General features: G+C 37.3%; 1 protein-coding gene across 2 annotated transcripts; it reads right to left on the bottom strand.

Moving 5' to 3' along the window:
- Positions 1–31,682: 31,682 nt before the first annotated feature.
- Positions 31,683–70,648, bottom strand: ITPRID2 (ITPR interacting domain containing 2; the record flags this gene model as incomplete). Of its 2 annotated transcripts, XM_079710548.1 has the most annotated exons (18): positions 32,698–32,833; positions 33,429–33,546; positions 42,489–42,950; positions 43,637–43,702; positions 44,765–44,915; positions 45,219–45,346; positions 45,425–45,502; positions 47,912–49,120; positions 50,482–50,570; positions 54,202–54,274; positions 60,157–60,857; positions 61,741–61,949; positions 63,196–63,294; positions 63,380–63,419; positions 66,095–66,151; positions 66,991–67,040; positions 70,004–70,049; positions 70,408–70,648. In XM_079710548.1, 17 exons carry the CDS (start codon positions 70,616–70,618, stop codon positions 33,442–33,444), a joined length of 3,774 nt encoding a protein of 1,257 aa, XP_079566674.1. In that variant the 3' UTR covers positions 32,698–32,833; positions 33,429–33,441. The 2 variants fall into 2 exon arrangements, with proteins under 2 accessions (XP_079566673.1, XP_079566674.1); XM_079710547.1 differs by lacking the exon at positions 33,429–33,546 and having other exon boundaries at positions 31,683–32,833; positions 70,408–70,618.
- Between the last annotated feature and the right edge of the window lie 1,441 nt (positions 70,649–72,089).

Raw genomic sequence — 72,089 nt, 5'->3', positions numbered from 1 at the left:
GTCTTCGCTTATTGGCCTAAGGTGAAAATAAAGTATCTTTCTATGTCTGTGAGGATGGAGAAGAGAATACAAAGCTCACACAAAGAAATCTCTCTACTCTGCAAACTTTTCATCCTTATACCAGCTGTGGTACCTGATCAAGCTGGCAGAACCATCTTGTTATCCCTTAGCATTATGCATAGCACTTCACTTCAGTATCTGGATCATTGGGTGGGGTGGGGGTGGAATTATTCTTTGGAATCTATTATATTAGTCTTTGGGCTCCATTTAACAACCTGTTCCACAGAGAATGGGCTTAAGGAGTAACTGAACCATGAATGTGAAAGTCCTCAAGAACCAAGGAGGCTTTTCTTTGTCTTTCCCTCTTTAGAGTCAAACAACTACCTTAACTCTGCTTCTCCCTGCTCATAATCTATTTCATTCTCCTTTCTCGGCCCAAACTCTCTTTCTTGGTTTCTCTATGTACATACAAAAAACAGCTACCCCACAGCTTCCAATGTTATATGTTTGCTCCCACAGACCACAGAGACTAACTAGTTTGAATCTCATTTCAAAATTCCTAAAGAAAAAAAGACAATTGGCCTGGTCTAGACCAAATGTCTATCCCTACTCCAATGACCTTTGTTCAACAAGCAGGCTATCAGAGCCTGTCCCTGAGGGCAAGGAAATTCTCAAAGAAAGGAGGTAATAGGCTAGGTAGATGCTCCCCAGTAGTGTGAGAAATACATATATTGCTGCCACAAGGCCTGGCATAAGTAAATACTTAGCATGTTTTCCTGCCCTTTCAAGACATTTATTCTCTTCTGAGGAGTTAGAACAGACATTGTGGTTAGCTCTCCAAATTACACTCCCTTTCCTTAGTCACTGCTCCAGTTTTCATTCAGATATCTTCACCTCCCCTGGGCATCTCAGACTAGCCATGGAGCAAGTGGCTGAAGCCCAGCTAATTAGCCTAATCCCCCTCCTTGGTCACAGTTATTTGTTCCAGGATGACTGATCTCAGGCTGAGGAGATCAGAGGAGAGGTTTTCTGGTGGTTTCTGTAGAAAAAGTGTCCTCTCTCTTCTGAGAGCACTCTTGTAAACGATCCCCTCATCTTCCCTAGATGTGCATGGAGAAGCACATTGCCATGGGAGTTGACACAACCGTCTTGTGACCACAAAGTAGAACCAGGCTTAAGAAAAAGCTGAACCTGCAAGAGACAGGAGATAAAAGGAAACTGAATCCTTGAAGAAACGATTGAGCAGCTGATCAAACCAACCCTGAAGCCAATTTATATGTCAGTTTCCAGTTATGTGAGCCGATGAATCCTCTCCATCATTTTAACCAACTTGTTAAAGACCTAATTTGCATGCTCATCCAAAATTCTAACATATCAGGACAAACAGTAAGTGTATTTGCAAAAGAGTCTGTTGTTCCCTGAGGGGAAGTTGTACACGGACTCTAGAAGAAAAGGAATCAAGAATTAAATCTCGGGCTTCCCTGGTGGTGCAGTGGTTGAGAGTCCACCTGCCGATGCAGGGGACGTGGGTTCGTGCCCCGGTCCGGGAAGATCCCACATGCCACGGAGCGGCTGGGCCCGTGAGCCATGGCTGCTGGGCCTGCGCGTCCAGAGCCTGTGCTCCACAACGGGAAAGGCCACAGCAGTGAAAGGCCCGCATACCAAAAAAAAAAAAAAAAAAAAAGAATTAAATCTCTCCTCAAAGAAGAGGATAAAAGCAATCTTAGAATCTCTCAGGGAAATAGTGGATATATAAAAAAAAACTCAGGGAAAGGAGTAGGAAGATGCTTGAATTGAATTGTAGGAAACTGGCTAATCTTGTAGTAAAAGGTGATATTTCCAGGTGACCCAATGGAATGTCATATGGATTGTCCCGAAACTGCTCATGGAAGATATTGTTCTAATTCTCTCAAGAAATTGAAGAGGATATCAAGAAGCATATAACATCTGGCGCTACAAATAGGACCTGAGAAAACTATAAAGGCTACTCTACCTAGACACCACATAAAATAATAATACTGTTGAGGGGAATAGACTTTCTACCACCATTAGTAGACTCACCTAGAGGAGCCCCTGCACACCAGGACCCCAGGCAGCAATCCTGAGACCAGTGTGGAGGCCAAGCACGTACTGCCCATAAGAACTCCATACCAGAGACTCTGCCAAGAAGAAAAATATTTTGTAATCTAAGGTCTAGCAGTATCAATGGGCTAGAGAGAGAGAGGAGAAGGAGCTTAGAACAGAATACTACTTTTTAAAAAAAAACTATTGTTTGATGTTACCTAGTTCTTCTCTATTATTTTTTATGCATGGTTAGAAAATCTTGTATTATATTTATGTAGTGAAATAATATTTTGAAATACATTACTATAGTTTTCAGCACTTCCTTGTATTTTTTTTTTTTAAATCTTACCCCTATTCAACAAGAGCTTTCATTACCTCTGGGACGGTTAAGATTATATAATTAAAAAAGAAAAAGGGTCAGTAGTCAGAGTTTGGCTTTTGGCTTCCAAAATTATGTTCCTAAAATCAATTTCAGTAAAGACAGTTTTGAATTTAGTTTTCAGTTTCAAGAGCCAGCAAGAGATTGAGATAGAGAAGGTTTTTGTCTTTGTTTCTGTTTTTAATTTCATAATCTCTCCTTTAAATGTCAAGAAAAAGCCTAGAAAGCTGAGAAAACTATTTTTACTAAAAACCTTTAAATATGAAGGATACAGGAGATGATGGGAGGGCAGTTTTCAAGTCTAAAGAAAGGAAACAGAAGTAACAAAACTTTCCTTAGGTGTGGTATCTTAGACTGCTTGGGTTGCTATAACAAAATACCACAGACCGGGTGGCTGAACAACAGAAATTTATTTCTCATATTTCTGAGTTGGGAAGTCCAAGTTCAAGGTGCCCGCTAATTGAGTTCTTGGTGAGGCTCTTCCTCCTGGCTTGCAGGTGGTTGCCTTCTCTTTGTGTCCTCATGTGGCAGAGAGAACAAGGATATGGGTGTCTCCTTATAAATATGCTAATTTTATCAGATCAGGGCTCCACTCTTATGTTACTTACTTTTTTCCCCTGGGTTTTCTTTTTTTTTTTGAAGTATAGTTGATTTAGAATATCTATCATGTTAGTTTCAGGTGTACAGAATAGTGATTCAGTAATATATATTCCTTTTCAGATTCTTTTCCCTTATTATAAAATATTGTGTACAGTTCCCAGTGCTCTACAGTAGGTCCTTGTTGGTTATCTATTTTCTATGTAGTACTGTGTATATGTTAATCCCAACCTCCTAATATATCTCTCCCTGACCCCCCTTTCTCCTTTGGTAACCATGAGTTTGTTTTCTATGTCTGTGAGTCTCTTTCTGTTTTGTAAATAAGTTCATTTGTATCATTTTTTTAGATTCCACATATAAGTGATATCATATGATATTTGTCTTTGTCTTACTTTACTTAATATGATCATCTCTAGGTCTACTCATGTTGCTGCAAATGACATTATTTCATTCTTTTTTATGGCTAATATTCATTTTGTGTGTGTGTATGCCACATCTTCTTTATCCATTCCTCTGTTGGACATTTATGTTGCTTCCATGTCTTGGCTGTTGTAAATAGTGCTGCAGTGAACACTGGGGTGCATGTATCTTTTTTTTTTTTTTTTTTTTTTTTTTTTTTGCGGTAGGTGGGCCTCTCACTGTTGTGGCCTCTCCCCCTGCGGAGCACAGGCTCCGGAGCACAGGCTCAGTGGCCATGGCTCACGGGCCCAGCCGCTCCGCGGCATGTGGGATCTTCCCAGACCGGGGCACGAACCCGTGTCCCCTGCATCGGCAGGCGGACTCCCAACCACTGCGCCACCAGGGAAGCCCGCATGTATCTTTTTGAGTTAAGGTTTCCTCCAGATATATGCCCCAAAGTGGGCTTGTAGGGTCATACGGTAACTCTGTTTTTAGTTTTTTAGGGAACCTCCATACTGTTTTCCATAGTGGTTTTACCAATTTACATTCTCACCAGTGGTGTAGGAGGGTTTCTTTTTCTCCATACCCTCTGCAGCATTTACTATTTGTAGACTTTTTGATGATGGCCATTCTGACAGGTGTGAGGTGATAACTCATTGTGGTTTTGATTTGCATTTCTCTAATAATTAGCAATATTAAGCACATTTTCATGTGCCTGTTGCCCATCTGTATGTCTTCTTTGGAGAAGTGTCTGTTTAGATCTTCTGCCCATTTTTTTTATTGGGTTGTTTGTTTTATTTGATATTGAGCTGTATGAGCTATTTCTTTATTTTGGAGATTAATCCCTGTCAGTTGCATCATTTGCAAATATTTTCTCCCATTCTGAGGATTGTCTTTTCGTCTTCTTTATGGATTCCTTTGTTGTACAAAAGAATTTCAGTTTAATTAGGTCCCATTTGTTTACTTTTGTTCTTATTTTCATTACTCTAGGAGACAGATCTAAAAACATATTGCTGTGATTTATGTCAAAGAGTGTCCTGCCTATGTTTTCCTCTAGGAGTTTTATAGTATCTGGTTCTATAGTATCACTTAGCTCTTTATCCATCTTTATTTTTGTGCGTGGTGTTAGAGAATGTTCTAATTTCATTCTTTTACATGTAGCTGTCCGTGGTGTATGATCCTTTTAATATACTGTTGGATTCAGTTTGCTAGTATTTTGTTTAGGATTTTTGCATTTATGTTCATTGGTGATATTGGCGTGTAATTTTCTTTTTTTGTGGTATCTTTGTCTGGTCTTGGTATCAGGGTGATTGTGGCCTTGTAGAATGAGTTCGGAAGTGTTCCTCTGCAACTTTTGGTAATAGTTTCAGAAGGATAGGCGTTAACTAGTCTCTAAATGTTTAATATAATTCACCTGTGAAGCCATATGGTCCTGGACTTTTGCTTGTTGGGAGTTTTTAAATCACCGATTGAATTTCCGTACTTGTAATTGGTTAGTTACCTTCTTATTCCAAACACAGCTGCCCTGGGGGATAGGGCTTCAGCAACGAATTTGGGGGTACATAATTCAGTCCAAAGCATGTAGAGGGGATCCTAAAGGTAGTAGAGCAAGTAAGTGAATCATAGATGAGTTTCCAAACAGGGCCCTGCCCTGCCTCTTCCCCCTGTGGAGAGAAGGTGGGTTGGACAATAAACTAGATGGCAGAAAACTCTCAAATAGCTCAGTGCTATGGGCAGAAAGGAACTTTCACTTGTTTGGGGCCTGAAATTCTAAATGGAGGCAGCCTCTAAGAGTGTTCCATGCCAAACTGGCATGGGTGCCATAAAGTGGAAAGCAATAGGGCATATTCAGACCAAGAAGACCTATGATAGCACCTTGTGTGCAGCCCCTTCTCCATCTGCAGAAATTTCCACATGCTCAATTTGGAGTTGCCGCAGCCCTTAGCAGTGGGCTGTAAGGAGGAGTCCGCTAAGCCAGACATTGAATGGGAATCCCAGAAAAATCTCATCGGATCTGAAATACTAGCAAGAGCAGAGGTGGGCTCTAGTCAACTCTGGGAAGTTGGTCTACTTTCTCCAGACTTAGTGGCTGCTATACCATTTGGTGTCATTCTACTATTCCAATATACCATGGTAAGAAAACACAAAATTTTTGTTGGCATAGTATTTTTATTCTGGAATATTTTTAAACTGATGCATCCTTCTATGAGAGCACAACTGCTTGTGGAACTTACCTTCCTACTGCAAACAACTAGAAAACTGGACAAAATAGATGAAACAGCTGTTTTTATACATTAAATAACTACTCTCTGAGAGAAGGAAACTAAACAAGATGAGCCCTGTGTTTGTCCCAGCAATTTCTGGACTTCAGCACAGGGGGGGCAAACCCAAACAGACCCTAGCAGTTGCAAAGAGTTGAGAAGACAGAGCTGATGAGGGAGGCTGAGGCAACTAGAATTTGCAAGGAAGATTACCAGAGAGGAGGGAGCTGTGCAGAGAATGAGCTCTAGAAGTCTGCATAGAGGTTTTTGGTGGTCTTTGGTCCCTGGTGGGTAAAGGGAAATTCAACATGGCCAGACAAATAATAGCTGCTGAGAGAAGATAGTTACTAGGGAGCTGTAAATTGAACTATCCGCAGAACTCATGTGAACCTGGGAATCATTTGAGTTAACATCAGTCAGAGTGGAGAAATCTTGAATACACTTGTCATTTCATTAGAGAAACCAGAAGGTTCAGGGTGAGCTGTGGGATTAAGGGCTACTATAGACCCATATGAAAAACTGAAAGACAAGCCTTGAAAGGATCAAGCTGATCTGCAAGTAGCTTACCTGCCAAAGCAATATCCAAAACTTTTTAAAGGCAGACCACAAAATCCAGCACTAAATGACACAAAATCACAATGTCCAGCATATAATTAAAAAATTACTGGTCATGTGAAGAAGCAAGGAAATAGGCCTCATAACCAAGAGATAAATCAGTTAATAGAAACAGTCCGCCAAATGACAAACATGGAATTAACAAACAGGCACTTTAAAACAGCTATTATAAATATGTTAAAAGATTCTAAGAAAAACAGAAACACAATGAGGAGAGAAATGGAAGATATAAAAAGAGCCAAATAAAATTTCTATAGCTAAAAAATAATATTGGAATTGAAAATTTCATTGAATGATAATAACAGCATATTAAATACTAAAGAAGAAAATCCATAAACCTGAAGACATAGAAATACTCACAAGCCTCTTAGAGAGCCTCATCCACCAGAGGGCAGACAGCAGAAGCAAGAAGAACTACAATCCTGCAGCCTGTGGAACAAAATCCACATTCACAGAAAGATAGACAAGATGAAAAGTCAGAGGGCTATGTACCAGATGAAGGAACAACATAAAACCCCAGAAAAACAACTAAATGAAGTGGAGAGATAGGCAACCTTCCAGAAAAAGAATTCAGAATAATGATAGCGAAGATGATCCAGGACCTCGGAAAAAGAATGGAGGCAAAGATCGAGAAGATGCAAGAAACATTTAAACAAAGACCTAGAAGAATTAAAGAACAAACAGACAGAGATGAACAATACAGTAATTGAAATGAAAACTACACTAGAAGGAATCAATAACAGAATAACCGAGGCAGAAGAATGGATAAGTGACCTGGAAGACAGAATGGTGGAATTCACTGCTGTGGAACAGAATAAAGAAAAAAGAATGAAAAGAAATGAAGACAGCCTAAGAGACCTCTGGGACAACATTAAGTGCAACAACATTCACATTATAGGGGTACCAGAAGAAGAGAGAGAGAAAGGACCAGAGAAAATATTTGAAGAGATGAGAGTCGAAAACTTCCCTAACATGGGAAAGGAAATAGCCACCCAAGTCCAGGAAGCGCAGAGAGTCCCATACAGGATAAACCCAAGGAGAAACACGCCAAGACACATAGTAATAAAATTGGCAAAAATTAAAGACAAAAATTATTGAAAGCAGCAAGGGAAAAACAACAAATAACATACAAGGGAACTCCCATAAGGTTAACAGCTGATTTCTCAGAAGAAACTCTACAAGCCAAAAGGGTGTGGCATGATATACTTAAAGTGATGAAAGGGACGAACCAACAACCAAGATTACTCTACCCAGCAAGGATCTCATTCAGATTCGATGGAGAAATCAAAAGTTTTACAGACAAGCAAAAGCTAAGAGAATTCAGCACCACCAAACCAGCTCTACAACAAATGCTAAAGGAACTTCTCTAAGTGGGAAACACAAGAGAAGAAAAGGACCTACAAAAACAAACCCAAAACAATTTAGAAAATGGTCATAGGAACATACATATCGAAAATTACCTTAAACGTGGATGGATTAAATGCTCCAAACACAGGCTCGCTGAATGGATACAAAAAAAAGACCCACCTATATGTTGTCTACAAGAGACCCACTTCAGACCTAGGGACACATACAGACTGAAAGTGAAGGGATGGAAAAAGATATCCCATGCAAATGGAAATCAAAAGAAAGCTGGAGTAGCAAATACTCATATCAGATAAAATAGGCTTTAAAGAATGTTACAGGGCTTCCCTGGTGGTGCAGTGGTTGAGAGTCCGCCTGCCGATGCAGGGGATGCGGGTTTATTCCCCGGTCCAGGAGGATCCCACATACCGCAGAGTGGCTGGGCCCGTGAACCATGGCCGCTGGGCCTGTGCATCCGGAGGCTGTGCTCTGCAACGGGAGAGGCCACAGCAGTGAGAGGCCAGCGTCCCAAAAAAAAAAAAAAAAAAAAAAAAGAATGTTACAAGAGACAAGGAAGGACACTACATAACTATCAAGGGATCAATCCAAGAAGAAGATACAACAATTATAAATATATATGCACCCAACCTAGGAGCACCGCAATACATAAGGCAACTGCTAACAGCTATAAAAGAGGAAATCGAGAGTAACGCAATAATAGTGGGATACTTTAACACCTCACACCAATGGACAGATCATCCAAAATGAACATATGTAAGAAAACAGAAGCTTTAAATGACACAGGAGACCAGATAGATTTAAGTGTTATTTATAGGACATTCCATCCAAAAATAGCCAATTACACTTTCCTCTCACGTGCACACGGAATATTCTTCAGGTCTGCACCATACCCATATCTCCAGCACGTTTTTAAATCAATTTTTTAATTGAAGTATAGTTGAGTTACAATGTTGTGTTGATCACAGCTGTACAGCAAAGTGATTCAGTTGTGTATATATATATATATATATATATATATATATATATATATATATGTATATTCTTTTTTTATATTCTTTTCCGTTAGGGTTTATCATAGGATATTGAATATATTTCTCTGTGCTATACAGTAGGACCTTGTTGTTTATCTGTTCTATATATAATAGCTTACATCTGCTAACCCCAGCCTCCCATTCCATCCCTCCCTCAACCCTTGGCAACCACCAGTCTGTTCTCTATGTCTGTGATTCTGTCTCTGTTTCATAGATAGGTTTATTTGTGTCATATTTTAGATTCCACATATAAGTGATATCATGTGGTATTTGTCTTTCTCTTTCTGACTTAGGATGATAATCTCTAGTTGCATCCATGTTGCTGCAAACGGCATTATTTCATTCTTTTTATGGCTGAGTAGTATTACAATGTATAGATGCACCATATCTTCTTTATCCATTCATCTGTCCATGTCAGTGGACATTTAGGTTGCTTCCATGTCTTGGCTATGGTGAATAGTGCTGCTATGAACATGGGGGTACATGTATCTTTTTGAATTATAGTTTTGTCTGGATATATGCCCAGAAGTGGGATTGCTGGATCATATGGTAATTCTAGTTTTAGTTTTCTGAGGAACCTCCATACTGTGTTCCTTAGTGACTGTACCAATTTACATTCCCACCAACGGTCTAGGAGGGTTCCCTCTTCTCCACACCCTCTCCAGCATTTGTCATTTGTAGACTTTTTAATGATGGCCATTCTGACTGGTGTGAGGTGGTACCTGATTGTAATTTTGATTTGCATTTCTATAATAATTAGCACTGTTGAGCATCTTTTCGTGTACCTGTCGGCCATCTATATGTCTTATTTGGAGAAATGTCTATTTAGGTCTTCTGCCCATTTTTCGATTAGGTTGTTTGTTTTTTTGTATTGAGTTATATGAGCTGTTTTTATATTTTGAAAATTAATCCCTTGTCAGTCTCATCAATTGCAAATATTTTCTCCCATTCTATAGCTTGTCTTTTCATTTTATTTATGGTTTTCTTTGCTCTGCAAAAGCTTGTAAGTTTGATTGTTTTTATTTCTGTTGCTTTGGGAGACTGACCTAAGAAAACATTGGTATAATTTATGTAAGAGAATGTTTGCCTATGATCTCTTCTAGGAGTTTTATGATGTCATGTCTTATGTTTAAGTCTTTAACCCATTTTGAGTTTATTTTTATGTACAGTGAGAGGGTGTGTTATAACTTCATTGACTTATATGTAGCTGTCCAATTTTCCCAACACCACTTGCTGAAGAGACCGTCTTTTTCCCATTGTATATCCTTGCCTCCTTTGTCGAAGGTTAATTGACCGTAGGTGTGTGGGTTTATTTCTGGGCTCTCTGTTCTTTCCATTGATCCATATCTGTTTTTGTGCCAGTATCATGCTGATGTGATTACTGTGGCTTTGTAGAATTGTCTGGAGTCTGAGAGGGTTATGCCTCTTGCTTTGTTCTTTTTCCTCACGATTGCTTTGGCAGTTCTGGGTCTTTTATGGTTCCATATGAATTTTAGGATTATTTGTTCTACTTCTGTGAAAAATGTCATGGGTTATTTGATAGGGATCACATTAAATCTGTAGATCAGCACATTTTAAAATTAGCTTTATTATCCCTCTGGTTCCCTTAAATAATTAACTAAATTAATCTTTGACACTTGCTGATTTTATATTTGTCAGAGCTGTGTTTTTAATTTTTTTTTTGAAAATTTTGTTTTGATGAGCATCAGATGCAAATGGTGAACAAGCTCAGTTTTAAAGTAAAAATCTACATTTCTGTACATTTAATTCACAATGAATGAATTAAAAACTCACCTCAGTTGTATCATAGGATTAGTCAACCTGCATGGGAATTTCTGTTTTCCAGAGATCAGCCTTTTCCCACACTATTCCTTAGGCTAATCTCCCAAGAATATCTAAGCACTAGGCACAATCTTACTAGCTGACACTCAAGATAAGTACACAGATCTTTTATGTGTGTCACTAATGTTCATTTTAGGAAAACAGATGGACATGAAAAATAAAAAAAAAACATTGGGAAAACTACAAATTTAAGACCCTCCAAATTCTTTTAGTCATCATCCTTTGCAGAGTCCTTAATTTCCTTTTGACCCAGTGATAGGAAGTTCTATCAGATTGTTTACATTTACATGAACTTTGAAGTTCACAGAGGTTGTCCCTCCTCTTCCTGAAAATAATCCTAAAGAAAGGGTATGTGGTCTTTGTTCTACAGAAGTCCTTCTTCTTAGCCCATGTTCTATATATGTCATCAGAGTTGAACTGTGGGTGCCTGGTCTGCACCATACCCATACCTCCAGGTATCCTGCCATGGAAAGGTTGTAGTTGCTGTCTTGTGGTGGTGGTGGGTTTGCTCACAAAACAGTCCAAAGATGAGGGCCAAAGTGGAGCCCTCTCAAGGTTGGGGTCCAGGAGAGCAGCTGCTTCTTTTTTAGTGTTGGATAATCAGCCCTGCATCCCAATCCTGAAACAAGGGATTATAAATCTTGACTAGTATCTTCTAATTGCAATGAGAAGAGTACTAAGGAAATAAGCATAAATTAATATAAAAAACTATCCTGCCAGAGCAAATTAGGCATAAAGACCTGACAGACATTGACTCCGTTAAACTATACAAAACTAGACCAATCAAATGATAAACAACTAAAAAGTGAGATTCTACCATCACTCAACATTGTCTTCAGTTAATGACTTGATTAAATTGGTGTGTTTCTTTCTAAGTAAATGACTTTGAATCCAGAACAAGTGACTAGTTGTTCAAACAGTAGAAAACCATTTGTATAGAACTTGCCAAGAAATGCTAACTCATTAGGCCAAATTCCATGTATGTCTCTTTGAAGCTTGGGAAACGCGAACAAGGGAAGCTGCTTCACATTTTTAGCTTTCCATAAACAAGGATGACAGAGAAAAGGATGAGCTGCTGATGTTTTTCCATTTCATCCTGTGAACATTTCATTCTGGAAATTATCACCAGGGCTAAGGTCTTCATGCTCACCATAACTGGATTGTTTTACAAGGAATGCATCTCAGCTGGTACTTACTTAGTTACTGTTGACACTGCCAGTACATGCTGCTCAGGGAGAGGCATACTTCACACAGGGTCTGAGACAATCCCAAATATGTACTTGCTGTAACACTGACTTCCAGTCCCCAAATGCCTAATGCAAAGGGAAGTATTTTACATATACCTAACTTCAGTTCACCCCCTTAAACCTAACATAATTGAATGAATAAAAGGAAACACATGGAATAATCCTCTGTTGCTTTTCAAACAGGATCCTGCCAATATTTAATGTTTCTACTGACAATATTTTGGTGTGATATTTGCTTCCTACTTTTTTTTTCCATAATCCATGAACTGTTCTTAATAGAGACAGTTAAGAATGTAATCTCCTTGCTCTGAGATTTATAGCTAAAGATATTTAAGTAATTTTTCAATCACAACAAATCTAGTAAGACAAATATCATCTCCATGATCATCAAGAAAAGTATTGTAGTAAACAAAAGATATAACCTTGTCCTGATCTTTGACAAAGACTGCATATATCTGCCCTAAAATATTAGTGTAGTTCTGGCCAATAGACTTTAAGAAAGAGCAAATCCATAAAATGGACAAAAGGAGATCATAAACTATTGAAGGAAAGTAGATGGTGGGTAGTGGGTGGGAGGAGACTACATTTTGAGAGAAAAAAAAAAACTCTAGTGTTTCTCAATCTGAAAGTCAGTGTGATAGTTTATTTGAAGCCTCTAAAACTTACTAAATTAATAGATTGAGGACAACATCTTGTTTTTAAAATTCCAGTAATACTAGAAATAAGAAAATGCCCTTCAAAAACAGAAACCTGAAAATTTAAGACACGTGAAGTAAAATACATCACCCAAGCAAGGCAAATAATTTGATCTAGCACAAATGTAGTGTGAATTGAAAAGGCCTGCCTCTAAAAATCTGGGGATCCAGGGTTCTCTTCATTTTATATTATATCTCCTGCTTTCAGTCTCAACAGATATAATTTGTTAAAAATTCTTGTGGGTTTCTTGTGTATCAATTGATAACCAACTCCATTAAACAAAAGCCAAATCCACAAAACTCTTGAAGACAAACACTTGTATAGTTGGGATTCTTTTGAGACTGCTGTGGGAGAATTCTTTTAAGAATCTTAGGGCTTCCCTGGTGGTTCAGTGGTTAAGAATCCACCTGCCGATGCAGGGGACACGGGTTCAAGCCCTAGTCTAGGAAGATCCCACATGCCGTGGAGCAGCTAAGCCCGTGCACCACAACTACTGAAGCCTGCGTGCCTAGAGCCCACGAGCCACAACTACTGAAGCCTGCATGCCTAGAGCCCGTGCTCTGCAACAAGAGAAGCCACCGCAATGAGAAGCCCGTGCACTGCAACGAAGAGTAGCCCCTGCTCGCCGCAACTAGAGAAAGCCCGCGCGCAGCAATGAAGACCCAACACAGCCAAAAATAAATAAAATTAATTAATTAAAAAAAAAAAGAATCTTAGAAGTCCTATCATTTAACTGAAATGATGTGGCCAGGTAGGTATTAAGATTCCTAAAGGACCTTTCCTCTCTTGAAATGTTTTATGAACAACTGTCTTAAATCCTTCTGAGGTATTAACAAAGATCTTACAGACTCATCTTGGATTTGATCTTTTCCAGAGCCATTTTTTAGAATTTAGTAATTGTTTTACAGAATGTGGGTATGAAAAATGGTTTTATATCAAACACAGCAAGTTTGAGCTTTTTTATATTTAGTGGTCTATTCTTTAGCTCGTTTCTCTCTCCTCACATTTCATCTTAGACAATGAGAAAAAAAATCAGGTGGCATTTTGAATATTATTCCTAGAAATCTCCTTAGCTAGATCATTGAGTTTATTAGGTACATTTTCTCCTTGCCACATTATTCTAGATGACTATGTTGGCAAGCTCTCTGCCGTCACCTAACAAAGGGTCCTTTTCTTCCAGCTTCCAATAATATTTTCCTCTCTTTTTTTAAGGCTTTGCTGACAGCTTCCTCAAGGCCTTGTAGGTCTTCCACAACCCCTCTACTTAAGACCCCTTTGGTTTCACTAACAGTCTCCTCAGTACCATTCCAACTTCTCCCCACAGTCCAGTTCCACAGCCAATGCCACATGTAGTAGATTTCATTATGACAACATCCCTTTTTTAGGTACCAAAATTAGTAGTAGTTACCTATTGATATACAAGCTATCCCCCAAACTTAGTGGCGTAAAGCAACAACAATCATCTGTTTTGTTCATAAATCTGCAATTTGGGCAGGATTTAGCAGGGACAACTTGTCTCAGCTCTACATGGCATCATCTGGGGTGACTTTCCTGGCAACTAGAGAATCCACATTCATGACAACTCATTCACATATTTGGCAATTCGGTGCTATCCATTGGCTGGGAATTCAGCCAAAGCCAAAAGCCAGAACCTTCTGTTTTTCTCCACATAGACCTCTTCTTCCAAGGTGTTTTGGCCTTCCTTACAGAATGGTGGCTGGATTCCAAAACCAAGCATCCCAAAAGAACCAGAATGACATGCATAACATTTTTATGTTCTAGCCTTAAAAGTAGCGATCATCATTTCTACTAGACTCTATTGTTTGAAGCAGTCATAAAATTTCAACCAATTGCAAGGGGAAAGGATATAGACTACAGCTCTTGATGGGGAAGTGGCAAGGTTTTAGAAGAGTATGTGGGTGGGACAGGAGATATTGCTGGACCCATCTTTAGAAAATATAATCTACCTTAAGTTAAAAAAATTTGCATAAAAAATTAATATTTGGGGGGCATATTTCTTATCACTGATGCCAAAACTATGAAGAAGAATTAAACACTTTATAATATAGCTCTTGTTCCTTTGCAAGTAAATAAAATCTGTCTAGATGGATTATAGATCTAACCCAGTTTAGGAATCTTTTTATGCCCATCTAAAATGGACATATCCTCATAAAATATAACTATCCTAAAAATCAAGTAATACTGCATGTTTCAATCAAAATAACTTATTGTTTTTTAGTAACAAGGAAAAAATGGTCTATATTTACAAGCCAGTTAAGTTCCATTTAACAAGTATATTTTGAACATTAGATGCCAAGCACTGTGCTAGGTATACTATGGTAAATAAGATATGTTCCTCTCTTTGTGTAGTTTGAAAGGCATACACTAGTTAATTATACCATAGTAAGATAAATGTAAAAATATTAAAGGTATGTACTATATCCACATGAAAATTAATGAAGTTGGACCTCTACATCACATTATATATAAAAATTAAAACTCAAGATCCATAAAGATCTAAATGTAAGAGCTTAAACTATAAAACTCTTGGAAGACAACATAAGAGTAAATCTTCATGACCTCGGGTTAGACAATGGTTTCTTGGATATGACACCAAAAACACAAGCAATGAAAGAAAAAATAGATTGATTGGACTTCATTCAAATTAAAAACTTTTATGCTTCAAGGACACCATCAAGAAAGTGAAAAGACAGCACACATAATAGGAGGAAAGGTTTTCAAATCATACGTATGATAAGGGACTCATATCTAGAATAAAGGAGAAATAACTCGATATTTTTAACTGGTAAAAAGATCCAAATAGACATTTCTCCAAAGAAGATATGCAAATGGCTAATAAGCACATGAAAAGAGATTCAATATCATTCAGGGAAATGTCCATCAAAACCACAATGAGATATGACCACTCACCCATTAGGAGGCTAGAATTAAAAAAAACAACAGACAGTTTTGTCAAGGATGTGGAGAAATTGTAACCCTCATACACTGCTCGTAGAAATGTAAAATGGTTCACAAGGTAACTCTATTCAACCTTTGATAACTCTGTCTAACCAGCCACTATGGAAAATAGCCTGGCAGTTCTTCAAAAGGTTAAACATAAAATCCACTTCTAGATATCTATCCAAAAGAAATAAAAATATATGTCCGTACAAAAACTTGCACATGAAAGTTCTTAACAGCATTATTAATAATAGACAAAAAGTGAAAACAGTCCAGGTGTCCATCAAATAATGATGGATAAACAAAATGTGGTATATCCATACAATGGAATATTATTCAACAATAAAAAGAAATGATGGGGCTTCCCTGGTGGCATTGTGGTTGAGAATCTGCCTGCCAATGCAGGGGATACAGGTTTGAGACCTGGTCTGGGAAGATCCCACATGCCGTGGAGCAACTGGGCCCGTGAGCCACAACTACTGACCCTGCGCGTCTGGAGCCTGTGCTCTGCAACAAGAGAGGCCACGACAGTGAGAGGCCCGCGCACTGCGATGAAGAGTGGCCCCCGCTCGCCGCAACTAGAGAAAGCCCTTGCACAGAAATGAAGACCCAACACAGCCAAAAAAAAAAAAAAAAAAGATGATGAATTGATACATGATACACATGGATGAACTTTGAAAACATTACACTAAATGAAAGAAGCCAGTCACACAAGTTTACATATTGTATTATTCTGTTTATCTGAAATGTCCAGAATAGGCAAATCTATAGAGACAGAAAGTAGATTAGTAGTTGTAGAGGATGGGAGTGGGTTGGGAAGAAATGGAGAGTGACTGCTAAGTGGTACTGGATATTTTGGGAGGTAATGAAAATGTTCTAAAGTTAGTTGTGGTGATGATTGCACAACTCTGTGAATCTACTAAAAACCATGGAATTGTACACATTAAATAGGTAAACTGTATGGTATGTGAATTATATTTTAATAAAGCTGATACACACACGCATAAAAGTATGTACTATGTAAAGTGGAGTCAAAGGCAAAGTAGTGATCTCAACTTGGTGGATCCCAGAGGGCTTGTTGGAGGAAGATATGCTTAAAGTGGGTGGCACTGGAGAAAAAGAAAAGGACTTCCAAGCAGAGAGAATGGAACATGCAAATACAGGGAAGGATGGAGCAGCATGGTTGAGTGTAGCTGAAGCATGGCGGCATGCTGAGGGCTTTCAAGGAATGAGGCTTGGAGATGTAAAAAGGGATGCATTTGGACTTTAACTCCAAAACAATGAAGAGTCATTGGAAGGCTTTGAGCAAATGGCCAAAGGCAATGGGATCGTATTTGCATTCAGAGTAATAACTCAAACAATATGGAGGAATATGGACTGTAGATGAATTACTATAAGCAGAATGGCCTACGTGGTATATAGTGCCATAACTCAGGCAAGAAGTAAGAGGGTCTGAACTAAGATATTAGCAGCGGAAATGATTAGATATGCAGGAGTTAGACTCTCAGGACTTGTAAAGAAGCAAGGTACCTAGCAAAAAAAACAATATTTGCTAAGCAAAACCAGAACTTGGTGGGGCTTTTACTTGCTATTTCAATGAGGGAAAAATGTAAAAAGTAATCTGAAATGGCTAATGCTTCAAATGACATAATCTTTGCCTGTAATATTCCCTTGAAGGGAAAGAAATGATACATGGAACAGCCTAGAAATGTATTTTTATATGCTTGGAATCTGTAAAGGTGGGCTCAAATATATAAAATTGTTCACACGTGCTCCTCAAGAAGAAGTCAAATATATATTTTAATAACTACATAACTAAACCAGAGGCTTATTTTAGATATTGGGAAGTTCTTTTTAGAGTTATTTTTGCAAATTAGTGTCATCATTAATTAGAAGTCCCATAATGTTTGAGAATAACTGTGAAGTTTTGTACCAGCAACCATAAAAATCGGTGGACCGGGCAGAAGCACCTGCTGATATGGGATGTTTCTCTAGCATTGTGCCAGAGGACTTTGGAGAGGTCTAAATGTTCCTTGTTTGAAGAAGAAACCAGGAAGTTGGCAGTGAACATCACTTCTCAAGAGGGCCTCTTCTTTTTCTCGCCTGTAATGAGATGTCAAGGTCACGAAAGACTGATGTCCACACTTCCTGATTTTCAGTGTCTAAGATATAGAAGTCATGGTTTGGTTAAGTATTACTCCCTTAGCAAACTTCATCACCCAGAGCTGTAAATTCTTCCCTCTAGAGAGAAGATGCTGACTGTTCCATTGTAGTGACTTAAACATTTGTTGTTGAAATTATTTGCAATTTCTACCAGTTGAATATTTATTCAGCTTTAGATTGTATGTCTTTCAGAATTGTATCAGCTTGAAAATCATTTGACAGTTACAAATCAATTAAGTAAACACTCGATATAGTACAGAGTATTTGTACTATATTATTTTCAGTATTTCTATGTTGATAATAAATTGGCTTAATTTGTTAGTTTTTCTCAACTTTTTAAAACCCACACCTCACCAGTTGAGATTTTGAAAGGCTGTGTTTTAAAGGCTTGTATTTCAAAGGAATATTTCTTTAAATATAAAATTATAAAACTGAATAAAAACAACATACCCATGCATATGTGCATAAATACACACACATATGCACACACACACACAAAACATGTATTCTCATAATTGCCTTTGCCCAACTGAGAATCTCTGTGCTTAGAGGATTTTTAAAAGCTCAACTCAGTGGTTCATTAATTCATTTTTTTTAATGAGAAAAAGAAAAGAAACAGGAGGATTATGCTAAGAATGTTGTTGTCAAGCACGTTCTTATAAAAAACAATAAATGGTTGCAAATAGCCAAAACTAAGGATTCCAGTTTTCTGAAACCCCAAAGCCTTTGAATAGATGATACAGAGTAAAGCATCTCATCATTGGCAATTATCCAAATCATTTACTGTGGTGCCAATTAAGTGTATTATAAATAACAGAAAAGATAAACTTCTGACAAATGTACCTAATGTTGAGGTTTTCCTGAATTAAATAAAGCTTAAGCAGGACAAATCACACAATTTTGATTGTGGTTCATTTAACATAAAATTGGGAAAATGTCAACTGTATTTTTACTCATATTTGACTCAGATAATCAATACAGTGTATCATCTTGATATTTAATACAGTGCTGTGTATTTTTGCTTTCTCTTCTACGGTTGTTATTACTACTTCTTGCTAATAGCTAATATTTATTGAGCTCTTATCATATGCTAGACAGTATCCTAAATGTCCTTATGTTATTACACCTTATTAATCTCTCCCAATAAACCAAAGAGGAAGGGGCTATTGTTATTTCCAGGAGATTGAGTAAGAAAGTGGCAGAGCTAAGCCTGGAGCCGAGGTCTATCTGCCTCTAGATGGGGCCTCTTAATGCTTACATTCATCTACTCCCTTCTGTTCTATATATTTTCAACAATATTTTCTTGTAAAAAGAAAAGTGAACATAGATGTTTTTTAGCAAACTCAGTACAGACTCAAACATGTATGCCAGATCACATGAAGAACTGATTTGTTTTACATAACCTGAAGTCTCAAACTCAGTGTTCAGGCTACAATGACATTGAAAGGAACATTTGTTGACGAAATGTTATATTTTAATCCAGTTGTGATATTTAAATCCATAACCAGATATGCTAATACACAGATTTGAAAAAGAAAACAATGTTCTCAGAGCAGAAAAGTGAGGTTCAAGAAATCCCTCGGTGGGACTTCCCTGGTGGTCCAGTGGTAAAGAATCCACCTTACAATGCAGGAGACGCGGGTTCGATCCATGGTTGGGGAACTAAGATCCCACATGCCGTGGGGCAACTAAGCCCGTGTGCCACAACTTCTGAGCTTGCACGCCTCAGCTAGAGCCTGCATGCCACAAACTACAGAGCCCACATGCCCTGGAGCCTGCGCACCACAACTAGAGAGAGAAAACCCACATGCCACAACTAGAGAGAAGCCTGTGCGCTGCAACGAAAGATCCCACGTGGCTCAACGAAGATCCCACATGCTGCAACTAAGACCCAAGGCAGCAATAAATAAATAAATAAATTTTTAAAAAAAGAAAAAAAAGAAATCCCTCGGTGAGGAAGTAATTTCTAGGTCTTGAAGGGCAAGAGGTAAGAAAAGAAAAGAGAGTCACAGGGTGGCTGCTGTGGGACGAACCTCCCTTCTCTTAGTGTTGGCCCTGGAGAAGGAACGATGGTGCTGGATCTAGATTTGTTTCGGGTGGATAAAGGAGGGGACCCAGCCCTCATCCGAGAGTCGCAGGAGAAGCGCTTCAAGGACCCGGGACTGGTAGACCAGCTGGTGAAGGCAGACAGCGAGTGGCGACGATATTGATAGGCAACAATTTGAAGAAACAGTTCGAACTCTGAATAACCTTTATGCCGAAGCAGAGAAGCTCGGGGGCCAGTCCTATCTTGAAGGCTGCCTGGCTTGTCTCACAGCGTACACCATCTTCTTGTGCATGGAAACTCACTACGAGAAGGTTCTGAAGAAAGTCTCCAAATACATTCAAGAGCAGAATGAGAAGATCTATGCTCCCCAAGGCCTCCTCCTGACAGATCCCATCGAGAGAGGACTTCGAGTTATTGGAATTACTATTTATGAAGACAGAGGCATGAGCAGTGGAAGATAAACCGTAGGATTAAAGGCCCACCTCCAGCTGGGACCCTCATCTGTCCACCGGCCGACCGCAGAGTGTCCCCCACCTCCTCTCCAGAGCATCATTCCTTCGTATCTGCTGCCAGAGCCACGGTGCCATTCACTCCAAGGACTGACTTTGTAAAATTCCACACCTGGAGTGACCTCTAGTCGCTCAGCATCCACTTTGTGTCTCCAAATTGTGTAGGACTCTGTAATCTTTTGATTAGTTTTTGAGAAAACGCAATGAAGCATTTCACTTTTTTTATTCAAAGCCATTAATAAAATATGCAGTTGGTCAGCCCAACACAGTTGATTTCTTACCTGCCACCAGTGCCAGTGGTTCTCGTCATTCCTTGGGCCTCAGCAAGTCGTAAACCTAGCCAGTGCTCAGTCTTACTCCCCCAAATTCATAAAACGCTTTTCTCCAGGATTTTGGTGAAGGGTGGGCTGTGTCTGGTTTTGCTAAGGCATCTCCCAGATTTCAGAGAATTACCAGTTTTGCCATGACTCAAAGCTTAAAGATCCAGTTCTGCTGTTCAGTTTCTCAAACTGAAGCTCATTGGAAAAATAATGTATAATGTTACTTGTTCTATTATAGCAATTCCTGATTAAAGCAGTATTTAATGCAATTTCCAGGTTTTTGTTTTTTGGGGTTTTTTTTTTGAGAATTCTGTTATTACTGCATTACCTTGAACATTGGGAAAATGTGGTATGTGTTGCTTGTTCCTTATAAAAATAAGTAAGCACAATAAAGTGGATGCTAAACCATCAAACACAAATGTCCCTGCTGTGTCCCTGAGTGAGCAAGTGTTAATAAATATTTTAATTAATAGTTTTGTTATAAATATAACTTAAGAGAAAAAAATTTGATAGGAATAATACTATATATTGCTAATTTTTAACTATCCCTACTGGCAAACCTTATGATTCCTAGACTTTCCTCATATACAGTATTCAGTGCACAGAAATATTATGATTGGTTCAAGTTCAGTAAGTTAAGTGATTTCCAATGAAAACTCTCAAGTCTGGGTCACTGTTTCTAGTTCTTTTTGGCTGTGTGTTCTTAGCATTGGGACTTCCCCTCCCTTCATCTTTGGGGTTTGAGAGCACTGTATTTGTGAGAAAGTTAGGACATATACTAGGAGAGAATGAAACGGTTAAAAGTTTTACTTTCAGAGATATTGTAGGTGCTAATACTGGATTTAACCTTTCAGATTTAATTTCTTTTATGGGTCTGTTAGTTATTCAGTAAATCCCATAGGCCTATGTAATATTTTAATTGTATGAAACTTGTTACTTTATAGCCTATAATAGTGTGTCTGTCTGCCTTTTAAACCCATTGCAATAACTTTGCTGAAATATTAACACATTAGTAAAACTTTTCTTAAACAAAAAAAAAAAAAAAAAAGAAAAGAAAAGAGCAGAAAGGAAATGCTGAAGTTGAGAACACACTATAAAAGAAATACATATTACTCTACGGTACCTGTGGTTAGGGTTTTTCAGTCATAGAAGTATCTCCTCACCAAACAATTTAAGTTCAGGCTATTACTGATTGCCCCAACTGCCTCCTGTGCTTCCTTTATTCTTGTTATTAATTGGAAAGTATAGAATACTTTGAAGAACTTGGTTTGCTGCCAACTTTGCTATAATTCAGCTAATCCATAAACCAAGACATGTTGTAAATGAACAGTTATCAGTTTCACTGATGGTCCATGTTGAGTTCCAGGTATTACTTATAAAGCCAAGCATTCTGTCACTTGGATTTCTAAAAAATGATAACTTACCTAGAATAGACACAATCCAAAATCTTTGGAAGGTAAGCCTGTTTTTGGGAAACTGTCCCCAAAATCAGGAGTGATAAGTACAGCTGTGTTCTATACTCACATAATTTCTGATCGTGGATGAAGTTTCCTTCACTGCTACTGTGCCTTTTTACAAATAAGTTCTGTCAAATGTGTATCTGGAGTCTAAAGAAGTAGAACATCTCACAAGAGTTGGGCTGTTTCACTCACTTCCCTTTCTGTCATGGGCATTACAGGCAGAATGGACCAAGCAAAGACTCTTCTAGGAAACTAATATCTTCTCTAAAAAATGGTTTAGGATTATACCTGACAGAATTGGTGATGTTATTTGTATTCTGCTTTTGGCTTCTTGTACTGCAGTTGAAAGATAACAACAACAATAATAAATTGTACCAAAATAAAAATTCTCTTTTGTGAATCTTGAGAAACTTGATCCAAATGCCAGCAAAATTAACATTTTAGCCAATAGTAAAATAAGAGCACAAAAAATTAACTTCGTAATTAGTGCTTTGTACTCAACAGTTGTTCATTAGCTGTGTATTAGATGAATCTAATTGTGATGATATTTCAGAGTGAAAAAATAATAAAAATATGAATGCTTAACATTTGTCATTAAAATGATGTCTGTTCCTAAGAGTAAGAGGGAACAAATTTGTACCTACACTGTGCTCCTGCTAAATATTCAGCCACTGTTGATTTGAATTAGTTGATTTGCAGGACGGTGTTTTGGCAGAGAGCAAGAGCGCTTGCCAGCACTGGAGAACAGGGGATGGGAAGGACAGCAAAGTGTTTATCTCAAGTGCTTTTCACCCGTGGCCAAGCCCCAAGGAGATAGTAGTAAAAGCATAAAGGAACAAAGTTGTGTTCACAAGGGGGAGAAGGCTGGATTTTAAGAAGTGCTGCTTTTCTGCCAATTTAGTAAGTGGTAATAACGGCACGAGAAGCTCTCTCTCCACTTCCAAACAGCATGATACCATCACAACTTTGGCCTATTGAGGACCCCAGTGGAAGAGCAGGGAAGCAAGAGAAGAGGAAATCAGCTGGAATTGATTGATAAGGACTATTGTGAAGATATATGAATAACTCTTCAGACTCTCAGTATAAATGAACGAGATTTGGAAGAGGATATGCCTCAGCAGGTGATGGAAAAAAGACTTTTTAAAATGTCTATCACCATTAATGCAATCCTATTTGTCCTCACAGTCTGATGAGGCCCGGGTAAGCACATTACATTTTTTCTTCAAATGCTTATATGAATACGTTTATTTTACCTATCTCAATAGGTTAAAAATGGTATGAATACTTTCTAACCAAACACAGAACATTCACAGCTGAGATTTATCTGATGAGCCTGTGATTCAATCAAGAGCAACCTCTGCCCAGGCACAGGAGTGTGATAGATATTTCAGAATCAACTCATCACATAATACCTACTTTGCAAGACCTCAGGGGTTTTTAACTTTGGGACTGGAAAAATAATAAAAGGAGTTATATGACATATACGAAAATAAAACCATGCATCATCTGTGGATGGGTTTACTAAACATTTTTATTCAAGAACACAACATATTACAATGTGTTCAACACAGGTGTAATTGTTTTAAATCACTAATCCCTTCCCAAAAGCGATGGTAAACTCCTCCGAATACCAATTACTGGAACAGACTCCACACTAGAGCTCATCTCCTCTTTCTGAAGCATCTCCAGAGCTAGTTCTTTCCTTTTTGAGTCTCATTCTGTTTCTTGACTGGTTGACTCTAGAAGGACTCAGACTATCTTTGCATTTTCTCATTGTACAGTCAACACAGTATATAGACTTATTAGCTGCTATCATTAACAGTAAAATAGCTCCTAGCTCATGCTGTGATTGCTGCCACATAAGACTCTCTTGAACATTGTACATTTCTGTGAGTCCTTGGGTGGGTTCCCTCATGGTTTCCTTCCTATGTGCTCTGCTTACATTTGTTCTCAATTTTAAAAAATGTGTTGTATTGAAGTATAGTTGACTTACAATGTTGTGTTAAGTACTTCTGTACAGCAAAGTGATTCAGTTTCATATATATATATTCTTTTCTGTTATGGTTTATCATAGGATATTGAATATACTTCCCTGTGCTATAGAGTAGGACCTTGTTGTTTATCTGTTCTGTATATAAACGCTTACATCTGCTAACCCCAACCTCCCATTCCATCCCTTCCTCAACCCTTGGCAACCACCAGTCTGTTCTCTATGTCTGTGATTCTGTCTCTGTTTCATAGATAGGTTCATTTGTGTCATATTTTAGATTCCACATATAAGTGATATCATGTGGTATTTGTCTTTCTCTTTCTGACTTCACTTAGTATGATAATCTCTAGTTGCATCCATGTTGCTGCAAACGGCATTATTTCATTCTTTTTATGGTTGAGTAGTATTACATTGTATAGATGCACCACATCATCTTTATCCATGCATCTGTCAATGGACATTTAGGTTGTTTCCATGTCTTGGTTATTGTGAATAGTGCTGCTACGAACATAGGGGTGCATGCATCTTTTTGAGTTATAGTTTTGTCTGGATATATGCCCAGAAGTGGGATTGCTGGATCATATCTTAATTCTAGTTTTAGTTTTCTGAGGAACCTCCATACTGTGTTCCTTAGTGGCTGTACAAATTTGCATTCCCATCAACAGTGTAGGAGGGTTCCCTCTTCTCCACACCCTCTCTAGCATTTGTTATTTGTAGATTTTTTTAATGATGGCCATTCTGACTGCTGTGAGGTGGTACCTCATTGTAATTTTGATTTGCATTTCTGTAGTAATTAGCGATGTTGAGCATCTTTTCATGTGCTTACTGGCCATCTGTATGTCTTCTTTGGAGAAATGTCTATTTAGGTCTTCTGCCCATTTTTCTTTTCTTTTTTTTTAAATTTATTTTATTTTTGGCTGCATTGGGTCTTTCTTGCTGCATGCAGGCTTTCTCTAGTTGCAGTGAGCGGGGGCTACTCTTTGTCACGGTGTGCAGGCTTCTCATTGTAGTGGCTTCTCTCGTTGCAGAGCACGGGCTCTAGGTGCGCAGGCTTCAGTAGTTGTGGTGCGCATGCTTAGTTGCTCCGTGGCATGTGGGATCTTCCCAAACCAGGGCTCAAACCCGTGTCCCCTGCATTGGCAGATGGATTCTTAACCACTGTGCTACCAGGGAAGCCCCTGCCCATTTTTCAATTGAATTGTTTATTTTGGGGGGTTGAGTTGTATGAGATGTTTTTATATTTTGGAAATTAAGCCCTTGTCAGTCTCATCATTTGCAAATTTTTTCTCCCATTCTGTAAGTTGTCTTTTTGTTTATGGTTTCCTTGGCTGTACAAAAGCTTTTGATTCGGCCCCATTTGTTTATTTTTGTTTTTATTTCTATTGCTTTGGGAGACTGACATACGAAAACATTTGTGTGATTTATGTCAGAGAATGTTTTGCCTATGATCTCTTCTAGGAGTTTTATGATGTCATGTCTTATATTTAAGTCTTTAAGCCATTTTGAGTTTATTTCTGTGTATGGTACGAGAGTGTTCTAACTTCACTGATTTACATGTGGCTGTCCAACTTTCCCAGCACCACTTGCTGAAGAGACCGTCTTTTTCCCATTGTATATCCTTGCCTCCTTTGTCAAAGGTTAATTGACCGTAGGTGTGTGGGTTTATTTCTGGGCTCTCTGTTCTTTCCATTGATCCATATCTGTTTTTGTGCCAGTATCATGCTGATGTGATTACTGTGGCTTTGTAGAATTGTCTGGAGTCTGAGAGGGTTATGCCTCTTGCTTTGTTCTTTTTCCTCACGATTGCTTTGGCAGTTCTGGGTCTTTTATGGTTCCATATGAATTTTAGGATTATTTGTTCTACTTCTGTGAAAAATGTCATGGGTAATTTGGGATTGCCTGAAATCTGTAGATTGCTTTGGGTAGTATGGCCATTTTAACAACATTAATTCTTCCAATCCAAGAACATGGGATATCTTTTCCATTTCTTTGAATCATCTTCAGTTTCCTTTTTAATATTTTATAGTTCTCAGCATTAAGTCTTTCATCTCCTTGGTCAGGTTTATTCCTAAGTATTTTATATTTTTGGACGCGACTTAAAAAGGGATTATTTTTGTTCATTCCCTTTATGATATTTTGTTGTTAGTGTAAAGAAATGCAACAGAGGGGCTTCCCTGGTGGTGCAGTGGTTGAGAGTCCGCCTGCCAATGCAGGACACATGGGTTCGAGCCCTGGTCTGGGAAGATCCCACATGCCACGGAGCAGCTGGCCCCGTGAGCCACAATTACTGAGCCTGCGCATCTGGAGCCTGTGCTCCGCAACAAGAGAGGCCGCGATAGTGAGAGGCCCGCACACCGCGATGAGGAGTGGCCCCCACTTGCCACAACTACAGAAAGCCCTCGCACAGAAACGAAGACCCAACACAGCCATAAATAAATAAATAAAATTAAAAAAAAAAAGAGCTGGTGACACGTATGTGCGCCGAGACAGCGTGAATTGGGAAAAAAAAAAAAAAAAAAAAACCTCAATAGGTTACCAGAGTAATTCAAGGTAAACTACAAATAAAGGATAATTGAGACAGAACCCAATTTAAAAAAAAAAAAAAAGAAATGCAACAGATTTCTGTATGTTAATCTTGTATCCTGCTACTTTGCTGAATCCAATTATCAGTTCTAGTAGTTTGTGTGTGGAGTCTTTTCTATATAGAGTATCATGTCTTCTGCATATAATGACAATTTTTTTTTTTAAAGAAGATGTTGGGGGTAGGAGTTTATTAATTAATTTATTTTCGCTGTGTTGGGTCTTCGTTCCTGTGCGAGGGCTTTCTCTAGTTGCGGCGAGCGGGGGCCACTCTTCATCACGGTGCACGGGCCTCTCACTGTCGTGGCCTCTCTTGTTGCGGAGCACAGGCTCCAGATGTGCAGGCTCAGTAGTTGTGGCTCACAGGCCTAGTTGCTCCGCGGCATGTGGGATCCTCCCAGACCAGGGCTTGAACCCACGTCCCCTGCATTAGCAGGCAGATTCTCAACCACTGCGCCACTGGGGAGGCCCAATAATGACAATTTTACCTCTTCCCTTCCAATTTGGATACATTTTCTTTTTCTTGCCTGATTGCTGTGGCTAGGACTTCCAATACTATGCTGAATAGAAGTGGTGAGAGTGGGCAGCCTTGTCGTGTTCCAGATTTTAGCAGGAAGGCTTTTAGCTTTTCACCATTGAGAATTATATTGGCTGTGTGTTTGTCATAAATAGTTTTTATTATGTTGAGATATGATCCCTCTATACCCACTTTGGTAAGTTATCATGAATGGATATTGAATTTTATCAAATGCCTTTTCTTATCTATTGAGATGATCATGTGGTGTTTGTCTTTTCTTTTGTTGATGTGGTGCATCACATTAATTTGTGTATGTTGAACCATCCTTTTGATCCTGGGATGAATCCAACTTGGTTATGGTGTATGATCTTTTTTGTGTTGTTGGATTTGGTTTGCTAATATTTTGTTGAGAATTTCTGCATCTATATTCATCAAAGATACTGGCCTGTAATTTTCTTTTTTGGTTGTATCTTTCTCTGGTTTTCGTATACATTTGTTCTTAATTTTTAACTTCAGGCTGTAATGAAAAGTTTCCTGAAGGGGGCCTCTAAGATGACATCTCCTTGGAGATAAAAATTCCTTTTCCTGCTTACCAAATTTCTCCCTTTGAAGTAACTGGCAGACAGGTAGTAAGACCTCCTAATCTAAATCTTTGCTACTAAAAGTACAGTTCATGGACTAGAAGCATCAACTTCACCGGAGTGCTTCTAGTAATGCAGAAATTTGGACCCCAGAAAGTAGGACCCAGACCTACTCAATCAGAATCTTCATTTCCACAGAATCTCAGGTGATTTGATTTCTATGCATATTAAAGTTTGAGAAGCATTACTCTAAGTGGTATTCCATTAGAAAATTTTTTTGTTCCAAAGAACAAAATTTCTTTGTTGAAAATTGGAACTCAGTAATGTCCACCTTTCACGTAACAGGAGAGTCAGGGTCCTTTGCCAGTCCCTAGTTCTATTGCTTGAAAGACCACAGTGAAGATAAATGATTCAGACCTGGATCTACAAGTTCAGGTTCTCTCTTCCACATAATGCCTAATTTGCCATACCTCATCTACATGTTACCCTGTTTCTACCCATCATCATTACCACCACCACCACCACAAATCTTATTGAGCTATGCCAAGTGCATTTATATTCATACTAACAACTCTATGAAAGAGGTACTGTTATTACCATCCCAGTTCTACATAGCAGACATCTGAACCCAGCTTGAGCCTTAACCACTAGAAACATGTACAACCTTGTCAAGTCAATGACTGCATGAATCTCGTATATACTAGCCCTCTTACTTTAAATATTTTGTTACCCTTTCTAGTGATCTAGTACGTTGCTTTCTGAGAAAGTACCTGTAGAAATAGAGTGATACCTAACCACTTTTATTTAACAAAAATACTACTATTACTAGCTATAAGCATAATTATACTGAAAAAATAGGTATTCTATTAAAATGTGCATGTATTTATGAACAAAAAGTAGCATTTACATTTCTATATTTCACAAAGCCAAACACATGACATTTAATAATATTTTTTATAAATTTATTTATTTATTTATTTATTTTTGGCTGCGTTGGGTCTTGGTTGCTGGGCACGGGCTTTCTCTAGTTGCGGCGAGTGGGGGCTACTCTTTTTTGCGGTGCGCAGGCTTCTCATTGCGGTGGCTTCTCTTGTTGTGGAGCACAAGATCTAGGCGTGCAGGTTTCAGTAGTTGTGACATGTGGGCTCAGTAGTTGTGTCTTGTGGGCTCTAGAGCACAGGCTCAGTAGTTGTGGCACATGGGCTTAGTTGCTCCGTGGCATGTGGGATCTTCTCGGACCAGGGATTGAACCCGTGTCCCCTGCATTGGCAGGTGGATTCTTAACCACTGCACCACCAGGAAAGTCCCAATATTTTTAAAGGCATAAAATTATAAAGAAGTATATTTTGTAAAGTGTGTTACACTGCCAAGTTGCTCTCTTAGGAAAATTAAGAGATTTATGCACATTAGAATCAAGAACCAAAAATAATTTAGTATAAAACATGAATCTCTGTTTTAAAATATGGTTGCATATCATTTGAATGTTCAAATTGAGTACACTTGTCATTCAATACTACTTTTATTAATTCCATAAAAGTGTATTTATGACATCAAGGCTGATTCAAGGGACATTTTTGTAAATCTAAATCAATAGGGGCATCAAAAGTATAGAATGTAGGTTCTATAAAACCACAAGAACATAGAAATATTTACAAAATGCCTATTTTATCTATAGTTGTGTGATCTCCTCTTAAGTAGTATATATAAGGTAACTTCTCAAGTTTCCTTCAATTTTTTTCTCCTAAGCCTAGAGGTTAATCAGTTTATTTAAGATATTTTGTCATCACTTCAAATATTTTTATTTCTAAAATAAAGCAACATTCTTTTCTCAGTTCCACTTCTAAGTCATTCTGGTCTGCTCTTCAAATTGCTTTCCTATTCATTCCAACTTCATGTTACCTACATTTAATATGCTTTTCTATCCATTAAAGAACACATTAGATTTTTTTTTAATGGACAAAAAGAGACAATATAATTCCTAAATGTATTGATTCTTTCAAAGGTCTAAACAATGTACTTTATTAACTTTCCTTAAAACATGCTCTTAACTCATTCTTTATACTTCCATTTTCCCAAACTCAGAACCTTAAAAAGTGTGGGTACCCAGCAACCTTTTGAGTGAACAGAGTGAACACGTAAACTAGTTAATCGTTGTACACAAAAGATTAGCCTCCATTGGGATATCCTACTGGAGGAAATGGCCCCTGGCATTTGTTTGACATGTTTCTTTGAGTACACTTCTGATTTGTTGCTGGGCACACCAACATTCTGTACACAAGCTGTTACTTATTCATTAGGAGAAACAGAGCATCAGTTGTGAAAATGAGAACAAAAAAAGGTGAAGGGCCTCACCTTACAATAATAAATGGAAATAAAAAACTGTATAGGAGAGAGCTATTAATTAGGTAAGACATCTTAACTTTGTACATTTAGAATGCAGCTAGAGTGTTAACTAAATGCTTTCAATATTCATAAATGATTCTAACAGCCATACATAACCTACTACAACTTAGATCCTTAATTTAATTATAAGATAGAATGTTTTGTCTTCCGACTTCCTAAGTGCTATCAATTCTTCCTTTCCAGGAAAGGGTAAAAAAAACAAAAACAAGAAACTGTGCTTCAGTTCTGCTGTATTCTCCCAACTAGCACTACACTCCCATTTGGACAGGTCAGGAGAATGGGCAGTACACCATCTCTTCAGGAATCCCTGAAACATACTTTTTTTTACATTATCTTACATGCACTTTACTGCATTCTTATTTTCCTCTACAACAAGTTGAATGCTGTAAACCTAAAACTGCTCTAAAAATAATGTCTTTAAAAAAAAAAAAAAAGAGGTGAGACATCCAGCTGAGCTTAATTGTCTTAATTGGTGTAAGACAATTTATTATTGTCTTAATTGGTGTAAGACAATTATTTTAAATGTTACAGAAATTCAACTTAATGTTCTTAGAGGAACAGTACTTACTTCAAGTCTGAGAAGCTGCCCATTTTTGTCAATGGTACATCATTCACAGTGGCTCCCAACTTCCATATCACCATTTCAAGTTTCGTTTTCCTTCTATGCCTTCTTCATTCAGGCTGTTAGCACAACAGGTACAAGCTGTACACAGCTTGGGCTCTTAAAAACATGCCTTCGCCAATCATATAGTAATTCAAACTCAATGTATAACCTTTGCTAATATTCTTGATAACTTAAACCCTATCCTTTCCACTTCCCATTCTTCAAGACTTTACTCAAACCGAATCTTCTTGGTGAAGACTTACTTCTCCAACCACCCCAGGCTACACTTTTGCAGATTCTTTTTATGATCTTCATATTTTTCATTTGATACTTTAAACTTACCCATTAAGAAAAAAAAATGTCCTGTCCTTCCATCTAGACCCTCTCTCATTCATTTCAGCAGCTAGCATGGTGGTGTCAATATAGTAGCTTTCAAATGTTCAAGTACACAAAGATTTAGAATGGAAAGAGGAGATGAAGTTCATTTTATTTGACTTATAAACTGTGTAAGGGATTTGCCCATTGACTCAGACTGTTATTCCAGTTGTATTACCTCTCATTTTGATTGTCAAATTCTGGGTATCTTGTATTGTCAGAAATGAACTATAAGTGGCTACAAAGCTGATTAGTTAAAAATCATTGATATCTGTATAACTATTAACGTTGGGTGTTTGGCTTATACGTATCATTGCAATTATGAGAATCAAGTAATCAAATTGCTGAATAATTTGGCCAAAGACTAAGGTAATATTTTAATGTCTGTTCTTTGTAGTTTAACAGTGCATTTTAAAGAAAAGTCTTATTTTGCCTCAGATGGTAATCATTAGGACCACAGAACTGGATGAGAGCAAGAGGCATCAGTGTGCACTCTTTCTCCAGGGTGGTCTAGTCTTAACCATTTTTGAAAGCATCATAGAGGCCTCTTGAGGAAAAGAGAATTTTAGCCTATTAGGTTATATGCTCCAATTCTTTTGGACCTTATTTGTTACTCATCAAATCTTATCCAAATTCTTCATGTTGTGGTTCAAGAAAAGAAATCACTAAAAACATGTTAGGCAAAATAAATACTTTATTAATTTTTTTTTTTTAGAAATCAGCCTTTGTGTGATAATTCAAACATTTAAAAACCTTTTAGATATTCTTTCAAAGTATACTGTTAACATCTCAACCACTTTTGATTAAAATTTCATACAAAGAAATATGATAGGAGTTGAAAATTATAAATGCTAAAGAATAATTCTAGTAACATTTGGTTGTTACTTTACACATTTATTTAACATATATGAAACCAAATAGGAAACTACCTTCCTTTTTTTCCCCATAAAACAAACAGTTCTCACTGGTTAAAAATGAATTAAACCATCTATTATGAGAAAAACAAATCTAAATTACTTCCATTTTGAAAAAACAAAACCAGCTTATTCATTTCTATCCATTCAAGTCACAGGCCCCATTATTTTGGCAATACTCCACTATTTAGTCTAGAAGAAGAAACATCTTATAATAAAGAAGTCTGGAAAACGCAATAAGTACATAGTGTTTAACCTAAGGCATGTTTCCAAAAAAAAAAAAAAAAACTACATAAGCTATAATAAAATTGCAATTGTCTTGGGTAAAGTAACAATGCTTTACAGTGTAAGAACATTAAGTAGTTTTAGGTAACATATAAATTCTATCCTACTGCTATTAGTAACCTCCTCAAGAATTAAGAGCAATTTTTACAAGAGAACAATTTTTCTTCTTGGAAGTGACACTAATTAACAGCAGTGGAGGGAAAAATCATTGGTTGTTTCAAGCTCTCAAAAAATGAATCAGTTATTGCACAGTAAATACCTCATAGAGGTCAGTGTTTTAAGAAGCTAGTCTGAAGAAATATGTTATTTATAAGTTGGTTAAGTCTGGAAGTTTTCAAGTTTTAAAATTAATTCTTCCTAGGGAATCAATTGGAAAATATTGACATACAAATAAATATTAGGCTTTTCAAATGGCTACAGTTTTAATAGTTTAGAAAAGAAATACAGTCAGCAAAGTGCCTAAGTTTCTATGTTTTTTAAAAAGATATGCACAGAAGAAATAAACATTGTACACTGTATACAGTAGCCCAGCTCAGCAGCAAGTATCTTCTGAAGCACAAATGACACCTCCACCAGTGTATATCATTGATAACTCCAATATCACACAGCTAATAGGACCCATGCCAATCTTAAAAAAGAAAGAGAAGTGAACATTACACATTTTTCAGTTACTACTGAAAGGTCTTTAAAAGGGAGGATGAGAATATTCTGTTAAAAATATATATATACACATATATATGTATATATATATGTGTATATATATATATGATCCTCCTTTATAAATTATGACATGATTAGATATGGGACCTATGGGATATGTTTCTTTAAAAGACAAAGATACTAAAAATTTATGATTAAGGCTTGAAGTCTTGATCCATAAATTGTACATTTGAAATAACATTAAAACCAGTGCTATCAAAATAAAACTCAGGTTTGAAGGTCCCAATTTCCCCAATTCCAGAATTTATTTACTATAATGAAATTTCAATAAAATGACAAAATATCAATAATCCCTTGGAGGTTTGAGATTATGAGATTTGACTTGCTTACACTTCAAATGAGGTTGTAAGAGGTTTTCACACTGCAGGATAACATATTACATACTTTCTATAAATCAAAATTTAGCTAGAGAAACAGACCTGTATACTAAAAAAAAAAAAAAAGTATTAAAAACTAAATACTAATTTACATTTAGCTAAACAAAAAAATTCAGAAAAATTTACCTATAAATTCCATTTAATGACTATCTTGCTTAGAATTAGATGCTTTACTTGAAGATACTGCTGCCAGAAGTCCACTTACAATTTCCCGTCTGATTTCCCCAACAATAGACTCTTTAATCTAGAATGGAAGAAGAGGAAAATAAGAATTTAACAATATGACTATAATCCATTTTATTCTATTTTCAGAAAAATAAATAAATAGCATTTAATTCCTGCAGTCAGCTAAACTATAGAGAAAACTACAACCTTCATGTAAACCCTTCATGAAATACAGAGAGCAAGTAGGGAATCACATCCATCTATCCTCAAACTCAGATCACATTCTGAGGTCTTGTCTAGCACAACTCAGATAGCTCCATTATAAAATATCACAATTCTCAAGTTGAGAACATTAACAAACATTAGATTTAAAAACTTCATTAGATAATTTGCCCCATGACACAAAATAACCTGAAAGAACTGATTAAATGTTAGGTTCACTTTTATGTTTTTTGTTAATGTCTATCTTTGTTTGGTAACCAGCAGGATACTCAAGTATTCTCATTGTTAAGAAAACCTATTAGTGGCAAAATAATATACAGGTGTATTGCCTGTTTATACTAACTGAAAGCAAAGTATCTAAAGAAGTTACATATTATTCTAACCTAACGTGCATTTTAAGTGAAAAGAAGAAATGATCATTTAGTACAATTTAGTTTAAAACATGAAAACAAATCCTCTAATCAACCATAAACTAAAGAAATAAATTTTTATTTAGTTGTATGGTACATTTGTCACCTGTCTGAAAATTTTGCTTCGGACAAGGATTATGTCATTTTATTGTTGGAAAAGGCAAACAGACCTAGGGGCAATGACAATTCCATCAAGATTTTCTTCTCCAGATGTCCAAACACTACACATGCTCTCTACGCCTTTTTCTCTCTAACAATATAGCATCACCTCTGAATAGCCCTTTGTGAAGGCTTTAAATGTGTATTTCCTGAAATAAGTTGATAATGCCTTCCCAAATTAGCACTTGAGACACTCTCAACCAACTTTTAAAAATTCTACATTTCCAGTTTCCTGTCAGCCTGATCTGTTCCCTTCAATGTTCCTAAGTACATCCTGAACACATCTCAATTGAAGTCTTTCCAAAAATGGCTCTGTATTAATGTCATGCAAAATTGGTACACAATACATATTTATACGTAAGTATTCAGGGAAACAAATGCTCCTTAGCTATCAGCCATCTGTACTGAAACATATTTAAATAAATAGAAGCTTTGCATCTTACCTTCTACCAATATTTCTAAGCTTTAAACAACAAAACATCAAAAGTTTCTTAAGTTCATAGTACTTCAGATTCATTTTTTAAACAAATATGTATTGGATACAAATATTATGAAAACCAGAATCTCTTTGCCACAGTATACAAGTGCAAATGCAGTGTGTTGAATCAGATCCTCTGTAAGTCTATATTTACAAAAGACAGTGTGTAGCAGTCTTTCAGTCCTGTTGTCCAATGCACATCTCATCGTACTTCATCATTCAAAAACAAACTAGCTAGAAAGTATCCTCTACAAACCAAAATGTGTGCCAACATTTGGGGGGGTGTGGGGTACAGATATTACTGGAGTAAAGCATAAAAGAGTCTCTACCAAGGATGTTATAATCTAGATGGGCACAAAATGAATATTGTTTCATGAAATATTGAAAGGAGAAAATTATTTATTAATTCATTAATGACATAAGAACAAATTTTAAAAAATGAGAGACTACTATGGGCTAGAAGAGGAAAAAAATAAATTCTCAGAGAATAGCAGTCTTTAACATAGTAATGAAAAAGGAAAATTTCAGACAATAGTGAGGATGAAAACTGTAGCAAGAGTACCTTGGAGACACAGCAAAAAGAAGCCTAGCCAACAAGACAGTTCCTACTAGGTAAAGAGTACAGGGGAATTAGAATAGAAACGGGGAGCTCAAATGGAAATTAATCAATGTATCCTGGCACACAGTAAGTGCTCAGTGAATGTTTGAATAAATGCATCAATGAGAGAGTGAGACAGCGCATGCCTGAGAGAGACAGTATCAGACACAAAAAGGAACAGAAAGTAGAAAAACAAAGGACTACAGACTAGCACTGAAAATGACAAAATGCCTTTGATAATTTATTGAAGTAATAAATGTATGAACAAATAAATTAGTTCCAAAGTCTCCCACGCTACAGAGAGGTGGGAAGGATTAGTAGTGAGAAAATCAGTGGGATGGATGGTGACGTCACCTTTATAACTTTCAAAAAGTAAGACAGGCTGAAGACAGACTACTTGAGATTAAGGAAGGAATGCACATTGGCAAATAAACAGGCTGACAGCAAGCCTGAAGTGTGGGGCAACACGTCCATTTACTACGCATCTACTGAGTTACTGAGTGCTTCCTGTGTGGCAGCCATTATATCAAGGGATCACTAATAGACTGTAATAAGAACACATGCAAGCTGTGTATTTACTAAAATACATGTTAAAGCTTGCTAGATGAAATGTAATAGATACAAAAAGGCATGAACCAAGCCTGGGAACTTCAATAAACAAAGTACTCTCTACACAGAGCAATCTATGTTTATGCTTTGATATGTAATTCTGTTCCATTTGCTTCTGTGGGCAGATGCTCATTTATTCTATTAAGTAATCTTCTTACTTACTTTTTTTTTTTTAAAGTAACTATGAACAGTTTCAGGCCACTGATTACATACATCACAGACCACCTGAGCAAATTCCAAGAGTGTGTACATGTCCCCACTACAACATATGCAATCTGCACAGGAATGGGGTATCTTTCATCTGACAAAAGCTTAGTTATTAAATGAGTGTACTGAATATTTGCAAGAACTTCCAGTGTTTTCCTTCAAAAGAATTCTACTGCATTAAACTACTGCATTAACACATTATAAATAATGAAAGCATTCTTTTAAAAAGTTCACATATGGTGAAATAATGGAAACAAAGGCCTGATAGATATCATTGTTTCATGCACCCATGACTGCAGTAAGAAAAGTTCCCTGAAAGTGTCTGCCAAACATGTTTAATTCTCACCTACAAAACTGTTCAACCCAAGCTTAAATCTTGCCTTCATGAATAGTGGCTTTGTTAATGGAGTTAGAGACCCATAATTTACTGGGAAGACAATCTAATTTTCTTGGTAGCTGATACAACAAGCTTAAAAAAATTGGAATTCAGTACCATGTATATTTAAGTAAAAAGATTACCAATTTTAAATGAACAGAATCAAGACTAATCTGAATTTTAAATATTTTGTAAATAAAGTTTAACAGAACACCATTGTAATTGAGCTAAGATGATAACCCAAATTATTTGTTTAAATTGTAAATGGCATTAGACGAACTTATCTATTAACACATGCTTTTAAACTGCTTCAGAAGAGTTTATTTTCTTAAGGACATCAGTATTCCTTTTTTTTTTTTTAACCTGGTTCTCTGATGCTTTATTTTTTTTTAACATTTTTACTGGAGTATAATTGCTTTACAATGGTGTGTTAGTTTCTGCTTTGTTCAAAGTGAATCAGTTATACATATACATATATCCCCACATCTCTTCCCTCTTGCGTCTCCCTCCCTCCCACCCTCCCTATCCCACCCTTCTAGCTGGTCACATAGCACCGAGCTGATCTCCCTGTGCTATGCGACTGCTTCCCACTAGCTATCTATTTTACATTTGGTAGTGTATATATGTCCATATAGACACTACCACTCTCACTTTGTCCCAGTTTACCCATCCCCCTCCCTGTGTCCTCAAGTCCATTCTCTAGTAGGTCTGTCTTTATTCCTGTCTTGCCCCTAGGTTCTTCATGACCATTTTTTTTTTTTTTAGATTCCATATATATGTGTTAGCATACAGTATTTGTTTTTCTCTTTCTGACTTACTTCACTCTGTATGACAGACTCTAGGTCCATCCACCTCACTACAAATAACTCAATTTCATTTCTTTTTTTTTTTTTTTTTTTTGCGGTACGCGGGCCTCTCACTGTTGTGGCCTCTCCCATTGCGGAGCACAGGCTCCAGACGCGCAGGCCCAGCGGCCATGGCTCATGGGCCCAGCCGCTCCGCGGCATGTGGGATCTTCCCGGACCAGGGCACGAACCCGTGTCCCCTGCACTGGCAGGCAGACTCTCAACCACTGCGCCCCCAGGGAAGCCCACAATTTCATTTCTTTTTATGGCTGAGTAATATTCCATTGTATATATGTGTCACATCTTCTTTATCCATTCATCTGTCAATGGACACTTAGGTTGGTTCCATGTCCTGGCTAAATACAGCTGCAGTGAACATTGTGGTACATAACTCTTTTTGAATTATGGTTTTCTCAGGGTCTATGCCCAGTAGTGGGATTGCTGGGTCATATGGTAATTCTATTTTTAGTTTTTTAAGGAACCTCCATACTGTTCTCCATAGTGGCTGTATCAATTTACATTCCCACCAACAGTGTATGAGGGTTCCCTTTGCTCCACACCCTCTCCAGCATTTATTGTTTGTAGATATTTTGATGATGGCCATTCTGACTGGTGTGAGATGATATCGCATTGTAGTTTTGATTTGCATGTCGCTAATGATTAATGATGTTGAGCATTCTTTCATGTGTTTGTTTGTAGTCTGTATATCTTCTCTGGAGAAATGTCTATTTAGGTCTTCTGACCATTTTTGGATTGGTTTGTTTGTTTTCCTGATATTGAGCTGCATGAGCTGCTTGTAAATTTTGGAGATTAATCCTTGTCAGTTGCTTCATTTGTAAATATTTTCTCCCATTCTGAGGGTTGTCTTTTCATCTTGTTTATGGTTTCCTTTGCTGTGCAAAAGCTTTTAAGTTTCATTAGGTCCCATTTGTTTATTTTTGTTTTTATTTCCGTTTCTCTAGGAGCTGGGTCAAAAAGGATCTTGCTGTGATTTATGTCAGTGTGTTCTTCCTATGTTTTCCTCTAAGAGTTTATAGTGTCTGGCCTTACATTTAGGTCTTTAAGTCATTTTGAGTTTATTTTTGTGTATGGTGTTAGGGAGTGTTCTAATTTCATTCTTTTACATGTAGCTGTCCAGTTTTTCCAGCACCACTTATTGAAGAGGCTGTTTATTCTCCATTGTATATTCTTGCCTCCTTTATCAAAGATAAGGTGACCATATGTGCATGGGTTTATCTCTGGGCTTTCTATCTTGTTCCATTGATCTATACTTCTGTTTTTGTGCCAGTACCATATTGTCTTGATTACTATAGCTTTGTAGTATAGTCTGAAGTCAGGGAGCCTGATTCCTCCAGCTCCGTTTTTCTTTCAAAAGATTGCTTTGGCTATTTGGGGTCTTTTTTGTTTCCATACAGATTGTGAATTTTTTTGTTCTAGTTCTGTGAAAAATGCCAGTGGTAGTTTGATAGGGATTGCACTGAATCTGTAGATTGCTTTGGGTAGTAGAGTCATTTTCACAATGTTGATTATTCCAATCCAAGAACATGGTATATCTCTCCGTTTGTATCATCTTTAATTACTTTCATTAGTGTCTTATAGTTTTCTGCATACAGGTCTTTTGTCTCCTTAGGTAGGTTTATTCCTAGGTATTTTATTCTTTTTGTTGCAATGGTAAATGGGAGTGTTTTCTTAATTTCACTTTCAGATTTTGCATCATTAGTGTATAGGAGTGCAAGGGATTTCTGGGCATTAATTTTGTATCCTGCTACTTTACCAAATTCATGGATTAGCTCTAGTAGTTTTCTGGTAGCATCTTTAGGATTCTCTATGTTTAGTATCATGTCATCTGCAAAAAGTGACAGCTTTACTTTTTTTTCCAATTTGGATTCCTTTTTTTTCTTTTTCTTCTCTGCTTGCTGTGGCTAAAACTTCCAAAATTATGTTGAATAATAGTAGTGAGAGTGGACATCCTTGTTTTGTTCCTGATCTTAGAGGAAATGCTTTCAGTTTTTATCCACTGAGAATGATGTTTGCTGTGGGTTTGTCATATATGGCCTTTATTATGTTGAGGTAGGTTCCCTCTATGCCCACTCTCTGGAGAGTTTTTATCATAAATTGGTGTTGAATTTTGTCAAAAGCTTTTTCTACATCTATTGAGATGATCATATGGTTTTTCTCCTTCAATTCGTTAATATGGTGTATCACATTGATGATTGATTTGCGTATACTGGAGAATCCTTGCATTCCTGGGATAAACCCCACTTGATCATGGTGTATGATCCTTTTAATGTGCTGTTGGATTCTGTTTGCTAGTATTTTGTTGAGGATTTTTGCATCTCTGTTCATCAGTGATATTGGTCTGTAGTTTTCTTTTTTTTCTTTCTTTTTTTTTTTTTTAGTATTCCTTCTTATGCCTTGTTTGATCTACTACATATTTTGCTTGCTAAGTCCTTCTTTGTAGACAGTTAAAAGGGTCAATGCTAAGCCAAAGTTTGTCCAAACTATGCCAAATTCTGAATTAGGGAGTTTCTAATTAACAGGTTTAATAACAATTTCTGAAAAATTCTTCAAACATTTGCCTTGCATATCAGTCTTCAAATTATAAAACCTTCCATATTTGATGGGAGGTTCTTATAAATGATTAATTCTCTAGCACCACCACATTATGATGGAAACAACAAACTTTTCTACATGTTCGCTATGTTCTGTCAGCCAAAAAATCAATGTTCTGGCTTAGGGATGCTTTACCCCCAGGAAATTACTTACAGCACATATCAGGTCATCCATTAACAACTTTAAAAATGAGGACTCAAGTGTGCATTAAGGGAGTATTTGTGCTAAATGAGTACATAAAGTCCAGTTTCCAAGGAAAATTTTCAAACCAAAACAAGCTAAAGGGAACAAAAATATCACATTTCTGGGCGTGGGGAGAGTACCTTAAAACTTATTTCCTCAGTTAACATATATATTGTGGAGAAAAATAGTTTTTTGAGTAAAACTCAATTCTACTCACAAATTGATCTTTGATGTGAAACACATAAATAAGAATGAATTATAATCAGTCACACCTAACTAACTGAGCAAGGTAGATGTACAGACCCTGCTAAATATCTGCCAGCCACAATCAGCCTACAAAAGTAATTACATTTGTAGGACAAATAAATTTATAGAATTAAGACCTTTTAAACTTTAAGTTGGTAATTCATGTCATGAAAAGAAATTACATACATGCAGTCTCATCAGCTAGAATGCTTGTTCTGTAAATGTGAATTTGTCTGAATGTCAGCTGAACCAGGGAACAGAGTACCCAAACTGTACAAACATTATAAACACCTACCAGCTATGTCAGTTCACTGTGTTATAAAGCACACCTATCTGCATCTGGCATTAAAACTTTCTGCTGGATTTCATGTCACCCTCCTCCACCACTTCACAATAACTCACAAGCTGCAACCCTTCCAAAGTCCAATTCCACAAGCAAACTTCAGGTCTTTTTCAAGGTAAAGTGTCGCATTATTGCAGTATTTATGTATTTCTTAACCATTTAACATTTATAAAATAGTGTTACTGTTTTTATTAGGTTTTTATCTTTTTAAAAACATGTTACTAAGTTTTGAGTGTTATGCTTCTAATACTATTTTCCCCATAAACTCTGTGTTTTTATTATACAAATTTGCATAGCAAGACGATTTTTAGGAATGCATATATCATACTATATAACAAAACTGACTAGTTTCAGTATACTTCTCAAGCTACTATCATGTAGCTATAAATGGTGGCACCTAATACACGTGAACTAATCTTTGGACCCAGAGGATCAGTGGCCCATTTGAAGGAACATTTTGGTCTGTTGCCACCATTATTGACCTATAACCACTAAAAATTTGTTTTATGCTACTCATGAGTTAATTCTAAAAATGTTAAGTTCACATTACTGAATTTACTGGAAATACACAGATTAAAAAGAGGGAGTCACTGACACTAATTTCTCTGGCTCATTTTGATTTTTTCCAGTTCTAAATTCTTAGTTCTCAATACATTATACCAAATGATTTCTGTATGATTTTTCCATTGTTTCCTTAGTTAGTCTTATTTACCTTCCTACTAGACTTTAATCTTAAGTATTCATGTCTCATATCTATTTTTCTTTTACCCTTACAGAGCAGGTACTCATTAAGACACTTATAAACCTTTTTTTTTTTTTAACTTATAGGATATTCTTCTTTTTAACTATTGGAAAGAATGAATGATCCTTTTTTATCATGGATTTTAGTATCTCATTTGGAAAGAATTATGAGTAATTATGGTTCTTCCTTAGAGTTACCTTAATACAGGGAACAGAATGAAAAAAATAAATTCAACATGTGTAATTTTTATTCCATGCACTCTATTGGATTTTGCACCCAAAGACACAATGTGATTTGAGAAGAAAAGGAAAAAAAAAGTCATCATAAACATGTATCTATAGCAGTCTCCCTTTTTAAATGATATACATACTATTCCTTACCACCTGATCCTAGTGCCAAAAGCAACTATTTTACTAATTTTCTCAATTAATTTTTGCCCTTGATTACTAATCTTCCTAAGTTTCTGCAGTCTTTTTGGTAACCTACAACTATGGTTAACTATTTCAGGTCTGCATACTGCTAATCACACAGGGTAAACCTTCTTTTCATTTTGTATTTCTATCTTTGAACAACTTATATAATTTCCACATTTCTCCACCCACTAAGCCAAATTTTTTTTACTTCTTAAAATCTCAACACCATTTTTTTATGTCAATTGACATTATTAAATGACAGCTTTTAATCCTGGAAGAGATCTAAATTATAATCCCTAATTTTACAAAGGTGGAAACAGAGGTCTAGAGAGTTTGTCACGTGTTCACTTATTTGAGCCCTACATATGCCTTCTTCACCAGAGTGAATATAGAGAATCGCAATTATTTCACACTGGAGTATGAAATATGCAGAAACGGCATTATAAACATATCTTAATAGACACGAGTTGGATCAATGGGAAAATTACTGAATACAGTGAATCAAAGGAATAGCTTATAAATAACTGATGTTCAAACAAAACCTACTCCAAATAAACTAAACGTAGATTTTACTCACCTCCCTTATGACTTGCTGTAACTCATCTTGCTCCACATTTTTATGCATTTCTTCAGCAGCTGGCAATAATGAGGTTCTTCCATGCTCTTTCTCCACCTCAGATTTAGGTCCTACAGCCTCTGAGGCTTCTTCAGCTGCAACAACTTCCTCGGAACTTTCCATATCTGGAGGTGTCTTCACAGAGCCTGTTCTAGAAGGAGCAGTTGGTGTTAAGGCCACCGACGCTCGGAATACTTTCTTGCTTGGTATCAGATGGGTTTTGGGTCTGCCCACTGAGTCACTATAAGGTACTCCAGTTCTATTGGCATGAGAGGGACCAGAACATACAGAAGATGACTCTGACGTTGCTTGGGAGAAAACAGATTCTAAGCTTTCTCCAGGAGGAATTTCAAATCCCATTTCTCCAAGGCCCAGGCCCAATTCAGACTTCAGATATGACTGTTCCCGCATCAGTTCAGTGACCTGGAGATGAGAAAAACTGTAATTCTTCCCTCTTGAAATTAAGATTGGTAGTTAAAAGAAGATTAAAATCCTAGGTGTAACTACTGCCCCAAATTACTTAACTTGTAAAGACATGATTCTAATGCATTCATTTAGTTACTACTCAATTTCATTTGCAAAAATAGCAAGGAAAATTTAAATTCACAGAGATCAAGCCATGAAATGTGTAACTAAACTATAACTGGATGAAATTTTACTTGGTCTCACACAGGGGTCCAAATTACTTATCAAGAAGAGTAACTTGTAAAAAATAAAATAGCTACTCATAATGCCCCCCAAATGAACTGATTTGCTTAAAAAAATAATAAAAATCATACTTTTGTTCAAAAAGTAGTCATCTTACAGATCCAATTACCAAAAGGACCTGGAATCAGACTGTGAAAGCACATCTCCTGGAGTATGAATTACTTTTTATGATGCATTATTTCCTTTAGACCACAAAGATAAATCACTTTTGCAATTAACTGGCTCTTTAGTGGCCAAAGATGGCAGTGGACTTTCAGAAGTGCCTGAGTCACTTCTAATCAATTTAACTAACTTACCAAATTCTGTATTTTAAAAAAATTTCATCTACATTAGGAAAACTGTGTGTTTATGAAATATTATATCATTCCCTTCCCCAGTGATTTAAAAGGAAAGAGGCTTACTGGTTCCATTACATTCAATGGAGAAGGGCATGACAAGTTATCAGCGCTTCTACTGCCACACATTCCCTGAAAAAGTAAGAATATATGTGTGTGTGTGTGTATTTTTTCAAATTGCAAGTGTTTTATAATGAACTAATTATTGCTCTGAAGCAGTCCATTATGTCACAAAGGTCAGCCTAAACTGTCACAGGATCCTATAAAATGTGTTACTGTGACTGAAGTTTGCATAGAAGATGTTCTGATTCTCTGCTCTCACCAACACACATTTCTCAGAATAATGGATCAAAACCTTTTATGGAAAAAGATATTCATTCACAATACAGGATATTCTTAGTCTGTGCTATACATATATATGTGTATACACACACACATTCTTATTCTACTCCATATGTGTGCATATATATGTGTGTGTATTCATGCATTTATTTTTAACAAAATCAGGTATGTTCAATTAACAAAGAGAAAATTCAGTATTTCGACATTTCAAAACAGTATATTCTACAACTGAAAGATTTTGGCAAAAATAAGAATACAACTGTTGGAGTTCAAATTGCATGGAAAGGAACCTTAGGAGTAAGAACAGTGGTACAAAATAAAGAGAAACAGTGTTTCTTTCTATTCTCTTGGTTGAATACATGTTTTTCTGCTTTTACAAAGATATCATTTGATTCCATAAAAAACATAAAGAATGGAAAAGAATCCAAAATAAAGGGGACATTTAAAGGAGACAGTTTTTTTTTCAAAGGCAAGAAAGGGGGAAAAGAAGTCTAAGTGAAATATATATATTACATATATCTGTGTTCTTCACAGTTACATGCAATGATTAACATCTAAATCAGTCATATGTTAACCCACTATCATTTTCCCTTTAAAATCCCTAAACTTTTGTATTGCTCCTTATTTTCTATTATTAAAAATTATGATTTTTCAATGTATTTCTAAATATACTAAACATTCAAGAAAATAATTACAACTTGCACATTCGTGGGAAGGGCTCCTTAAAAACTCTGCATGTCTCTAATGCCATTAAAATAAGTGTTTGTAAATTGAGGCATCTGTCCTAAATTGTGTGGAACATTATAAACAAGTCCTGAGTGAAAAACCTATGCACAACCCAAGGTAGCATACCATGAGTGCTGAGGAGCGGAAGGGCGAAGGCACACTCACAGCGTGAAGCTGCTCCTCCAGCCCCAGCAGACGCTCCTCCAGCTGCATCTCCAGGTCCTGAAGTTCCATTCGGACTGAATTTCTCAAGCTCTGGAGCTGATCAACTTCATATCTATCAGTAGGCACAAAGTTTGAAAAAAGCAGTTTGGAGATTCAGTGTTCGGAACTGGTTTTTCTTCCTCTCTCCTCGATTACAAATATCCCAAACAATAAAAACAGATTGCAACCACTATCTTCCTCAATCCACCAAAGGCAGAGAAGTTTACCTAGCAGAACACTATGCCCAATTTTATTTATACTGGTTCACAGACTACATAAAGGGTACATAACAGTAGAAATAAAACCCAGCTTCAAAAAAAAAAAGTTAACAATGCTTTTTAGAAAGAAAAATATTTTGAGTCAAATGAACTTTTACCTTTCGTCCTCAGTCATATGATGATAAACCATGGTTTGCTGACGCAGCACTGCCAATTCTAAATCCATCATTTGCGTTCTAAACAAATTCAGGCTCCGCCTCATTACTTGGAGCTCCTGAAAAGTATTCTAAAATACAATACAACAGCATTAACTTCTAAATCACACAAATTATTTTGTAACACAGAGATTTAAGTAAGAACTTACTTCATAAAGAGGTAGAACAGATGACTTCTGAGTACTATAGGGAGCAGCAGCAAGATCAGGCCCTCTCATCACAGGGTGCTTCAAAAGAGCGGAAGTATGATTAGGAATCGATGTTACAGTGACTGCTTCCAAATTATCTAAGATGTTAAAACGGCAGAATTTTGGGTCTACATATTTTTCTCTTTGAGGCAAAAAACAAAAACAAAAACCACTTCATGTTACAAGCAGGAACCAAATAAATCAGTCCCCAATGCTACCCACTACTCCTATCTGTTTAAGGTATAAGTCAGTGTACTGGAACTGGAAAGAGGCAAAGGAACACAAATAGTTCAAACCTATGTCTTACAGGACCTCTCTCTTGCCTTGAGAAAGCAGAAAAATAAAAACAAAACTCAGAAATGTAGAAGCAATAGCAAATATCATTCTGAGATTATAGAAACTACTAACTTGGCTGGAGAAAGTAGCAAGCAATCATCACACTCATTCTTAGACATTTGAGTACCTACTATGCTTCACTATTTTAGGCAGTGAAAAAGATAAAAGGAAGTAAAAGTCACTTCCAGCCTTCAAGTGTTCTCACAGTGTAAGAAAGAAAACAGAAATAAAAAATATATATATATATATATAATATTGGCTGGGGGCGGCATGGGGAGTGCTATGATAGGAACAAGCAAAAATCCAGATTAAGTGTTCCCGACGGTGGTGACCCCTGAGCTGAGCCTTAACAGTAAAAGGGACTTGGTCAGGTGAAGAAAGGCAAGAGCGGGGTGTTCGAGGTAAAAAAAAAAAAAAGAATGTGTAAAGAAACAGACACCTAGGGACACAGGCCTATGTAGAGGCTTGCATGCAGTCCAGTGTGGCTGGAGCACACACGTAGGGAATGGGCCTGGAGAGATAGGCAGAGGCCAGGTCATGAAGAGCATCTGTCTACTGAGGTGGGGTGGGGTGAGGGTGGGGAAATTAATTAGCTGAGTTACTGATGGGACACTGAAGAGAAGACCACATTTAGAGCAGAACAAGCTGGCCTAGACAGGTGCACTTGAGGGTGCAGGTGGACAGGACCCTGGGAATCCCCAGCTTCATGTAATTGCAGCTGAAAGGTTAAATGTCTCACATGTAGATAGAACTACATTTTGTAAGGAGGAAGAAGAAACACCCACTTTCTGGTTAGACTGAAAATCGTTAGGAGACAATCATCATGAGGATAAAATCTATACTTAAAAGAAGGTGTATTTTACTACATAGCTTGAAAAGTTCCAACTTTCATTTTTACTGTCCAAGTGGCTTCCTGTCTACTATGTCACCATGATAAGGGATCTATTATATACACTCTATGCCTCTCGACTCTTAACTGAATAACCCGATCATTACACTGTCATTTTCTTCATTTCCTCAACTGTCTAAATATAAGTAGTTTAGAAAGAGATTTAGAAAGGAAATGTGGGGCTTCCCTGGTGGTGCAGTGGTTAAGAATCCACCTGCCAATGCAGAGGACACGGGTTCGAGCCCTGGTCCAGGAAGATCCCACATACCGCGAAGCAATTAAGCCTGTGTGCCACAACTACTGAGCCTGCGCTCTAGAGCCCGCGAGCCACAATTACTGAGCCCATACATCACAACTACTGAAGCCCAAGCGCCTAGAACCCGTGCTCCGCAACACAAGAAGCCCGTGCACTAGGACGAAGAGTTGCCCCCTCTTGCCGCAACTAGAGAAAGCCCGCACGCAGCAACGAAGACCCAATGCAGCCAAAAATAAATTAATTAAAAAAATAAAGGAAACGTGAAAGGCAAACCAAAAGACAATTTACTTCTTTTCAAAGCTTATTTTGGAAATTATTTCCAGCCCACTAACAAATCTGAGAGCAATGACTTTAAAAGTGACAAGACACATAGACCGTTTTTATTCAAATTCACACTTTACCTGATTTTTTCTCTTCTGGGGTGGTCCCAGCCTTTTAACTCAGTGGAAGCAGACTAATTCTGTGCCAGGCGACCAGCATCAGGAGTCAGCAGATGAAGGGAAAGCTTAGTCAGAGAGCAACGAGTGGAACCAGGAGAACATACGGCGACACAGAAGCCAAGGGGAGGAAAACTTAGAAAGAAGAGGTGGTGAACACTGTCAGATGGAAAAGAAAAGGACAGACGGTACTTGAGAGGGAAGTTCTTTTAATAACAGAGACAACTTGACTAAGACGACGACAGCGCAGGAGAGGCTAAAGAAGGGAGGAGACCTAATGAGCAAAATCTCTTCTCTAGAAAGGAGGGAGGTTGTGAGCAGAGAAATTCACCTTGTTCAGAATTAGTTACAGCTGTTCCCTTGAGCTAGGAGGGAAGACGCTGGGAGGGGGCAGGTACAGATAAGCTGAGGCATCAGGAAAATGAGGCTGAGGTAGCTCAGGCCTGATGGGTCCCAGCTTCCCTGAAAATTAAAAGGTACTCAGACCAATAAAAGAAAAAAAGGTAAGACGGATAAACTTTTTCTCATACCTGTGAAAGATTCTGCAGTGAGTTTCTAATATCATGCAACACTCTTCGCAACTGCATTTCGATGGCAGAAGGAGGGTTCACAGAGCACACTCGGTGAGGGTAGGCAGCATGTCTATGTGAGTAAGGACACCCGAGAGGGGAAGTGAAGGCACTACAGCTGGTGCCTGATATGTTGGGAATGCTGTGAGTGCTCAGAGTTCTCATGTGCTCACACAGGGGCCCTTCCTGCCACTCGGAGTGGACGGAGTGAAGGGAGCAGGTGGACTGAGACACAGGTGCCGGAGCATACAGCGAACAGGCCGGAGTCCTTCGCTGATGGCACTCCTCCAACCGGTTCACCTCACTCTGGGCGGCGGCTTCTTTCTTCACAAATGATGGAGAGATGAAAATAGTGGACTTAACTAAAGACTGACCATCATGCTCTATCGCCTCTCTTTCTAATTTCTGTTCCTCTTCCGGTGTGTACTTGTAAGTGAAGGAAGGTGGACTGCATCTGGTCTCTTTCCCGGGGGATAACCGAACATTGACAGAGGACACAACCCTTACTGGGCTCAGCAAGGTGGTTGGTAAAGACTGAGACCTTCTTAGAGGATAGCCAGCTTTTGCAAACGAGTACCTCTGTTTTAACAGATCTTTTGACTTTATCGAGCTACGCCCCACTCTTTGATTAGACAGAGTGCAAACCTTCATTTGTGCTCTTTGCAAAGCTGTATTAACTCTGTCCACAGAAGAGGGAGGCCCAGTTGTATTTTCAGTGCCCTTCTCATTGCATTTAGCTTCAATAGAAGCCAATGATTTAAGAATATGGTGGGTGGTATACTGGGCAAATTCACATTCACTGCTTTTATCCACATCACTTTCAGCACTTGCTTCCCTCAGTAGTTCCACTGGCTGTGCTGGAGACACATTCTCTTTCCTTTCAGTAATTTCAGTAATGTGATCCCCTGCACTACAGGTGGACTCTTGATGTCTTGTATTCTCAACAGTCTGGCACTGGGGGAAATCCTGGCCATCTGACCGTTTGTCAGCAATTGTTGCTGCCTTTTCTCTTCCCATCTGAGGACGGGTAAGAGACTCCTCTTCTGATTCATTAAAATAAGGCTGGTTTTGTGCTGTTGGTGTGACAAGGTCTTCACCAAATGATGTGACTGTTGTCTCACTGTCACAACTATCAGCACTACTCCCCATGGCTTGCAAGGACTCGTGAACCTGTGAAAAGAAAACAGGTAGAAGGATGGAGAATTCAAATTAGTAGTAGCATTAACAAAATACCAAACTGATACGATGCTTCTATACTTTTGGGGTCTCCCACCTTGGTTTTGGCTCTGGTGCTGTTCTAAACTGCTTTCAGTGCCCCTGATCAACAACCCCTCCACTTTCTCACAAAGATTATTCCAGATCTTTATTATTTTCCTTAAATCCCTTTTCAATACCCATCTCCTTTTCTTCTAACATATGACACTGACACAAAGAAAATGGACAGAAATTTCTTAACTTCTTTCCCAACACCTACAAATTTCCCCATACCTTTCTTCATCATTCCCTCCTCTCCATTCTGAAAGAAAACTGTATCTCTTTTCAAAGCTAATCCCTCCAACCTGCACTTCTGATCACATCCTCTCCAGGGCTAGGGTATTTCTCCAGTTTCATCCCAGATTTTTCTGCATCAAGCTCTCTTTCTCTTAGAGCCCTTTCCCTTAGCCAAACGACTTCCCTAAGTCATTACTGTATGAAAAAGACAAAAAGACCTATAACTCTTAAGCTATCATTCTTATTTGAAAAAACAGTTAACATTCATATCTTCTCTTCATCACTGATCTACTCTCCAGTCGTGCTTTTGCATCATTTAATGCATCAGAACTATTTGCTCAACTACTCAATTTCAGAATAAACAAATTCTCACCTTTTCACTCCAATGGCCATAGCTTTCCTTTTAAAAGTTTCTCCTCCATCTCCCAATTTTTATGCCTGCTGGATTATTCTAGTTTCCTTAGAAACCTCCACTCCTTAAATGCTATGTTTCTAAAGGGTTTTTTTAGGTTCTCTTTTTCTCTTATTCCAATTTTCTTTAAAATTTCCTTACAGATGTTTTAAAACACTTTTCATGTACATTCTGTGTACTGCACACATAAACTATAACTCGTTGGGGATAAAGATGTGCCTATTTTCTGGGTTATCTAACACACTACAGCATAACAGTCAGATAATATTCAGCAAGCTATGGATCCACAGTTTTAGTTATTAAATAATTATTGTAAAATACTGAAATACAATGACGGTAAAATATTTTTTTAATAACAGACAGAACAGGTTAAGGATTAAAATACTCTGTTTACTGGTGGTGCAAAAATAAAGGAGAAGCTTTTTTTATTGTTTCTCAGAAATGAAGAATTAGTGAAACTTAAAATTTGCAGTCAGATGCTCAGATAACATCTGCATCCTAGAATTTTAGTCTTACTGTCATTTGAAAAATAAAGATTACACAGATGGTCTTGAAATATACAGCCAGTGAAAAACCACGTAAGTATACAGAAGTTAATCACAGTGCCTACTACAATAGGAAATTTTACCTGAAGATGATTAAGGGAGAGGCAGTCTGTCGAATCTTCAGCAAAACCACTGCTATCAGAGTGCTGACTTGCAGTACGTAATAGTTGATCTACCAAAAGAAATTTAGTTATACAAAACTGCTAAATAAGACTTCAATGAGTACAGTATTACAGATATATGATTCCCAAAAGATATATGATACACAACAGTGATTCTTTCTTAGAAAAGTATACATCACTTATGCAAAACTGTGGCTTCAAAGCACAGGAAGTAACTTGAATTCAAACAAAACTGAATCAGATCAGAAATCCTCAGTGTTCAGTTGCTACTTAAGCTCTAATTATAATGTATTTTGGTAAATCCAATTAATGTCATATCCTTGGAGGACAAGAGGCTGAAATGAAAAATGGCTCTAATAAAAATAAAGTCCCAAAGTAAACCATTTTCATTATGTAAATATGTGAAGACACGTAGTAGGTGAAATCAGAAGTTTAAATGTAGTGTGTAAAAACTTCTATTACCTTCCTAATAAGAAAATAAAAACATAATTAAGGCCAACAAATTAGTTGTACATAAGAGTACTTACATGTCTCTGATGTTTCAAATGATGCAAACATTTGTAAGTTATGAAACAATTATTTCTTAACAACTGAATGAAACTCAATCACATAGGTTCAACTAGTAGGTAATATTGTTAATTTTACAATAAACTTGCTTATTTTTTGGCCTCAAAACTCTAATTCCTGGTTAGTATAACCTAGAAAAAAAATTTTTAAAATAACTAAAATGACCAACTAAACACAGCTGGCCTGATCACACGCCCAACCACACTACAAGTACCACAGTGGGGGAGACTTTATAGCTATTACATTTACTGAGGGAGACACTTCATGAGGTAGTCAAGTTCCACAGAACTTAAAAAGCAACAAGCTAAATAAAGTGTGTTTACCAAGTCCACATTCATTTAAGACTTGAATGATAGAAAGTACTTCATAATATGTTTCAAGAAAATCCAAAATTAATTACAGGTTGCCTGACTTTGAAAAATATTATAATAACCTTAGGTTCAATCTGGAGCAACATGAAACAGAATACTTTTTTTCCCATTAAAAATTTAAAATAATTCTGTAATGTTTTGAAATTAACAAAACTGCATAATGAAATATATGGAACTGATCCATATCCTTGATAAATCTAGGTAAATTGTAATAATTGTAAAAGTGAATTGGAATAAGCTGTTACCATAGGTACTGATTATGCATTTTATTATTTGAGAAAATAATTAACATGTCTTAGGAGTCATCACCATAATTATGTGTTTGCATGTCTTTTTTTTTAAAAAAAACTAGATTGTCAGCGTTCTGAAGACAGGAACCTTATTTATTCTTCTTTGTATCCCAAGTACTTAGACCAAGCCAACAATAAAAAATGTTTGCTGAATGAATCAATGATAACTATCTCCTTAAAGCAACAACAGAATTAAACAGTTTCTTAAAGGATTTAGAAGTGAAACTGCCCCATCTGCTTGGGCAAAGGGCAGTTGCAGAAGAGCCCAGGAAGCCCTGACCAGCTCCATTCAGGTTCTCTCTGCTAAGATCTGTTTTATCCGCAGCGTACTACAGCCTGTGCTGAGTGCACCTCTCCACGGTTAGCCCTGCCTGAATTCATACGCATCAGGTCGAGTGTAGACTGCTCAGACTTCAGAGCAGGTGTGAGGCAGTGGAAAAGAACAAGGAGCCTGGGTTCAAGTTTCGGCTTTATCATCATAAGCAATAACTTCTCTCCTCCAAAAAATGGGATAATCATTCTACCTCACAGGGTTACTTCAGAAACTAAGTAGAACATAGGTGAAACTGTTTTGTAAACTATAAATCACAACTGAGGTTCTTTAGTCAGATGTTTCAGTTTCACAAAAAACACAGTTCATCAAAGAAAAAGGTACAACTAAAAAGAAATAGACCTCTGTCCTAACTGAAGAGATAAGACATTATTTCTAATTAAAAACCAGGAACTTAGAGCAAACATTAAAGTGAGAACAAAACAAAATGTGGAAATTCTATTTATCCAGTATTGCAGAGAAACGTAAACAGGACACCCATATACTCTGCTAGACCAAAGAGAATATTGAACGTCTTCAGTAACTAGAAAAATGTTGGACTGCTCTTAATATACCTACTGAATGTTAGCTTGTGACATGAGTTGAGTCACTAAACCTCTCTTCTTCAATATGTAAATCCCAGGACTGGATTTGAGATTAAGATCGCTGTAACTTCAAAAGTTCTATTACTAAAGTGTGAAGTATTTTTATACATGCACTGTATGCATTTTTACTAACTTTGTGAAATGAATATATTATACCAGTGATTCCATTTCTGCCACTATGATTAATTTAAGATATTTGCATATCACATTATCAAAATTTGATAGGCTACTTTCAAAAAATGACTAAAACACTGTGCTGTTCTCACTCCCTCTCTCATGCACACACACAAAGCCATTTTACTGTTACTTTATAAAGATGTGATTCAAAAAAAATTACCATTTTTACTTATGCCACCAGAAATAAGTGCTCCTACATAGATAAGAGGAAGAAACCCAGATGTGAATAAAAACCACATTCCATCTTTCCCACCACAGGAAGCTTACTCTTCAAAGATCTTAAAGTAATTATGCTGTTTTTATCCTCTTTTTGACACAGGGCAAGCTGCTTTTTCCAATGCATCCCTTGTCTACCTTTCTAAAGCAAAGATTCCTGGATGGCTGTGAACTCTGCCTTACAGCTCAGGAGCACATACATACATTTATGGACTCACAAAGGGAAGAAAATTAAGCAGGAAAGTTCATTTTGTGTCTGACCAGAACTGTGATGACCTAGTGAGAGTGGAGCTCTTGTTTCTCAGTACCATACTGCAATAAAAGAAAAATTATATGCAAATTGTCTCATATGAAGTCACTTCAGAGATCAGAAGAGAACAAACATGTAATTTCCTATTCTAGGAACATACATATGAATCTTTGCTTAAAAAAAAAAGGGTGGTTCAGCATGTGTAAAGTTTTAAAAATAAACACTCCTACCTTCAGTGGTCATTTTAACTTCCTCTCTCCTTTTCTCTAAATCTCAAAAGCTTTGTGACTTTAAAGATGATCAGACATGTTTTTCTGTTGTAAGTTAAAAGTGAAAGAAATGGATTCAAAGGTTCTTTGGTCAATAATTAATAATTCAAGAGAAGAACAATGTCTGAGCCACTGACCTTTGATTTACAGTTTGAATTTAACTAGCTTTACCTACTGCTGAGAGATTGACTGTTGTTTTCTGCCAGAGGCACATTCATTTATTACACGTAGGAGTCGCATTTAAATAATAAAAACCCAGAGGTGGATAATACAAGTGTACATTTCAATCCCAACCATGTAAAAAGTAGGCCTGACTCTGTTGCTCTATCACTTCCCATCTAGCCCTTGCGTAGAACTGAAAAAATATTTAGAATACACAGAATTGTGTAAGGAGGTCATTACAAGATAAGCAAACTAAAATTACTTTATGAGCACAAAAGTCTTCAGGAAGATACAAAAAATTCTATAACCAAACCATAATGAAGCAGGCACACCTGTGTTCTTAATCTTCTTTTTATACTTACAGGTACTACAAACACTGATAGATAAAAAAAAATACCTTTTCCAAATCCCCCAAAGATGCTTTGGTAATGTGCTCGGGAACTAGTGGGTACTGGTTTACTTACCTCTTTTTGACTTGTTAAGACCTAGCTGGTAAGTGGTTGGAACATGAGGAGCTTCCCCCTCTGTACTTTGAACCTAAAGAAGAGTTTTAAGTAGTTAAAACTTAAGAATCTATGGCAAAGAAGAACACCTCTTAATAGTCATTTACTAAACAACCAACCTAAGAAGGTACCAATGCTTTATATATTTAAAGTGCATCCTATCTCAAAATTGTTATAATGTCCCACATCTCAATTTTACGATCTATTTTTCACTTAACAACAGGACTGAAAGCTTATAGCTAGCAACGAAAAATAACTACATGTGTAAACTACTTCATTAAAAAAAGTTACCATTAAATGAAAAACAGATCCAAAATTAAAAGTTCTCTAAACGTTAAACTTCAAAGTGTAAGGTCAATCCCAGGAGAAGTACTAATACACTCACTGCAGCACACTGGCACACACCTGAAGCAATTACAAGTCTTGTGTCCTGAAAAACGGCAATCATGCTCCCACTGCAAAATCTTATAAAAGTCCACAAATTTTCAGGTATCAAAAACCACTCATTGGGGCTTCCCTGGTGGCGCAGTGGTTGAGAGTCCGCCTGCCGATGCAGGTGGCGCGGGTTCGTGGCCCGGTCTGGGGGGATCCCACGTGCCGCGGAGGGGCTGGGCCCGTGGGCCATGGCTGCTGATCCTGCACGTCCGGAGCCTGTGACACTCCACAACAGGAGAGGCCACGGCAGTGAGAGGCCCGCATACCGCAAAAAAAAAAAAAAAAAAAAACACTCGTGGAAGACTGCTTTGTCCCGACACAAATGTTCTTTTAAGACATAACTTGGGAGTTGTAAGTAGAAAAGCAGGTTTCATTATAGGACTAAAATGTTGAAAGATCTTAGCCATAAATCCTGAAAATTATGCTCAAAAAGATACCAAACCCACAGAAGTTGTCCTTTTATACTGTCTTTTTTCTCCTACCTAAACAACTACATAATTTAGGAATTTCCAGATTCTTTACTCATCACACTCACTCCCCAAATACTCTTTATCTATCCTAACATAACTAACCCTATACTAAGAGTAAATATTTGCGGGGGTATGCTACTAATGCCCCACACTTTACCCTATAATGATTAGTACTTAAAATAATAAATAACATCCTAGTAAAGTGGGCAAACTAGCCAAACATTTGGGCTTTCAGCCTCGAACAAGCTGGAGAGCAAATAGCAAACAGGTTTTAGATAGAACCCTCGCAGTTTTGAGCTATGACTCCATTCTAGAGTAAGAAAGATCCCATAGGAGTGAAAGTGGAATAGCCAACGTGAAAAAACACTTCAAAGGTTAAAGATATTATTACCCAATTTAGAAATTGCTCTGATTTGTGATACCTCTGTTCTACACAGTTGAACATGAATCCAAGTTTATATATCTTTTGAAAACTGAATGCATACTGGTCATTTAAAACCATCACCTATAAATCATATATAAAATGGTTTCTGCTATCTTTGTTTTTATTGAAAAATCGTACTCTTCAAAGCAGCAGACATAGTTCAAGAGGAAAACCATTGTTTTGTGTGCAAAGAAACAAAATGCATTTTCTTTTTGTAGTCAACAGGAGTTCTATTATTAGCCTCTATTCAGGCCTAGCCTACTTCAAAGAGTTTTCTGTAAACCAAATATCAAACAGACCAAAAAAAGTATAACAGAAATCTAAATGTCTCTTTAATTTTATTCTAGGAATCTCAGCTTAGGCAAAAGATTATGATCTCTCATTTTTAAATGTAGAATTATCATATATTCTATTCTTTAGATTTATAAAATTAGTCACAAGGTAACATGACTTTAATGAGTATGTATCCTCAGTATACTATCCTTCAAATGCTGCTACTCCATGGACAATAAAAAAAAAAAAAAAACTCCCTCTCTCCCTCTACTACAAACTCCATAATTAACTGAAAGAAAAGAAGAACAGGACCCTTAAAAATGAGCTGACAGGATCATATTTTACTAATAAAGCTACTAAAGTTAGGATCCTTCCTCCTACTTATTCAGCAAAATCATCAATCACTTGCTGAAGACAGAAATAGACTTGCTAGTGTTAATGGTTGAATTTCATAGCTTATTAGGTTTCATTATTGGCTACAGTTGTGCAGAGGAAAGCCGTCAAATTCAAAATGGGGTGCACCACAGAAAATTATAATGCAAACAGAGAACTTAGATTTATGTGGCAGGATTTTTCCTATTCCATGGTTTCAAATCCTCAGCGGAATTCTGGTCATTTGCTACAAGTTGGTCTTGTATTTAATTAACTATAGCTAAATACTGATAACCAAATTGAGTGACGGATAATGGGTGTTCATTATACTATTTTCTCTAAATGCTGGGTAAGTTTGAAACTTTTCATAATAAAAATTACAAAAAAAACAAACAAGCAAAACAACCTAGTAAACCAAAATGATAAAATCACTTGGTCTCACTGTTTTGGGATTTAAAGCTGTAGGACAACAGCTTTAGAATAATTCACACATTTGAGTTACTACATTTTAATCAAACAAAGATTGTATCTTTTTGAATCAATGTCCTGCTACCACGCAGATACCTAGTTTGATTTTTCAACATCTGTCACATTTATCTTGACTAAGACATATCTTCTAGGCACAATATTATTGTACTATGTTTTATAGAGCAGCAACACTGTAGAATGTTCTAACTCAAATCACCCTTCCTCTAAGGTTTAAAGAGACCTATACAGCAGAAATCCAAAACTGGAACTTCAAAAATTACAATTCTAATTTTTAATGATAGCTCAAAAAAATTCAAAGGAAAGCATTATTTTTCCAAAAAGGGGCAGGGGGCTGGGCATGGGATGACTTGAGTTCTTGTCCAATGTCTGACCCTATCAACCAGCCGGACCATACCAAGCTTTACGGTGTAATCAAAAGGAGCAGGTTTGTACAAAGACTCAAATTCAAGTCTCATTCTGAAAGGCCAACAGAACAACTTAACTACCTGTCAGGTATTTGACTGATTTGGGATTACTTTAACTCAGGCCAGTAAATAGAATAAAAAGAATCCTGAAACTTAATGGCTAAAACTAAGTAATGAGGTATATTAGTTAAATCAACAATCTGTGAAGACAGGATTAGAAACATTTACTAAAACTTCAGTAGCTTAAAAAATTGTATATGCTGCCAATAATATATTTAAATATGCTTATTTATAGAGTAAGAGACACAGGACAACCTATTTACAGAAACACACAGATAAAAGTTCTCCTTCCTCTAGCGTTTAAGCATGAGAAAATTTTCCTTTACGTCTAAAAGATGAACAATTGCTTACTGAGTAAAATCATTCTGGTTTAACCGTGAATCATTCATGCTACTAATTTATGGCTCTAGAGAGTTACCATGATGTATTTATTCAAAATAAATCATTTCAAGAAGAACACAAGAATTATCCAAGTAAGTCACTAAGAATTAGAAAACTCAAGAGTGGGGTTTTACAACTTTTAGATACACCAAAACAGTCTGCAAGATATTTTTTATATGGCAAACTGACTTTTAATTGAAAATAGTGTCTGGCCTTTTTTGCTTATCATAAGAGATAGTCACTTTCACTCTCCAAGGCCTGGGTCAGTCTTGTCATCTATTTAACTCTTTTTACATTTAAATAGTTCTTCTCTCTGCTCCTGGTGACTGTCAGATCTTACCTTCTGCTTCAGAGGGACTAGGCAGCTTCAAGCACAGAGCCGCATCTGCAACATTTTCTCCTACCTAGTCACCCACAGCAGTGGGCATTCAGTTAATCTGTTTAAAAACTGGCTTACTGACAGCGTGTGCGTGCTCTAGCTTATATTTATTTGCTGTTTTTACAAAAGGAAGAAAGTTCCCAATAGGAATCAAACCTCAAGGGAAAGGAGTGCAAAAGAAAAATAGTAATGACCTACTTTGAATGGGATCTAAAAGTCTGCTTTAATAAGATTGTTCTCTTCATTTGTCAGTATGATTCAACAAGCTTGGGAGAAGAGGAAATTAAAGAAACACATTATTTCCTTTCTTTATCCATTGTTCTACAAGCTTTCTTTAAAGTTCCCAAAGGGATTAAAAACACAATTCTAGGAGGTTTTTATCCATATTTGAAATATGTCTGAAAAATAAGGATTATCCTTAAAATTCCCTGTTATTTACAATGTAGCTATGGTTGACCATATATTCTTTTTTTGAAAACAAAAATCTTCCATTATCCTTAAACCACCAATGCCTATAATTTTGTACTTCAAAAAAATATTCACTTCAATGTTGTTACTTTCTTCACTAACTGCTTTTGCCAGCAGAGGGAGCAAAAAAAAAAAAAAAGAAAAAGAAAAAAAAAAAACAAAACACCAGCCTATTATTAAATGTTCACTTGCTGCCAAAGTACATCTGTCTAGCACTTTATAAATGTTGTAAAGAACTTCCGTGTATGCCATCAGTAATTTAAAAAACAAAAACACAACTCTGGCTTAGAATTCAGGAATTCTAGAAATTAAAAAGCAAAATATGAGTGTCTTCTCATCTGAGTCACCAAATCAGGTCTGCAAGTATCTAACAAGTATCTGCACTCTATCCAATTGTCAGAAGAGGGGCCCTAAAGGAAGGCAAGAGGTTACACTTTAATTATGAATGCTAGGACAAGTTTAGACCAAAACAAAGCCAAAAAAAGAACAGTGAAATGGAACAAAAAGGTTCTAATTAAAGTTGTCATTTTCTGAACTCATTATAATGAGAAATAAAGCTTACAAAAAATGTAAAATATTTCAAAGGGCTGCTCTTGCTCCCTTTTTATTTCACTTTTTAGTCAGAATTAAAGTATTAAGAGGTGAATTCAAAGACCACAAAAAAAGCTGTATCAGCAATTGAAATTCTGCAATAAATGAAAAATCTTAACTGATGTGAGAGAGACACACTCACCTAAGAGGACCTTTTATGGGCAGAATCAATTATCCTGTTTCCTAGTTCCCTAAAACAATGGCGAGTGATTCTAAAACAGCTGTGAGCTATTACTAAAACTATTCTGTAATAAATTTTAAAAAGAAAAATTGCACATTGTATAATTTATAGCCACAAATCATTAGCAGTACATGTGTGCCTGTTTCCTCATATGTAAAATAAGACCAGCACTGCTGGCCTCACACACTGAAGAGAGAAAAGTACTTCAAGGGCCTTGTACAGTGACTGCCACAAGGTAGGTGCTTGATAACGTTCAGTTTCCTGCCCCAAGGTATATAGCTCCAATGCATAAGTTATCCTCTGACTATTCAAAAGCAGTTTTAGGTGAACCTCATCAAAACAAATATTTTTATCTTGTCCAATTTGAAATTTATGTAAAATAGTAAGAATATCACTAGGTTAAAAAAAAAAAAGTAACCGAACGCTGGTCTTCTGGGGTTGCAGAAATCCTTTCAGTGACCTTTCAAACCTTCTTCCTCGAGATTCCCTATCCTCCCCTTCAGGAAATATCTTCATGTTCATGTTCCCAGACCTACCCTCAAAGCCTTCTTCACACCTACCCTTCCACTGAGATACATTAAGAAAAGCTTGCCCAAAGGCACACAGCAATTCCGTGGCCCAAACAGAACTCAAACCTGTTCGATTTCAAAGCTTGTATTTTTAACTATTATGCAATATTGATCTGAGTTTAGATATATTCTCTCAGGGCTTTCTCAGAGAATCAAAATCTTAAATTGAGAGAGAAAAGGGGTTAAAGTTCAAGTATGAGCAATGGATTACAGAAGATCTAGAGGGGGCATTATCTTGACATCACATAGTCCTGGGACTTCTTGGTTTGTGAAACATAAAACAAAAAACCGGGAAAGTCAAAATCAGGATGATTTTTTTCTAGTATAAATCTATTCACCACCTTTCATTTTAAAAACATTTTTTGGCACTTATTTCCCTAACTCAGTGTTTAAAACAGTTCTCAGTAATTTTTTACCTACCTCTTCCATTTCAAAGGAGTCCTTCTGCTGTGCCATTATATTTCTTATGGATGGGATCGTCAACGGTGCACATGGCTCTTTTTCAGGTGTGGACAAAGGGACATTTTTCAGCTCCCTGCTATTTTCCAGCTCACTGTGGCTGGACATGTTGAAATCGCTATCTAAATGAGTTTTTATAATACCAGCTTCCTCACCCAGTTTATTCTCATGACTTTGAGTTTCTTTACTTTGTCCATTTTCAGTTTCTTGGTTAAAATTACTGTTTGCTTCATCAGAAACTCTATCAATATCAGCATTCTCCATAACAGCTGCTGAACTACCTGATACTTCTTCTTTAACTGTAGCCAACATAGAAGATGAATCTTTCTTCTTCACAATTTTTTGAGACTTTTGATCATTTTTATTGCCAATTTCTTCCATCACTGAAAGATTTAGAGTCTTTCCTTTGTCAACTGCTGGGGAAGGAGTACTACCTTCTCCTTTCTCTGTTTTATCAACACATAAATTTAGTTTTGATAGTGTTTTCATTAAACGATTTGCAGTGTTACTTCGGGTTAAAGGTGGAGGCGAGTCTGTCTCCTTGTTAGAGGTCACCGAGGACAGACTCCCAATTCTCTGCAGGGGAGTCCCAGAAACTTGGGAATATAAAGAAGAAAATGCATTGGCCACAGTAGTAAGCACTTCAATTTGACGAAAACGGCCTATAAAAGGAAAAAAACATGAATTATATATATTTATATTTATATGTGTATATACACACATATACACACACATATATTAATTAAACCATTACTATTGTTCAGAATTTCAATAACTGAACTACTTAAATCAGAAAGATTATGAAACCAGATTTTTTTCCTTACCTATCACTTAAAACTTCTCTACATTTACTGTGGAGAGGGAGAAAAATTTTTCACTCTTAAGCACTAGAATTTACATTTTAAAAAATCAAAAGGAAGGACAAAGCATAATGACAACACTGAATAAAACAGAAAGGACTAGCTATTGATCTATAGTTATGACTCTGTTTTTAGGTCTTGAACTCTTCCAAATGTGAAGTATATGTAAGTATATATTTTATACCTAATGGGAGGGAGATTGGATTTATAGATCTCTTAAAGCTAATCCAAGGACCACCTAGGGATCCCATTTTGGGGATTTCTGGTCAGCAGAGAAAAATAAGCAAGATTTAACTTGAAAAATCGTCAAATTAGCCTTGCCATTGTAGATTTACATGAAAGCATCTGAAATTGACTGACTTCAACTAATAGTAACAAGGCCCCTCCTCTACTTCTTTCGTTTTGGAACAAAAGCAATTTGGAGGTAAGTATAAGGTTCTACAAGTTATACTCTACGGTTGTAACACTTAAGTAAGTAGAGAATGGGGTGGGGGGGTGGGGGGAATAGGTAAATTAACTTCTATAAATAGAATAATAAAAATTTATAATATGCAAACAGTTACTGTGTTAACCTCAATAATTAAATTGCCACTGCTATTCCTAGAAATAAGGCTTTAAAAACAAGACCATCTTGCTGTAGATGCCATAATTTTAAAAATAATATGCTAACATTTAAAAACCTTACTTGTTAAAGCATAATTTGGATTTTCTACTTCCATCCGTTGCATTTGCGCACTCAAAAATACTTTAATATCTATTCCTCTGGCAAATGATGATGAATTAAAAAATCTGGAAGGAATTTTAGAAGCAATATCTGGTTCATCTCGTCCAAATCCAAGATTATAAAGGATTTCTTCAGGATCTTCCTCATAAAGTTCCAACAATTCTGAAACACTAAAAAGAAAAAAAAAAAAAAGAAACAGCAAGATGTAAAATAAGTTTATAATAGTCCATATCACAATATAAATGAATTCATATTCCTGCTTTCCTGTGAAAAAGTCTTCTACTGCTTCTGCTGTTTAACCCATTATTTATTTCAGCATCTTTATACGTTGGGTACCAAATGCAATAAATAACCCTTAAAAAGGGTCCATTCTCTCAAGCTGTTAGTTTTGGGGAAAAGAGCTAAGCCCTAAGAACACCCTCAGTAAGAAACTCTGATTCCTCACCTTATTTTTTTTGTCATTTTAAAGAGATTTCCAGTAAAGCAGCTAAACAATTTGAGGACAGATAAGGGAGAATAAGGAGTAAACAGATTAGGAAAAAATGAAAAGGGAAAATGCACTAGGAAGTTGGTACAACTTTGGTACCAAGGGACATTCTGCAGAGCTTGAGTTTTTCTGCTATCTTTGGCTGTCCTAGAAGAGGGAATATAGGTGATCTGATCTCAGAAAAGTGAAGGAGGAGCTTACTTTCAACTTCTCTCTAACCACTTGCACTCAGGAAGTAGGAGGAGTAAAGTAACGAGAGTATGGGTTACATAAAGGTAAATTCTTGCTCTAATTCTATTGTGAATTGAACATTTATTAACCCTTATCTCTCATACCAGTGATAATCCAAGCTGAGACTCACCGGGGAAAATAGGAATGTTAGAGATAGAACTTGAGCAGAAGGAAATTTCAATTTGTTTCAGAGAAAATGTTCAAATTCCAAGACAATAATTTGGATAATAGTTTAAACTGGTTCATTATGCACACGTATTTGCTTATTTTAATATATAGTTTAAAGATCTTTGGTTTTATATGAAGACAAATCTACACTTAAATATCAAGCTTTAAATTATAAAGGTTTATTCTGATTTTTATGTCAGAGTAACTCAAGACCCTAGCAGAATGGAGAATTTGGGAAGTAGAAATTATTCCACTATGGACTTCCTCTTTCAAGCTGTTGATAGGACTCAAAATACTCATTAATGGATTCCAGCAGCATTTTTAACATATCTGTTAATTTTTATTTAATCTTCATTAAAAAAAAAAAAAAAAAAAAAAGAAGACGACGCTTCTCTCAGTTATGCTGATCCACAAAACACTGTGGTTTCCTTTCAACTTCATACTACCAAGCCAAATCCAAGGCTGAAAAGGAATAAGAGTAGGTCATCTACAACACAATGTAGTTGCAGTATAACTCCAGAATAAGCTACCTTGAGACTGTTCCACTACTTTTCCCGGATCCAGTGGAATTCATACTTCTCCCCTTCTGATGAAACTGTAGTCTTCTCTCTTTGGCCAAGATATTATTGCTATAAACAAAATTAGATTATATAAAACTTTATTTCCATAACTGTTCTTCATTTTTAGAAAGGAAAAAAACAAACAGCTACGTACCAGTTTTCAATTTGAGCATCAGTTTCATGGAGGTGGTTGGCTAAAGGTAAAAAAGAATATATGCAAAGCACAACTGTTAGTAGGACAATAACTACTATGATACAATCAACAAGAAAGCAAATTAACCACATTATTATAGCTAAATGCCTAATATGCCAAACTCTTGTCCTGGCTCATTAAATCTGCACCATTAAAGGTAATATACAGATAGATAAGAACAGAGTCAGCAGCTTTTGGAGGGTGTTTTAGGTTTTGTTTGTTAGCAACGTAAAACTACCTCCACTGAATGTTTAAAATAAAAAGATATATAAATAACCAATTAAATTTAACAGTTTGAAATAAGTAGTAAGAAGATACGTGGTATATGTGCTTCTAATTACTAAATTTAAAAACTGTTAATAAAGAATACCTCAAAAGCAAAAACATGATTTAGCATTACTTAAGTATGGCAATATCTATTCCTAACATGTGGTTTTTTTAAGGCTGATAATTCACTCCAGTTACAACCAATTTTTCATGCACCTACTTTGAAAATTCCTACTCATTTCAACATGTTTTCTTTTAAAAGTTGCCTTTCAAATTTATCCTAGACTTACAAGTTCTAAACAAATAAATGTTGTTAACGTTAAGTTTACAGTGAGTTAAATTTACTGCATTTAAATTTTATAGACAAACATAAAGAATGAAATTAATTAAAAACACATCTTTTTCAGCACACCAGACTTTTTTCTTTTTTCATTTCTGATCTGCAGAGTCATGGCAATTTCTTATCAACCAGAAAGGTGTCTAACACATAGCATTCAATAAATATTTACTGAATGAATGAAAATAATCTTGAAACAATTTTCAGTAAAACAACATAATAGCTCCACTCTTCTCTGAGACTTCCTTTTTGGGTCTGGCTTCCAATAAAAGCATTCACTATGGATGAACAGGCAGAGCACGGAGGATTTTTAGGGCAGTGAAAATACACTATATGATAGCATAATGATGGATATGTGTCATTACACATTTGTCTAAACCCATAGAATGTATAAGACCAAGAGTGAACCCAAGCATACACTAAGGACTTTGGGTAACTATGATGCTTTATCCTAGGTTCATCAATTGTAACAAATGTACTATTCTGGTGGGGGATGTTGACAATGGGGGAGGCTGTGCACGTGTGGGGCAGAAAGTATGTGGGAAATCTCTGTACCTTCCCCTCAATTTTTCTGTGAACAAAACTGCTCTAAAACAATGAAGTTTTTTTTAAAAATTCTATATTGTGAAACCGCAGATATCAAAAATGCTATTTACAATAACAATAAAATGAATTTTAATAAGGGGTTAACAGTATGTTCAACTATCCTGATTGGGAAGCAGTAAGTTTGAGTTTATTTTATAGAGTTTATTCCTTAAAAGCATATTAACAGAAATATAAAAACTAACATATACACATATTCTAGAGTTTTCAATGTTAGAAGGCTCTAAATAAGTAATCTTATCATACAGATTGACTTCAAACTGCAAAAGATCAAGGATATTAAATTCAGTGGATAAATTCACTATTCATCAACTTACAATTCAAAAAGATTTAATAAAATCCTTAATTCTTTTTTTCTATAAAAAGCACACATTGGGACTTCCCTGGTGGCACAGTGGTTAAGAATCTGCCTGCCACTGTAGGGGACACAGGTTCGAGCCCTGGTCCAGGAAGATCCCACATGCCGTGAAGCAACTAAGCCTGTGTGCCACAACTACGGAGCCTGCACTCTAAAGCCCATGAGCCACAACTACTGAGCCCGTGTGCACAACTACTGAAGCCCACGTGCCTACAGCCCGTGCTCCGCAACAAGAGAAGCCACCGTGATGAGAAGCCCGGGCTCCACAACGAAGAGTAGCCCCCCACTCGCTGCAACTAGAGAAAGCCCACGCACAGCAATGAAGACCCAACGCAGCCAAAAATAAATAAATAAATAAATAAATAAATAAATAGATAGATAGATAGATAAATTTTTTTAAAAGCACACATTAATAATCCAGCTATACAGTTACCAATAATTTTAGAATACCAGTAAAACAATAAAAAAATTCTTAATTTTACATTGTGGAAAGCTTTATGAATCCACAGGAAAAGATGATATGATCTGTGAAAATTTAAACATGGCACAATACACTTTTAAAATCCTAATGCAGCCTTGAACAGACATCAGCATAATGCTTTCTAATTAACTTCTTGTAACTCTATTTTGTCTTTGTCCTTTAATCTTCTAAAAATCTGGAAAAAGAGGAAGCGGGAAAGACAGGAGACACTTGAATGCAAAGAGAAAGACAAGCTGCAGCTGTTAAGTCTGACATAAGGCTACCTCACACTAAAATAAGCTTCACTTTAGTTTTCTCACACATAAATATTTAAGTTTCCTTCCTTTTGAGGGACAATTCTTCCCTCAGTTATATGACCACTGTTTGCCCCCAAATAGTTCCTGTAAGCTTCAAAGTCCAAGGAAAACCTTTGGACATTGCACAATGGTTTTCCAGAGCCATTCCTACAGGTCTCCTATAGGCTCTTACTAGATTATTAACACATAAAAGGTTCTGTAAAATGTGTCTGAGCCACTTTCAAGAACTTTAAATTTAGCTCTGAGGATCATAAATATGAAAGCACGTGACTTTCTCTCTTTTTTTTTTTTTTAATTTTAAAACTACATGAAGGTACAGTTCTTCCAAACATACCTTCAGCTCCCAAGGACAAATCATCCTCAAAACTTCCTCCATTTCTCACAAGCACACCTGAAAGAAACATTAGAAGATTCATCCTGGTATTCTGTTCTTCCTGACCCCCACAGAAAATCACTGTTTTAATTAAAACAAACTGACCAAGCAAAATATAAGACACAGTAAAGCATTTCAGACCTGAATGTACTCACAGATTATTCTGATTATATAATTTCAGGAAGAAAATATAAGTTTTCACTTTATCGTAAAGGAAACCATGATTTGCTGCCAGGTAAAGTTATTAGAAGCCCCAATCTACAGGCTATTTTATACTTAATAAGCCTTTAAGATGTTCAGTTAGATAACGTATCTTACCCAACAGTTTCATGGAAAACCAGATCACAGGGCAATCATTCCTTTTACCCCCTTATATTAAGTCAGGAGCTCAAGCTAGATTTTCCTGATACTATAAATGTTTTTCATATGCCTTGCCACTACCTGCACATTCTTGTTGTACTTTGAACTTCAGAATTTTGCCTTGCACAGGTGTGGCAATCTCAGTTAATGTAAGCAAAGAAATGCTACACTAAAGCTCACCTGATTTCACTCAATATATATTTTCCTTATGTTTACATATTATATTTCTGTATTTAATTAGTCTTTATAATATCTAATTGGACAATAAAAAGAAATGAATTTCACATTGTGGAAAGGTTTGGTAATTTGTTTAAACTCATCACTGTTTTATGGTTCATGACAAGGTTTCCCCCTTTAGGCTTTTATCTTAAAATACCATATTTTATAAACATGAACATCACTTTTATAATTTATACACACACACACTCTTTCACTCAGAGGACATACAAAGTAGGACCCTCATAAAGAACAGATTTAGAAAGGCAACTTTCTCTTACCCTTGAGTGTACTACTGCTTTGCTCATCCAGTGAGGCTCCCAAAGGGGTACTGAAACCACATAAACATATAAACCTTAGTCTTGAAAAGCTGTCTGGAAAGCTGTCACTGCACAGCCTTACACTTTAAAGGGTTATAGCTAAGCAAGCTTCTAATCACAGTTGAACTTTCCTCCCAAACGCACATGGAATGCAAGTGAATTACATAAGTAATATCCTACTAAGCAAATACCTATCATCAAGTCAGCTCACCAGGAATGATTTAATCACACGTCTGATCTGCCAGCAATTAAGAGCAAGAATGGCAATTATAAATGATATGAATTGGCATTTTCTTTACAAAAACAGAAAAAGAAAAGAGAATGACAACAGGCCTTAAGAAAATGTCTGTTCCCCTCAATCCCTTCCCTAGAAACAGGAAAGAGAATTAAGAGAAAACAAATCTTTATCTCAATAAAATTAAAAAGTCAGAGTATAGTTAGAAATAAGGCTCAACAGTTTTCTCAAATCCCATCAAGCATTTTAGAGCACCACTCAATGCCTCCCTTACCCCAACTATTATCTTTTCTGATACAATGGAGAAGTTTGGAATTTATTTTAGGCTTTTAAACTAAAAAAATACATGTATTCTTCATTTAACTCTGAAAAGAAAATTACTAAAAAGTTGGCTTGAGAATCAACCCTAAGAACTAGCCATTACTAAAATTCTTTCACATTCTTGTTGTTCAAACACAGATAACTTAGAAATCTTTTTAATGCAAAATGTTTTTCATTTCTTTCTCAAGACTAAGTTAAGAAAGAAACAGGTTGTTTTATTATAAAAGTTCTACTTTGTGTTATAAGCTTTTCGTCAGCAACAATTTACACCTGTTATAAATTCACATCAGAAATGGGATCAATCATAAAAATATCAGTTTCAAAGAAATATTACTGAAATGCCACTTAAACGTTAAAAGTTTCTACAAACAAATATACAAACAATGGCAGTTCTTTAAATATTAGTGCTTTTGAAATGAAAAAGAATAAGCCATGACCATAAAGATAATAAAACCTCTAAGTTTTTGCATATATTTTAATAAAACTATACTTTATGCCCTCAAAAAAGTCATTCCTCTTCCCTGGTGGTTACTTTCATAGGACAAAACATTGCATTACTCCTTCTGTAAATGTCTCAACTGGCCTGGGCACCAACAGAAAATGGCAAATGAGCAGAAAATAACTGGCATTCTCCTTCAAAAACAAGTCTCTCACTCTTATAATTGCCCTCTTACAAATCTTATCAAAAACTCTATCCCTCTTAGATACTACTTATTCAAGCAATTTGTTTCCGCTTAGCCACAAAAAAAAAAAAAAAAGATTACCAAAATAAAGACTCCCTTTAAGGAAAAACAACATGGTATCTTTATTCAGGATATGGAAAGCAATAAGAAAACAAAGAATATTTGAGAACTTATCAGGGGGTTGGGGGGGGATGCTGTCTTCAGATCATTTGTACATAATATACAAAGTAGACAGATGCCTGACTCTGGGAAGGACCCTAAATTGTTATAGAAAAAAAGAAAACTTGCATATATCCTAGCAGTCAAATCTGTGATAATAAAGCTAACAATAAAAGACTTTGTTTTAGCTCTCCAGAGTACAAATGAATGTCCCTTTCGTACAGAATAGGTGCAGCTGTAGGGAACAAGAAAGAAACCTATGTAGGAAATCCGCAACAGACTATAGAATCTGCCTACATAAATCAAGATTAGCAACAAAACTCCTAGAATTTTCAGAGATCTTGTGTCCTGGTGAATGTTAACATTTGCCCACTGCATTTATCTTAAAAGATGCACTTATTTACTTGATATATCTCTTATATAATCTTAACTCCCATATACCATAAAATAAACATAACATGATTCTTCTCTTGCTCTTAAACATTTTTTTTGTGCATCTTTAGAGAAAAGGTCCATAGATTTCATCATATCTCAGAAGGGTCTATGACATCCTCAATAAAGGTTAATGAGTTCTATAATAAAGAGTGTTCAGTAAGGCTCCAGGCAATTCACCAAAACAGGATAGCAACAGAGCAATGGCCAATATTTTATGTCTTTAGGAAAGAAAAATAAACTGGCATATATAAGAATCATTTCTCTCTCCCCACCAGAAAACACTTCTCAAACTCTGGTACTTGGACAAAAGATTAAGAAAAGCCCAAATTGAGATGGCAAAAAAATATGTACAGAAGCAAACACCTTAACAAAAGTTAAAAAGCCAACATGCTTCATGTGAGATTTTATAAGTAGCAAATAAGTTGGAAAAAAATAATTAAAATATGAAACAAGTACATTTTACTGTAGTAAGATACGATTAATCTCCTCTGTACTTTATCAAACATTTCTGTACCAGCTACCAAAGCGTGTAATTAAAAAGATTTATGCAGCCTGAATGTCTTCAAAGCTCTATTTCCCTTCTGTGAATTCCAGGGCCATCTGACATATTCATGTCCAAGAAGTAAGCTAGAACAAAGTAGTAAGCTAGCTTTAACAGCTCTCCAAACAGAATTAAGGCACCAACATAAAGTTAAAGCCCGGTTAGTGTAGTTAAGTAAATTACATTCATCTAAAACACATTTGAAAGGGAAATGACTCTTCTGCCAGATATACACATGTCAAAACAAAAGCAAAATAAAATACTGTGTGAAATGTGACAATCCTTTCAAATAAAAACAGGGCAAGCATAATAACATGGCATGACTATCTTTTTCAGGTTTCTGATCTCTGATGCTAACATCACGCACCGGAGCTGAAGTCCTAATAACTGTAAAGTCAACATGGTCACCAAATAATCGGCGGTCACAGCACTTCCATTTCTAATCGCTTAAAGGAGGAAGCTATCCGCCGGCTCACTTTCCGGTTTATGGCTTACGAGGTCCAAGGGACCCGCAAGGACGGCGGCCCGAGTCACTCCGCCCAGGCGTCCCATCAGCGCTGATCTTCCCCCGGGACGCGAGCGGCGCAACCGAGGACTCACCGGCAGTCCTTGAGCCATATCGCGATCTTCTCGTTGGGCACGTTTCCTGCGGGGCAGAGCGAGGGGACATCTCGTTACCGACCCCAGGAGGACTCCGACTGCGGGGTCACCCTGGATACCCCCAGGTACGAAAATCTACTGGGGGCAAAATGCAGCCTAAGCAACACGGCTTAGAGACCATCTGAAGGGAAATGATAGCACCGGGGTGTCTCTGTTGACGCTGGAGACGCCTTACCAAGCGCGCACGTTTAAAGGTCGGAAGTGTCCCCTCTCTCCTCGGCCTCTCGAGCCCAGGACGATCTTCCAGAACTCACAGCAGTCGCCCAAAGCGCACGAGACTTTTCCCCGCCCGCGCGAACTTCCCCGAGCTCCCCGCCCGCCGCTGACCCGCGGGGCGCACGGACCTCTCCCCGCGGCCGCCGGCAGCTTCGCTCCAGAGGGGTCCTCCTCGTCGTCCTCGTCCTCGTCCTGCGTCGTCGCTTCTGTGGACAGGTCCTCCGTCTCCGACGCCTGCCAGGAGCCGCGGCACTTGGCCCAGGCCTTCCTCCTGCGACTCGCCACTTGCCACTCCAGTTCCTCCTCCGCCTCCGCCGACGCCACCAGGGGCCGGTCCATGGCTGCACCGGGGGCTCCGCAACCCCAACCGGAGCCTGTGAGAGACACGGCGGCGGCTGGGACCCCAGCCCCTGCGGTCAGCGCCCGGCCGGGCTGGGGGCCCCGGGGAGCTGGAGCAGGCGCGGGGGGAGGAGGAGGAGGAGGAGGAGGGGACGGGAGGGAGGAAGGGAGGGAAGGAAGGGGAGGGAGGGGGCGGAGGGCCAGAGTTTCACATGAAGCCGGCCGGGCGCGGCGCGGGAGCGCGAGCGGCTCGAGCGAGCGCGGCTGGGAGCAGAGCGCCGGCCGGCCCCAGTCCCGCCTCACCGCCCCGCCCTCCCCTCGGCCCCCGCCCCGCCCTCCCCTCGGCCCCCGCCCCGCCCCGCCCTCCCCTCGGCCCCCGCCCCGCCTCCCGCCTCAGCCTGACGCGCCAGGGGCCTGGCGGGCAGCCGCGCGTCAGCGCGCCCCTCCCTCAGCGGCGTTCCACGCCCGCTTCCGGCCGGGGACGCGCGGGGCGGGGCGCGGCGAGCGCGAAGTGGAAAGACCCGCCTCCTGTCCCCCGCCAGCTGTCCCCTGTCCCTTGTCCCCCGTCCCCCGCCGCGGCCGGCGGAGCAGGCGAAATTGGTTGCTTGTTGGTTAGTAATCTTTGCTTATTAACTTCTCCTCTCACCCCAAAAACAGAAGGAGTGTGGAAAGGCCAAGTTTCACTCAATGCCCGTCTTCACTGCGTCCAAACTGAGTGTCTGCTTGGGCTCGCTGGAAGTTACTCTTCGAGGAGTCCAAAGAATTCTGTCCAAGAAATGGTGGAGAAAGATGGGAAAAAGAGGCGTGTAATTGGTATTTCTTGTCAAAATATCAAAACTGGAAAAGACTAAGCTTCATGGAGTGCTCCTTTCACGCCTAAGAAATTTATTGTGGTCGTGTTATGTATGAAAGATTTAATTTGGAAATTCCGCATTGAAATTGGACATAGAGAGGTGAAGGAAAATAGAGCAAGGAACAGCTGGGAAAAAGTAGAAATACTTGCTTGGATTTTGGTGCTACAAGATACAAATGATGTCAAGGTTTAGAACATTTTAAAAATGAGTTTGAGCAGTCCCTTTTGTTATTTTTAAAATCTTATTAGCAGAAAGACTACAAAATCCTATTCAATATCATATCCAAGATCCAGACTAACTTTCCAGAAACATCATAATATCATTCTGGGCCTTATACTGTGAAATATGAGGGGGAGCTAGAACAGGGATACTGGTATCTCATTGCCTTGAAGTTTCACTATTTTTTTCTTTGAATCTCAAAATTTTTTCTTTGAATCTGAAGAACTTTCCAGCCTTCAAGAGTCCTTTAGCAAACTGCAGCTAACAGTTTTATGGTCCTTCAAAATAGGCCAGTGTCTAGCTGCCTGTAGGAAAGGTGAGCAGGAAAGCAAGTGAGGGAGGTACCTGGAGAGAAGGCACTGAAAGGGCTGGTCAGAAGCCACAGAGAACAAAGTATG

The sequence above is a fragment of the Hyperoodon ampullatus genome, assembly GCF_949752795.1.
Source record: "Hyperoodon ampullatus genome assembly, chromosome: 8".
Lineage (NCBI taxonomy): Eukaryota > Metazoa > Chordata > Mammalia > Artiodactyla > Ziphiidae > Hyperoodon > Hyperoodon ampullatus.
This window is presented reverse-complemented; position numbering and strand designations above follow the sequence as displayed.